This window comes from Capra hircus, unplaced genomic scaffold (genome assembly GCF_001704415.2).
Source record: "Capra hircus breed San Clemente unplaced genomic scaffold, ASM170441v1, whole genome shotgun sequence".
NCBI classification, from domain to species: domain Eukaryota; kingdom Metazoa; phylum Chordata; class Mammalia; order Artiodactyla; family Bovidae; genus Capra; species Capra hircus.
The window spans coordinates 1-59,717 of record NW_017189581.1 but is presented as its reverse complement, the minus strand read 5'-3'; the positions used below and the strand labels follow the sequence as shown (position 1 = coordinate 59,717).

General features: G+C 40.7%; 1 protein-coding gene across 1 annotated transcript; it reads left to right on the top strand.

Annotated features, from left to right (window-relative positions):
• Window positions 1-4,478: 4,478 nt before the first annotated feature.
• LOC108633295 (dystrophin) lies at window positions 4,479-57,545 on the top strand (the record flags this gene model as incomplete). The annotated part of the gene is given in 11 exon segments (XM_018044510.1): window positions 4,479-4,553; window positions 18,919-19,120; window positions 21,284-21,369; window positions 23,352-23,509; window positions 44,262-44,428; window positions 46,724-46,835; window positions 48,519-48,655; window positions 49,364-49,402; window positions 53,727-53,792; window positions 54,885-54,950; window positions 57,387-57,545. Coding segments are annotated over 11 exon segments (1,267 nt in total), but the record flags the coding sequence as incomplete, so codon positions are not given.
• Window positions 57,546-59,717: the final 2,172 nt, after the last annotated feature.

Here is a 59,717-nt window from a genome sequence, read left to right as displayed (position 1 = left end):
TTTTTGGTCTAATTGACTATAATGGTCATTAAATAATCCACAAGCCCACAGAATGGAATGTAGAAAGATAGAAAAACTAAAGACAACACAGTTCTCTATACAGAGTTTATACTTGAACTTTTAACATGAAACAAGAAACTGTATTAAAATGTATAATTAAAGACTCATTTGAGGGCTTCCCTGGTGGCACAGTGGTAAAGAATCTGCCTGCAGTGCAAGAGACTGGGGTTCAGTCCCTGGGTAGGGAAGATCCCCTGCAGGAGGAAATAGCACCCATTGCAGTATTCTTGCCTGGAGAAGTCCATGGACAGAGAAGCCTGGCAGGCTACAGTCTATGAGATTGCAAAGAGTCGGACACAAGCTAGCGACGAAACAACAAAGACTCAATTATACCTGAAGGTATAGGTGAATCACCTGGGGATCTTGTTAAAATGTTGATTCTGGTTCACAGAGCTGGGTGGGGCCTGGGGTTCTGCATTTCTAACAAGGTCAGAAGAGATGCTGATGCCATTGTTTCCTCAAATCATAGTTGGGGTAAAAAGGATCTGCCCAGGTTCTCTTGGGTCAATAGGTGTTGGGAGCCACTGTGGTTATACAGAGGTGTGGGCTGCCTTCTTAGCAATATCTTGGCTACCAGTTTCTAACCAAAGCAGATCTTAGAACAAGATTTGTCACCTATGAACACTTACTAGTCACAGAGCAGAAAACAGTTTTAAAGCCCATGCCTAAGACTCCATGAAGTCCCAACTCTGCCTTTTGAGAGCTTTGCACTAGAGCCTCGCAATCCACATCTGTCACGGTCCTTAACATGATGGGTCTAAAGTGTGGTCCCTGGACCAGCAGCATCAGCAGTGACATAGAAACATGTTAAAATGCAGATTCTCAGGCCCGCTGTAGACCTGAAGAATCAGAAAATCTGCACGTGGGGCCTGGGAATCCGGGTTTTTAACCAGCCCTCCAGGTGTATCTGATATACACTCAAGTTGGTGAACCACTGCTACAACAGCAGGATTCTGTCAGCCGTCTAATTGAATTCAGGCAACCAAGAGTCCCAGAACTACAGCTGGAGCTCTTGGAATCCAGCCTACCACACCACTTTGCAAGGTAGAGGGCCTGCTAGATTCTTCTCACACCCCATTAACGTAAGGGCAGGGCATGTTTCTAAACCCTTTGCAGCAGTCCTTGTATTTTGTAAACTATGAATATCACTAACACAAGCCCCTCTCACATTAATTAGGATCCTAGATGTATTAATAGGATTTTAGGTGTAACACGAGCTAAATATAACTGAGGCTTTTACAGTGGCAGCCTCTGGAGTGAGGGTTTTTGATTAATTGCTAGCCAGCCACCCCTGGAGTGTGCTTTCCTGATTAAGACAACTGACCGCCTCTGCAGCATAGCTAAGCTAACACACACATACATCATTCTACACTGTCCAGGGGAGGATTTCTTTTTAACTCTTAAAATCTACTTTATTAAGGCATTTGTTGTTGTTCATTCACTATGTTGTGTTAGACTCTTTGTAACCCTGTGGACTGTAGCACTATAGCCTTCCCTGTCTTTTGTGATCTCCCAGAGCTTGCTCAAACTCATGTCTGTTGAGTCGGTGATGCCATCCAGCCATCTCATCCTCTGTCACCCCCTTTTCCTCCTTCCCTCAGTCTTTCCCAGCATCAGGCTCTTTTCCAGTGAGTCGGCTTTTCACATCAGGGAGCCAAAGTATCAGACCTTCAGTATCAGTCCTTCCAATCAATATTCAGGGTTGATTTCCTTTAGGATTGACTGGTTTGATCTCCTTGCAGTCCAAGGGACTCTCAAGAGTCTTCTCCAGCACCACAGTTTGAAAGCATCAATTCTTTGGTGCTCAGCCTTCTTTATGGCCCAACTCTCGTATCCATACAAGGCATACATAAATACAATAAAGTGTATATACTCTCAAGGGACCTTCATAACAATCGAGATAAATATAATTTTAATCACGTTAAAAAATAGCCTTGTGTTCTTTTCAGTTAGTTACCCACCCCTTCCCCACTCCTGGCTACCATCTACCTGCTTTCTGTCAGTACAGGTGAGATTAACCTGTTCTAAGATTTCATATAAATGGAATCAAACTATTTTTTTTTACTCTTTGTGTTGTTACCCAGGGTAACATTTTTCAAATTGGCTCACATTGTTGCATTATCAGTAGTTATTTCCTCTTTATTACAGAGTAGAATTCCCACTGTGTGTCTGTACCACAATTTGTTTATTCATTCTACTATAGTTTTCTTTCCAGTTTTTGGCTCTTATGGATGAAGGCTACTCTGGGCATTCACATAGACATCTTTTTGTGACATGTCTTTATTTCTTTGGGGTGACTATTTAGGAGTAGATTTTTGGGTAATAAGATGTTTGTTTAATTTCATGAGAAATTGCTAACCTGATTTTCCAAAGTAGTCATTCTGTTTTATATTCCCACCAACAGTGCGTGAGAGAGAGTTCCAGTTGCGCCACATCCTTGCCACCATTTAGTATTGTCTGTTTCTTGGCATTTATGTTGGATATTTTAAAGTAAATTGCAGACCTTGTTTTTCTTTCCGCTAATTTCATTTTAGCTTGTTATATTTGATCTCTTCAAAGACCATCAATCTAATAATGTTGACCCATCAACATGGATATGGATTAAATTATTTCCCTTTCCTAATCTCCAGTTAGAATTGGTTCTGTGAGTGCCATTTGTTTATGGTTATTAGTCATGTTTGCCAGTATTTTTTTCCATTCTTTTATTCATTCAGTTTGTCAGAGTCACTGAGCTGTATTAGACCTGCTTTCTCAGAGAACAGTTGTATGTTAAGTCACCAGGAAATACAACAGAGGTTGGGGACAGGGTATTGGTCTTCAAGGAGCTTTTTGGAGTTGGGTTTATGAAACATAAATGCACAAAAATACAAGAAAAGAAATATAGTTTGGTGTATATCAAGACTTATGCAAAATTCAGTAAGGACATAATGTAATAGAGATTTCTGCTAGGTGAGATGATTTGGGGCTTAATAGACAAGTGACAGTAGAAACCACTGTAGCAGAAATTGTTGAGTTGTTAATCCGTGCAGAATAATAGAATGATTGCACCTTATCATATAAAGCTAAATGTAATCCCAATGTTTTTCACTTGATTTTTTAAAAAATATAGCAGTGTCTTTTATTAGTACAGAATATGGACAGAAACAAATATCCATCCTGATATGTATTTGTAACTTTCCTTATTGATATCTGATATCATTTTTGTATATTTAACATACATCCAAATTTTTGATCAGCAAACATTTCTGATTAGTAAATGTGTGTGTGTGCACACACACAAATTTGTGAACTTCTTTTTTTAACCAGCTCTCTTTTATCCTGTCTTTGCCAACTTATGTACTTTTTACATAAATGTGGAAGAGTTAAATAGAAGGAATCTGTAGAATCAGGCAGACCTAAACCTGGATGAGAGTTAACTTTGCCAATTATATTTTAAAATGCATCTCACACACAGACACATACACATGTTAAATAAGAAATGTTCCAAATGTTAACAGTGCACATCTTTGTGTAGTGAGATTATAGATGATTTATTTACTTGATTCCATGCTTTCCTTTAATTTCTTTGTTTTCCACAGTGAGCATGTATAACTTTGATAATTAGAAAAAATGTTATATGCCACTTGATTGTTTGCTAAATTCTCATAGCTAGTCCAATGATGTATTCCCTGTTCTTTTTAATCTTATGTTGCTCACGACATAGAGGGGTGGAATTCACGGGAGAGGGAAGAAGGTCCAAGAGGGAGGAGATACATGTATATGTGTGCATTCTTAGTCTCTCAGTCGTGTCTGATTCTTTGCAACCCTATGAACCATAGCCCACCAGGCTCCTCTGACCATGGAATTCTCCAGGCAAAGATACTGGAGTGCATAGCCATGCCCTTCTCCAGGGGATCTTCTTGACCCAGGAACTTGTGACTCCTGCATTGCAGGCAGACTTTTTAGCATCAGAGCTACCAGGGATATACCTGGTTCATATACCTGGTTCACTTTGTTGTGCAGCAGAAATGAACATAGCATTGTAAAGCAATTATACTCCAATAAAAAAATTAAATAACAGGAAAAACATTTTAACTCTTGCATAGCAAAGATTCACTACAGCAGAACCAAGATTACAGTCTAGAAAATAAATAACGTGTCCCTCTATTCTCTCTTGGGAACAAGAACTACATGAGCACCCTGCAGGTTATGCCACTGTGGTCCCTCAAAGAACTTAGCTTTCCTGATTGTCAAAAAGTAAAAAGACTTTTTTTTTTTTTTTCCCTTCCCAACATTGACAGAATTTCACCTTTCCAAAATTGGGGCATATACAAGAGATTTTTTTTTTTCCTAGCCTTTTGTTGGCAGATCATTGGGAGCTTATCTGTGTTATTTGATGAAATAACAAATGATCTTTGTTTTCTCCCTTTCTTCTTCAGCTGACCTGAATAATGTCAGGTTCTCGGCTTATAGGACTGCGATGAAACTCCGAAGACTGCAGAAGGCCCTTTGCTGTGAGTATTAACCAGTGCTTGAAATACTTGATAGTTACTCTTTGCTTTAAAAAAAAAATGATTGGGGTATTTGCTCTTGAGGAGGGGAGAAATAGCTCTCTCAAGTCTAGTTGTAACATAGAATTCATTTTTTTTTCCAAATCTTTTTGGCTTAGTGTACATCTAGATTGGGGCTTCTCTGATTGCTCAGTTCTAGGGCTTCCCTGATAGCTCAGCTGGTAAAGAATCCACCTGCAGTGTGGGAGACCTGGGCATCTAGATTACTCTGTCACGTTGTTGAGAATCATTCTTGTCACCATTTCTCAGCTACTGATGTTGAATTGATAAGAGGCTGATCATTTTTATTTTCTAATGTATGGCACTGGCATCCAGAATTATCTTTGTGAAACTTGAATTATCTCCCCCATTCCACCTTTATTTCTTCTTAGAAAATGTGTTTAATGTTTGAAGTATTAGCACTCGATTGCCTTAGCCAACCAAAGCACAGAGATGTGTATTGTTTTTTAGCTTGAATGCTAATGTTGAGATCAATGCTGTCATAGAAGAATGATGACAAGGTTGTTTTTCTGCTTTTGCTAAATAGCATGCCTCAGTGGGAAAAAAAATCCCAGAGTGTCATACAACACTCTCGGTTCATTAAAGAGTTTATGTAACTGTTACTAAGTTATTGAGAGCCTATGTATGCTGATGATGTGAGCATGAAATAGGCACAGTCCTTACGCTGATGGAACCCATAGTCTAATGAGGGACACACAGGGTATCCAGAAGTCTACAGACATAGGTAAACATATATAAGATCATCAAGAACCTCTACAATCTGTTTTTTTTTTTTTTAAAAAAAAAGCAATGAGATTGCCTCTATTAAGGCTTTATGGGCACCTGAGAAAAAGTGAAAGGACAATTTGAATGTTCTATATTGAGTCACATGACAGTGGGTGGGGTACCATGAGAACAGCTAGTAGTGGGGGTGAGGTGCTGAGAACATTTGCTTGAAGAGCCACGTGAGTCCAGAAAGGTAACTAGAGTTCAGTCTGGGAGGAGCGTTCTCATCAGAAGGCAGAGCGTGTGTTGAGGCATGGGGTCCAGAGATGCACTCAGGAACTGAAAATGCCACAGCATGATAAAACACAGGAGCTCCAGGAAGGGGCTGTGGTGAAATATTCGGCTGGAGCCAGGCAGACTTTGAAAGGTTTTTACAGTTAAGTTACACAGGGTGGGAAGGAGAGGGTGGGACGAATTGAGAGACTAGTATTGAAACATATACATCACCATATGTAAGCGAAATGGCCAATGGGAATTTGCTGTGTGACACAGGGAGCTCAGACCAGTGCTCTGTGATATCCCAGAGGAGTGGGTTGGGGTGGGAGGTGGGAGGGAGATTCAGGAGGGAGGGGACATATGTATACCTATAGCTGATTCATGTTGATGGATGGCAGAAACCATCACAATATTGTAATGCAATTATCCTCTAATTACAAAAAACTTAAAGAATGTAGAAATCAGTGGGGAGCCATGTAGTGGGCTGGCGTGTTGAGATTGTCATTTAGGAAGATGACTCTGGCTGTGGAATAGAGCCTGAATCAGTGCTGGCGATGGGGGTTGGTGCAGGGAGGTGTGGGGGCATACCCCTGCAGGGGAAGAAACTTGGCATGCAGTTTCCATCCTCTAAACCAGCAGTCTGGTAGCCTGCATTGACAGAGTAGGAATGGAGAAAACTGGGAGGACTTAAGAAATACAAGGTGGAATTGATAGGCCTTAGAGACAAGTTTGACATGCCTGGTGAGGGATCAAGGAAGACACTCAGGTGCTCAACTGAGATGAACAGTGGGCCTGCTGGCAGAGTTGGCCATATACACATAGCTGTGGTGCTCAGGAGAAACAGATGAGCAACATTTAGGAGTTATAAGTGTGCAGATGCCTAGGGAGAGGGAAAGTAACAAGAAAACAATATTTGAGACCAAGAGAGACCCATGTACAGAGGGGACTACAAAGGAACACACACATAGTACCACATACTACGTGGGCAGGAAGAAGGGGCCCACCACCAGGCTCAGATGCTGCTGGAAGCTCAGGAGGAATTGGGCCCAAGTGTCCATTGGGTTGAGCAACAAGGAGGTCCTCAAGAACTTGGGTGAGATTTTATGGGAGATGGTGTGGGAGGTGAAGTGGGCTTAGAAGTCAACAAAAAGTAGGGATGTAGAGAAAGTTGGTTGAGACAATTCTTGGAGAAAGGTTATGAAGGGAAGCGGGGCAGTCATTAGCCGGAAAGGGCGGAGGAGTTAATGGAGGGTACATGCATTTAGACTGAGAGAAGCCTGAGTCTATTTCAATGAGTATTAGAAGATAGAACAAAATGGACATTGTTGACGGAAGAGGAGATAATAAAACATGTGAGTCCTGGGAGGATGGGAGAAGACAACCCAGGGCCCATGAGAAGGAAGGGGACGCCTGTCTTCCAAGGTAGTGAGTAGGGTGAGGAGAGGATGTGAGCAGGGCCAGGTAACTGAGGAGACCTGGGGGAGGCAGGCGAGGGATGCCCGTGGACAGGGCTCCATTTTTGGCATGAAGGTGGAGGAGAGTTCCTGGGCTGCAGTTAACAGCAGAAAGTCAAGGTCATCCTTACCTCTGTGGCCAGGGAGAGGGCTATTTTGGAAAGCAGCATCATGGAGCTCAGCATTGGCCGAGTGTTTTAGGGCTGCACCCATCCTCGAGGGGATTTCTCCAGGAGCTGGATGATTCTGTTCCAGGTGGGCAGAGGCCACCTGGGCAAGAGAAATAAGGATCTGATCAAAAGAGGGGGTAAGTGGTTGGAATGCTGTCTGCTCAGTCCATGTTGGGCAGAAGAAGCTGGGAATTCACGTGGAAGCTGGTAATTAGGAGGTAGTGTGGTCAAGTGGCCAACAAACGCTTCAGGGAGGTAGAGGAAGAGATTGTGTGGAAGTGACTGGAAGGCCAAGAAGTTGTGGTCAGATGGCAGCAAAGCTCAGCAGTTTTTCAGAAGCGGAACAGGTCAGGTGATTGGCTCTAGGACATGACTATTTGCATAGGTGGTAGAGGTAGACCAGATGTCAGTTTCTCTGCAGCTGAAATAGGAGCTTAAGGAATAGAATGGCTAGAGTGACACACGAGTTATGACGGCCAATATTGAAATCACCCCAAATTGGACCCAAACTGGACCAAACTGAACCTAGTTCATGGCGGAGAGCTGCGAACCCTGGCAACTGAAACTGGGAATGAAGGTATCTGACCAGGGGGTCTGCAGAAGCTAGCAGGAAGATGGTCAAGGAGTGTTGTTGGCATGTGATTTTCTGCATGGTGATGGAGAAGACATGGTTTAGAAATAAAATTGTTTGGAAGGAGAGGATAGGCCTGTCCTCTTTATCTTGATCTCTCCAGTGCTCAGCACAAAGCCTGGCACCGAGAAGGGCTTAATCTGTTTTCATGGAATGGATGTGTGGATGAAAGGAGATTTGGGCTTCCATTTCCATATAGGTTAGACTTTGAAGCCGTCACTTTTCAGCTATATAACTGCTATGCCTAAGTGGTTTTTACAGGACTCCCTGGGCCTATGATTCCCGTAGGGACCTGTTGAATGTACCAGAGCTGGAAAGAGGTAATTTGGGGTGGGGGAGTCAGAGGCCGGGTGGATAAAGTCTTCTGCCTCTTTTTCATCTTCTGTCTCTGCCCCATCCCAGAGGTGGTGCCACCCATTGAGAAAGGGATGACTGTGAAATGGCTACTGTAGAGTGCTATGGTGTACAGTCCCGTGAGACCCTAAAAGTTCAGTAGAGATAATATGTTGTGCCAGGTCGTACTATGAAAAAGCCCCCAAATTGACTAGATTGGACCACCCTTTCCATACTACTCCTCTCAGATTTAGGCATTATTCAGTTCTCCTGTCAAACAGTCTTTCCATTCATGAATGTGCCTCATTGTCTGTCATCTCACTGTATGTTAAAACTTCCAATAAACATGGGACAAACGGGGGAATCTGATATTATAAAACATTTTGGCCACAAGTGGTTATGACCTCATAACAAAGTTAAGCTCTGAATGTAGAATGTAAAATTTTGACTTTTCAACTCCTGTGCAACTCTCGGCACTTCCTTTCTCAGCATTACTTTTCTCATTTTTGAAAAAGATTTAGGCACGGCAAAATGAGGGTGTATTTATCTAAATTAAGTGCTGGATTCTCAGGAATGGTAGAAGGGTTCCACGTGGAGTGTGAATACAGAATGAAGAGCTCACCTATCCTTTTATTATTGAAAACATGCATGATTGCATTACTTAACTGTTCAGTAGATTATTTCAGAATTTCCTTTTAATTTTAGATATGCTTTGGTTTCCCTTCCGGCCTTTTCGTCATTTCTATGTCTGTAAAGCCGTGATAAAGAGCTATTGTCTGGGGTCAGAAAACAAAACTTGTCCTGGCTAGCTTTTCCAACCGAAGGTCGTTTCCACTAACTCTTACTTTAATGAAAATTAATGATGTTATCTCAATGATTTCCTGATGCCAGTTAAGAGTTTGAATTACAGATACCTTAGAAAATATGCTATGCTGCTGCCATTAAGCACTTAGTCTTAATATTTTTTCACTGCACTATCAAAGCTTCAATACTGCAGAAACCTGAATACCACAATGTTATCCGCTATAGAGAGTTTGCTGTTTAAGTCTAGAGCGTCATCATTGGTCTATAATGTCCCCAGTTTGTAATCGGTTTAATGTTGCGTGACTCTGTACTGCCTTTCAAGGCATTGTGAATGAAAATTAAACTTGACAGAAAAGCAGAAACAAAGAGAAAATCTGGGTAAGATGGATTTATAAGCCGGTTCCTATGGCTGATAACCCATTGAAAGTTATAAAGAAGATAATCTGAGTTTTTTCTTTCTCCTACTGTGGTTCTCATGACATCCTATAGGTTTGCGGCATCTAAAATTAAAAATATAGCCAACTTCTAAGAGCAGAAATAAAAAAAAGGCACTTAACAAAACCCGTGTATTTAGTTTATTAGTGTGTGGTGGGTTGGAGAGAGCCCAAACCATAGGGCTAAATATACTGCAGTGGATAAATGTGACAGATACTCTGCAAACAAGAAATAGAGAACAATTTGCTTCTGTTCGGCAACTAAATCACACAGTGGAGAAATTTTCTACTGCCTGGAATTGTCTGAATAGAGGCACAATTGCCAGACTCATCCTTCCCACAGGATAGCTTAAAAAGGTGCTCCTTCTGGACCCAGGCACCTCACCTTTGGTGAATGTACAGAAAGGTGGCATCAGATAGGGTTTGGTTGCTAAAAACTGAGAGGACCCACCATGTAACATGGCTTACAAATAAATCTACAGTCTCTACAGTCTCCTGCAGGAAAAGGTTACATACAGGCAACAGTGACAGTCAGGATATGCCTCCATGGCCACTGACTGCCTCACAGCATGAGTACCTGAGAGGCCAGTGTAATTATTTGGTCCCTTTTCTGCAAAAAATCTGTTCCCACATACCATGTATTATTGAGTTGACCAAAAAGTTCATTAGGGTTTTCCCAGAAGATGGTTCAGAGAAACCTGAATGAACTTTTTGGATCAGCCCAATATTGGGGGCTTCCCAGGTAGTTCAGCTGGTAAAGAATCTGCCTGCTATGCAGGAGACCCCGATTCAATTCCTGGGTCAGGGAGTTCCCTTGTAGGAGGGATAGGCTACCCATTCCAGTATTCTTGAGCTTCTCTGGTGGATCAGATGGTAAAGAATCCACCTGCAATGTGGGAAACCTGGGTTCGATCCCTGGGTTGGGAAGATCCCCTGAAGAAGGGCATGACAACCCACTCCAGTGTTCTTGCCTGGAGAATCCCCATGGACAGAGGAGCCTGGCAGGCTATAGTCCAGGGGGTTGCAAAGAGCTGGACATGACTGAGCAACTGAGCACAGCACAATATTTTGGAGGAAGCCAAGGTCTCTGTTGTTTCAGAATTCAAAATATCTCGAGGACAGAGCCAAACTCACTTTCTCTGCTTCCGTGGTTTGATAGTACCAGTGCCCAAGGAAAGGGGATACCCATAATAGGAGCCATCTTGGGCTTCCCTGGTGCCTCAGGCAGTAAAGAATCCACCTACAATGCAAGAGATGCAGGTTTGATCCCTGTGTCTGGAAGATCCCCTGGAGAAGGAGATGGCAACACACTCCAGTATTCTTGCCTGGGAAATCCCATGGACAGAGGAGCCTGGTGGGCTATAGTCAGTCCATGTGCTCACAAAGAGTCAGACACAACTGAGCAACTAACACATGTTCTCTCCCACTGTAGTCCTGCTTGAAATGTGTCCAGCACCAGGAGTTACTAAGGAAAAGAAGGGTGAGTTCTCAGCCACGATACTCATGCTGTTAAGGAGAACCTTGGAGGTTCCACTCTCCAGTTATTGTTGCTTCCATTTCTAGTATCCGTCCTTCTCTTTCCTCCTGGATTTGGAGTCCCTTGATGTGTTCTTTTTGCACTAGGAGATCTCTTCCATCAATTTCTCTTTTCTTACTCAAAGAAAATTCTGCCTGGCCAGGTAGTCCTCTCCCAACTCCTAATTCTCCTCAGGTTCTTTTATTTTAAGGGCCCCCTGCTCTTTGGTCCACTAGATATGTTGCCGCCATGTGGTAGCATCTTCACTATAGCTGGGAAATACAATTCAGAGGCAAAAAATGTTGAGTCTCCCAGGCAGATGTCATAGGGATAGTAGTCACTCCAAAAACGGACCTTGGTTTTGAAATGCCACAGAAATGTCAACAGTCATCCATGGCAAATTGCTGGCTTTTCATCTTAGGCCAGTGACATATAAACTTGCTCTATTAAAGACACAGAGACAAGTGTGCCTGACCACAGTTATGGTGTGACAGTGAACCTGATCGGTGGCCCTGGGATTTACTTGTGTTCCTTGAGTGGAAGACACATGGGGGCAGAACAGCTCTCACTAATGGCTGCCTGAATTAAGTTCTCATGAATATTAAGTATTCATGTGTATAATTACTGCCTCTTATGTATTTCATATACAATAAATACTTTGTACTAAGGTACCTCTGCGCTATTAGGTGTCTCTTCGTCCTTCAGTTCCTTCCTGTCCCTTTCTGTGTTTAACATAAACATGCTGGTCCTTCCATTTTCCCCTAGCACATCTCATAAATCCTACCCATGTCAAACAAACTTCTATACTTGAAACATCTTAAAAGTTTTAACCTATGATTTACAGATTACTTGATTATTTAAAATGGAATTTAAAACTCTCAAAAGTAAATGTATATTCCATCCAGATTATCCGTGTAATCTAGACATTTATGTGGAAGCTTCGATATGAAGCAAATGTATCAGCGATAAATCTGAATGTCTAAGTAACAACAACAAAACAACCAAATTTTTGACTTTTCAATCTCAAGGAAGTAGGCCCACCAAATTCAACCAGATTTTCTTCAATGATCCAAGCATCCCAATTGTCCCTTCGCTCATTTGTAGCTCTCCTCACACACTAATGAGGCCAATAGCTTTTTTTAACCCATATATATTGTGACAGATGGGGTATATAGCATCTAAACTTGCTATCACATACCTTTCTACCTTTTATAATCCTTCATCTTTTGTAATCCTTCATCTTCACAATGAATGACCATGCAGTGTTCATTCAGATGATGAAACATCAGTATTCTCCAGATATGACTGGGTGAATATTCCCACAGGGTGCTTTCCCACAAAGGTGCTTACTGACAGATATATCCTGTGAAACAGACTCCAAAAGACATGATGCAGTCCAGGTCATAGTCAGGACTCCCATCTCTTCACCCAGTGTGTTTGGTAGATTAGCCAGCAGTACTGCTCACGTCTTGGCTCTTTAGAGGGGCATGAGTCATAGCCCAAGGGAGCACTGTTGTTGTTCAGTCATTCAGTCCTGTCCGACTCTTTGTGACCACATGGACTGCAGCATACCAGGCTTCCCTATCCTTCACCGTCTCCCGGAGCTTGCTCAAACTCATGTCCATTGAGTCGGTGATGCCATCCAACCATCTCATCCTCTGTCATCCCCTTCTTCTCCTGCCTTCAGTCTTTCCCAGCCAGGAAGCATATTATTCTCTTATTCTAAGCCTCTTTCTAGGCACCAGCATTGTGTTAGCTTTTCCATTTTTCACACCCATGTGGTGGCTTTCTTCCCTTCAGCAACAATCTTACCTTTCTTCCTTATTGTTACATTTTAATCCAGTCTCTCCACCACCCCACCCCCATCCTCCCCACCCCACAGAGAGTATTTTTCCCTGGGCTCAGCCACTGTGCTCGTCCACATTTAGGTGGTAGCAAAATGAGACATGCCTGGACTTTGCCTTGTCCTTCTTTTCCCACTTTTTGATAAGGGCTCCCACTGGTTCCAAAAAGAAAAAGATGGGGCTGTCCTATCCACTAGGCAACAAAGCATGTGTTGCGTTCAGCCCTAGTTAGGTGAGGTGTGAGAAGAGGGTAGTTCAGCCCATGAGTCCTGTGGAACTCTTGCACTCACCTTCCAGCTAGCGGTCATAGTCTATTCTTTCAGGATATTACCAGCCTTTAAGACTCTCAATTGTAGCCCCAGTCCAGGGACTACTAGTGTTGCATTGAAAAAGAAAATTACAGTAAAGTTCCCCGCTTGAATTATGTTTCTAATTGTAATTGTTTTCACAGATGTAGCCCATTTATCAAAAGTGCTAGTTCCCAAGTTCCTTTGGCTGGAATTCCACCTGTAGTCCAGAGAGGCTGAAATTCAATGGAAGGAGATTCTGAAATTTTAAAGCTTTTGCTCCTCCTACCAAGGAATTTAGTTTCTAGCAAACTAACCATCAGTTTGCCGTCCCCTTCTAATCCATTCTTCTAGCTCCTGGAGTTCAGATTCTACCATTTTCAGATTCCAGTAGAAAGTTGTATTATTGATAACCAATTTCAAAGCCTGTACTACTCCAGACCAAGGGTAGCTTGGCAACCAGCATCAGTGGTTCATTTTCATCCCTTTTATCAGAATCATCTTCTTTTCCTTTGAAAAGAATGCCTTACTTATTTTCAGCTAAGAATGAGTTGGAGCCTTCTAAACCATCTCAGTTCTTGCACTAATTGCTCTGGGCATGACAGTTAAGCTCAAGAGCTGATGAGGACTCAAAATGAGAGTCCTTACAAATCTATAGTTCATTACAGGAGAAAGGAGAAGCCTACCATGTACCAACAACATTGAAATAGGGCCACGTGTCACAACCACAGGGTGGGGTCTGGAGAGGCCAAGTCCGAGCTCCAAGTGCCCTCTCTCTGTCAGGGCCAGAACAGGATGCACATTCTCTCTTGGATCAAGAACCACCAGTGTGAGCACAGAGCACTTTAGAAACCAGGGCTCACCCATCAGAGTCTCAGCCAGGATTGCTTATAACTGCTGGTGCCCTGGATATCTTCTCCCTACATTTGCTGTTGTTCAGTCTCCCAGTCGTGTCTGACTCTTTGCGACCCCGTGGACTGCAGCACGCCAGGCCTCCCTGTCCCTCATTATCTCCTGGGGTTTGCCCAAGTTCATGTTCATTGCATCAGTGATGCTGTCCAGCCATCTCATCCTCTGACACCCTCTTCTTCTGCTGTCAATCTTTCCCAGCATCATGGGCTTTTCCAATGAGTTGTCTGTTTGCATCAGGTGACAAAAATACCAGAGCTTCAGCTTCAGCATCAGTCCTTCAGTGACTATTCAGGGTTGATCTCCCTTAAGATTGACTGGTTTGATCTCCTTGCTGTCCAAGGGACTCTCAGAAGCCTTCTTCAACCCCACAATTCGAAGGCATCAATTCTTTGCCATTCTGCCTTGTCTCCCTACATAGCCAGTCCCAAACGCAGTGGCCTCCATGGGCCTCACTGAGACCAGGTAAAAATGGCTAATGTTACTGCTAGCAGTAAACAACTGTGATAACCTGTAACCCATGGCTACCCATAAACACAGTGAGTCACTTCTTTTCATTGCTTTGATCAAGGCTCATTGTGGGGCTGGTTTTAGCAAAACATACCTTGCCAACCTCAGAGTCTCTGGAATTAACCCTCACAGCAAAGATAACTACATCAAAGCACATTGACTTTCTCGCTAGGCAAAGATTTTTCTGAGAAGTCCTTCAGCCTGAAGGGTAAGCCGCCTGTGGAAAGATGTGATGTCCACAACAGCCTCCTCTTCCCACAGACACCTTCTTCCCAGGCCAGAAAGTCAGCAGACACGTAGGAGTTACCCACCCTGTCTGTGTCTGTACTACTGAGATTACAGGATTGTTGATACATTAACACAGGGTATCCAGGTTGACCCACAGGACGGGCCCAGGGTTGTGTTTGTGTGGGCACCGCCAGACTTACTCAAACCAACATTTTGGTGCTTTTTTTCCTCCCTGTATTATTGCTAGTAGAAAAAGGAGGGTAGTTTTCTTTTATGTACAGTCTGGAATGATTACCTCTGCCACCCACCTTTCTTTTCAGTACATGCCCCCACCTGTTGTGCCATAATACCCAGAGCAAGTCTCCTCTCTGGTCTCAATTTTTCCCAACTGCCAATGCTTCTGAAACGGGCTTTCTAGTTCACAACACTGAGGATTTTGTAAAAGACAAAAAAAAAAAAAAATCCAGCAAAACTCCTCACTTGTGGCATATATAGAAAAGAATGGCGTGGACATTTAAACCTAAGATATTAAGAGGGTGAAAAAGTGAAAGTGTTAGTCATTCAGTCGTGTCCGAATCTTTGGGATTCCATGGACTATAGCCCGCCAGACTCCTCTGTCCATGGGATTCTCCAGGCAAGAGTACTAGAGTGGGTTGCCATGCCCTCCTCTGGGGGATCTTCCCAACCCAGGGATTGAACTCGGATCTCCTGCACTGCTGGCAGATTCTTTACCTTCTGAGCCAGGTGATCAGGCACAACCAGCACCTTGGGAACCATTCATGGGATCTTGTGCTTGAGACCCCACCCCACCCCATCCCCTTCATTTTCTGCTTTTCTTGCTTAGCAAAAAGAACCCTGGAGAGCTGGTCATTTTTTGTCTTGCCCCCTCTGTCACCCCCAGACGGTCCCTATGCTTCAATGGCATGCAAACCTCTAGCATCCTCTACTGTCAAAATCATTTTTAAAAGAAAAGGTGTATTAGAACATACTCGGATTTTTTTTTTATAGCTTTAAAATATATTCCCTAATGAATACACTAAAGGAGATATATTCTGCCCCTAAATGGAAATTCCTAGCTTGAGGTAAAAGGATAGTTTCACAGAATTGTGGCTGCTGGTTGCTTGTTGAGGCTTCTGGAAACAACTAATCATTATGTTTAATGTTTCATCAAAAAATGCCAATGTGTTCTCCAAGATGTTCATTTCGCACAGTTAAGTATATGTTTGTGTGGCAATTACATTGCCCCTATTGATTTTCTCACGTCTTTGCAAGTCCGTAGTATCGGCTCTATATACCTCAATAGGAGTCTTTTGCCAATTATTCCGTGAAAGTGGAGCTCTGTTTGATATGTTAATTTAAGGAAAATGTGTTCTCCAGTCTTCTGTGATGGATCATTCTTGTGTTTAATGACATTTGGTTTTAGCAGAGCGCACTGCACAGTATTTCTCTTCCCAACTATGTCATCTCCTGCTCCTATGATTTTGGAGCAGTTGCTTTGCACCCCTCTGGAGCTATTGATGCTCCTAATTTCCTCTTCTGTGTGTTACCCATTCACCTGTACAGAGAGGAGAGTAGGCCCCATAAAAAGAAAAGAAATGCCACACAGGGAAATTAGACTCTTCATACCGAAGTGAGTCTTACAGATTCTCACTTGTTAGCTCTTATATCCATGGATATAAAGCAAAATATCTATCATGATTAAGGAAAAGTAACAACAACAACAACAAAAAACAGTAGAAAAACTTCGAACCACTCACTGCTTCCCTCAATATATAAAGAAACATGTTGGGAATATTGGTATTTGGAGGAAGTCTGGTCTTCTCTTCTGCTGATGAAAATGGTGTGCTGATTCAAAACCTGTCCTGAGAGGAAGTCACACACATAGCAGAGAGCATGAAAGTTGATGTCTTTTGTTTCTGCATCTCACTCTGGTCTCCCATACAGTCCCCACTCAGCCTTCCCCTCCTCCTGTCCCCCTACCTCTTTGTATTGATTGATTGTTTTTTTTAATCTTGTTTCTTTTTCCTCCCTCCCTCCCTTTCAAATCAAGTTATGTTCCTTTCTGCCACTTGAAACACAGTCTCAGCTTCCATGTAAAGAGGTCATTCCTTTATCTTGAGAGTATTTTTAAGCAAAAGAGTGGGGAGCTTTGCTTTGATAGGATGAGTGCTCCATCAGTGTATTGTAGGGAGACTGGTCCATGGAAATAGAGGGCTTTACTCACTGTGATGAAAGACAAAAATAAACAAACAAACAAACAAAAACACTTGCATCCACCATGAGGTCTCTTTATGCTTCCAGGGAAACTTCAAAAGGGAACTATTTTCCTTTTTGAAAAGAGAAAAACGTGCAGTACATAGGTATTAACCCACACAGGTATTAACTACTATTTTGGGGTTTTGTCCTTAACATTTAATTAGAACTAGCCACAAACAGTAACTAGGAAAATGCATTAAAGCCTTAAATTTGCATCTGTTTAGTATGGGACAGCCTATTTACTGACTGGCATGGCTGTGTTTATCTGAAGTTACATTTAGAATTTTGTTGCCTCCTCCCACAGGATGCGTGAGAAATTTACTTAATTATCATTGACTCTCTCTCTCTCTCTCTCTCTCTCTCTCTCTCTCTCTCTCTCTCTCTCTCTCTCTCTCTCTCTCTCTCTCTCAAAGGACTGAGAATGCAGACCAGAGCTTAGATGTATAAGGTGTCATAAAAGCAAAGCTGTTGCATTCTCAATTTGGCTAATAAATTGACTTTGGAGAAAAGCATCTTCCTGGGACCCTTGGGAGTAAAGCTTATGATTTGCTGATGTTGGACAGGGTTGAGGTTTTACTTTTGATACATGTTTGTTTTTTGGTATAGCATTAAATACCACCTTAGATGACGGAAACCTCCACTCCCCACCAAACTTACAAAGTTCTTGCCCTGTGCTGTGCTCAGTTGCTTCAGGCATGTCCAACTCCTTGCAACACCATGGACTGTAGCCCAACAGGCTCCTCTGTAAATGGAATTCTCCAGGCAAGAATACTGGAGTGGGTTGCCATTTCCTTCTCCAGGGGATCTTCCCAACCCAGGAATCGAATTTCACGCATCTCCTGCATGAAATACATAGTAGGTGAAAGGAGAAACAGTGAGCCTTACATCTGAAAATTAGAGATAGGTGACACAGTTATTTAGTTTATCTATAGAAAATTTTAGTGACGTTGAGTATTTTTCACCTAGTGTTAGTATAGCAAGAGAAATTAGGAGGTGATTAATATTTCAAGGAGAAAAATACTTAATGATTATAAATGCATAGCTGGAAATCGAGTTTATACAACCCTAACCATACAGATTCGGAGAAGGCAATGGCACCCCACTCCAGTACTCCTGCCTGGAGGATCCCATGGACAGAGGAGCCTGGTAGGCTGCAGTCCATGGGGTTGCTAAGAGTCAGACATGACTGAGTGGCTTCACTTTCACTTTTCACTTTCATGCATTGGAAAAGGAAATGGCAACCCACTCCAGTGTTCTTGTCTGGAGAATCCCAGGGACAGGGGAGCCTGGTGGGCAGCCGTCTATGGGGTCGCACGGAGTTGGACACGACTGAAGCAACTTAGCAGCAGCAGCAGCAACCATACCGATTAATCAAACTGACCTTCTCTGATACTAATACAAGAAAGTACTGTTAGGAACCTTTGAAAATCGCTAGTAAAACAGTTCCCCCCTGTGATTTTGGTGGAAACGACTCTGTTCCTATAGAACACTATGGATCCCTTTAACTCCCCCAAATTGCCCGATAGTTCCAACATAGGTACTATCTGTTCACTCACTTCTTCACCCATTGCCAATGAGACTTCAGAACAACCTCTGAGCTTGTGAGTAAGTGAAAGTCGCTCAGTCGTGTCTGACTCTTTGCGACCCCATGGACTGTACAGTCCATGGAATTCTCTAGGCCAGAATACTGGAGTAGGTAGGCTTTCCCTTCTCCAGGGGATCTTCCCGACCCAAGGATCTAACCGGGGTCTCTTGCATTGCAGGTTGATTCTTTACCTTACTCATCAAACTCATAGCCAAGGGATGGGAAGAAGACATTTCAATAAGAGAGGGTAGGGTTCGGGTTTGGTGTTTACTAAAGGGTACAAGACCGTCCTACTAGGATTGTCAGAAACAGTGACAGAAGGGTTTTCCCCTTGAAATGACCAATGATGTTCTGTGTCTCTTGCAGTGGATCTTTTGAGCCTGTCAGCCGCATGTGATGCCTTGGACCAGCACAACCTCAAGCAAAACGACCAGCCCATGGACATCCTGCAGATCATTAACTGTTTGACCACTATTTATGACCGCCTGGAGCAAGAGCACAACAATCTGGTCAACGTCCCTCTCTGCGTGGATATGTGTCTCAATTGGCTGCTGAATGTTTATGATACGTACGTATGGCAGACTTTCTCCAGACTCTACCATGGGAGGATTAGTTTACAGAATGGTGATGGTGTAATTAGCATCACAGCAGGGCTTTGGTCTAGAGAAATATGGTCCTCAGGATGAAAGTTTCATGAAGCCGTGTGACCAAATGCTATCCCTGTGATTAATCATTTTTGCATTTAATGGAACCCCCAAAAATGTTTTGATATGCTGGGAGGTAAGGAACTAGGATGTAGATTGCACTCAGATTAGAAAGCAGACGAAACCTCAAGATACTCATTTTTCCAGTAGTAGGATGAGTCAGCGTGTAGCCGTTGGTTCTTGCCCTTGCTAGCCTGTGTATCTTGAATTCCTCCACCCTCTTTGGGTGCGGCTCCTTCTACCCAAAGAGATGCGCTCCCTGAGGTGTGACACTCCTGTCCCCAGCTCCAAATAGTGTTAGCTGATACTCAAGAGATTTTTGTAGAGTGTGAATGGTTATGCAAAAAAAAAAAAATGAAAACAAGCCCTTAATGCAGCAAATTCAGATCCTCAAACCAAGGAATTCTGTTTGTTTTTGTTTTGTTTTATATATAGATAAATAAAGATTGACGAAGTTTTAGTTTGGCACCTCCATTCATCCCTCTATCTGAGAGAGTGCTTGTTTTTATCTTTGGGATTGCCCCCCTCCCCAGTTTTGTCTTGAGCTTAATGAAGACAACTGAGGAAGGTAGCAGCAGGAATTGGTCTTAATTTCAACTGAATTCTTCTTAGACATCAAACTCATTATATGCCTGATTTCACATGTCAGCAAGAACATATTCCGCATTTAGAAATCTGGAAAGCTTTTCTGAAAGGAGTCGCATAGCAACTATTTTAGTTTTGCCTTTGCTGTAGATTTCTACCACCTCCTGGATTAAAATGTATACCTTTTTTTTCTTTGTTATTTTGGTAAGATAGTGCTTGTTAAATTCCAAGGCTATTAAATTCCCATCATTATCTACCAAGCTCTTGATCATGTCGGATTTTAATTGCAGATTATACTTACATTTGCTTTGAGAAGGGTTTCTGTTCAGGTCTTCCCTCAAATATATTTCAGCACCCATTTTCTTTGCAGATGATGTACGAATGAATTCGGAGTATATGACTTCCCTTCTCTGAAAATTATTTGGGGACAATGTTAACTCCTTGAATACCTGAGTTACTGTATAAAATTTGTGAAACTTTTGATTTACCTTTTTAAATAGGGAAAATGGTAAAAACTTTCCAGTGATAATACTTTTTCATGAATGTATTTAGGACTCAGGATTTCTGTTTGACTAATGTATTTAGTAAATTGTACCAGTGGCAAGCTGAGCATATTGTTCACTAAAAGTAACCACTCTTGAGACCTACCCTTTGCTTATTCTATAGACTTTTATTTGAACCAGGATATATGGTTCAGTTGTTTTTCATAACAAAATAAAATGATCAAAAAACAGGTTTTACAAAATGAAAAACTTGTGCTTTCCCCATGGATACAATGAACTTTTTAATAAATTTGTCATGTGGAATGGTTTGTATGTAAAGTAAAAGCATATGTATGTTAAAGCATTATTATAGCAATAGGATATTTTAAAATTGCTCCTTAAGATCATCTGTTCCAATGCCCTCTAATAGATTGTATCATATTTTTTCTTGTAGAGATAAGTGTTCATATTTTATACTATGTGTCTTATGGCCTGAAGTGACTAATTTTCTTCTCAGTAAGAGGCAGTCTGATGAAAAGCTAAATGAGTGTTGAAGAGGGCAGAACAGTTAGTTGCTGGTAATTTTTTGGCTTCAGTAACCAAAGTGGGTAAATTGCTTAGCACATACTAGTAATTCTTCCCCTTATCTACTTAAACCCAGGTGGCTCTCCAAAGATAAATAAAAGAATCTTTTTCTTATTTTATGTAGAGAAATGCTTACCATTCGAGTAAGGTCTTTTAGAAACTGAAAACTTGGTAAATGTTCACCAGTCAAGTTGGTCAGATTTCCGTTTCATTCTAGGTCATCAGCCAAATAGATAATGAACTCAGAAACGTTAATGATCTTAAAACAATGGTCAATAGAGTTCCCACATCCAGGTTTTTTTCCCCTTAACTAAGAAGTGTTTATCTTTCAAGAAAGTGTCAGTAATTGTTTTCTGCTTTGATTATTCATAATAGGGGACGAACAGGGAGGATCCGGGTCCTGTCTTTTAAAACTGGCATCATTTCTCTGTGTAAAGCGCATTTGGAAGACAAGTACAGATGTAAGTCATGTGTACCCTTTTATTAATGTTGGCTAATTACCCCAGATCTAGATGGGGAATGACACAGTGTTCTTCGTTGACAGCAGGTTCCTCGTGTAAGATGTAAAATTACTCTTAGACAGGCATAAAATTTGGTTTGTGCCGTTCTCTGTCAGACATGAAATTGTAGGTATTTAAGTAGAGAACGAGGATTAGCTTCTCCAGTACGAGTATTATTTTACATTACATCGACTGTGTCTGAATAAAACACATGTTCCTCGGGGATAAAGTCTGATTTCCTAATCCCTTTGTCCAAGTCAGAAAAAATAAATGTGAAGGTTTAATCCATGCACATGCCTCATCTTTGGATTCTTATTTAAAGAGTACTATCTGGCATTCATGTTCAACAAACCTTGTTTATTTTATAAGCATCTTACTGTGAATTGTACTGACATATCCAATTCTGTGATGTGATTAACGTTTTATTATTTGAGAGACAGCTTGCCATTTCTTACAGGGTAACTATCACCTTACAGAATTTCCTTTTGATTAGCCGTTGGGCTCTTCTGCGTAAAATTTGTAAATCCAAATTAAAAGCAAATGCTAGCAGAGGGATGGTTGAGGTGACGAAGCAACCGTTCATTCCCATTGTGAAGGCATGTACTTGTTTTTCCCCTTTAAATGCTCATGAGAAATCTTTTCAGTAGGAATATTAAACAAACCTAGTATATCTTGTCTTTTCTCTTTTCCCCTAAGGCCTAGCCACATAGGGATGTGGAGATGTGCTGAGCTTAAGGATAGGCAGAAGATAAAAGAGACTGAATTCCTCCAAAGCCATTCTGTGTCCTACTGCTCATTTCCCCCCTAGGAGTAAACCACAGAATACACAAGCTCTTTTAGCTCTCACTTTTATGTACTTTCCGCTTGAGTTTTTCTCATCCTAAGAACCCAAGAAAAAAAGAACAGCTTTCGTTAGCTGTTTGAAAATATGTTTTGGATGAAACAGAATATTTCTGTGGGCTTTTGTCCTTTAAATATTGTAGCTACTTGTTGTAGGTTAGCTTTTACTCTAAGCTTGCTAATGGTAAAGTACTAGCACATCATAATACTTGATAAACCAAGGAAGCTTCCAGCCTGTGTTTCAGCTATTATACTAAGAGGGAACAGGTTGGAGGTTGGCCAAACAAAAAATATTAACTTCAAACTGGGATGTTTGCAGGTAATTCATAATTTTGAAATTTTGTGGATGTACTGGAGAGCTGGGGGGTGGGTGTGTGGGAGATCTCAAGTGTTGTCACTGCTATCTGAAATAAATATCCCATTCAAACATTGAATTTCTGAGAGTTTAAAGTGTACATATAAGTAGGAAAAGCTTTCATGGATTGACTTTCTTGGCAACTTTTATTTAAATATAAGATAGGATTAAAATAATTAGATTCCTGAGATCAAAAGCTGTTACAAGTGTTCAGTGCATTCATTCATTCTGTGAATCCACCTATTTGGGGCACCTGCTATCATTCAGGGGCTGCTCTTCTGCTCTACCCATTTCTAGCACACAGTTGCTGTGTGGTCCCGATTTTGATATATTTTGGGATCTGATGTCCACAGGGGATAGCTCTTTGGGCCCGCTCTATGTTTCCTAATGCTAAAACATTTATTGTATGATGGAGGTCATGTCCTATATATAAACTGTTTTCCAAAGGATTATGTTCTGGCTTAGGAAAAAGTCACATGTCAGAACTGTATGTAAACTCTCATTTCTTACAGGGCTATAGTTTACTTAAACATTGTCACACTTCATATATACACAGTGGTGATTAACTTGATCCATAAAAGTAATGAATGTGCAGATTAGTGTACAGTAGAAGCAACCCGTCGGGGCAAGTAGGGAACCCCTCTCTCCTCTTGAGAATTGGTACTGGAACTGAGTAGGTACTTTAGTTGTGCTAGCATCTACTTGGTGCCACTTTTTGATTGCTGGAATTCTCTTCTTCCTCCTGTAGACCTTTTCAAGCAAGTGGCCAGTTCAACAGGATTTTGTGACCAGCGCAGACTGGGCCTCCTTCTACATGACTCTATCCAAATCCCAAGACAGTTGGGTGAAGTTGCATCCTTTGGGGGCAGTAACATTGAGCCAAGTGTCAGGAGCTGCTTCCAATTCGTAAGTTATTCAGCTTCTTGAGTGGCATATTTATTCTTTTCCGTTTTGGGAATTAATGGAAAAACCACGGAACTGTAGTTTCTCACGTTAGCTCTTCTGTAGGCAGGTAAGTAGGGGTTTTTTGAGGTTCAAAATCTCTGTGGGCAGTGGCTTCTGGAACTGTGGGTTGGGGAGAGAGGACAGTGCGCAGGAAGGGAAAGAAGTCTGTGACCAGAGCCAGAACCCCACAGGCTCCTAGGGTGTTGGTGGGAGAGTGAATCTGCAGTGATTCAGCAAGGGAGGAAATAAATCTCCAGCCAGAGACATCCTTTGTAAAACAAGAAAATGACCTCTGTAGGTGAGTTTCATGGTCTCTTCCTTTCTTCCCTAACCTAATTCTGTCATCATAACCTTCTTTTGAGTAACTGTTGGTAAACAGTTAACGCAGCTATCATTTTTTTAAGCTTTCCTATTGTAATGCCAAAGAATGCTCAAACTACTGCACAACTGCACTCATCTCACACGCTAGTAAAGTAATGCTCAAAATTCTCCAAGCCAGGCTTCAGCAATATGTGAACTGTGAACTTCCAGATGTTCAAGCTGGTTTTAGGAAAGGCAGAAGAACCAGAGATCAAATTGCCAACATATACTGGATCATCGAAAAAGCAAGAGTTCCAGAAAAACATCTATTTCTGCTTTATTGACTATGCAAAAGCCTTTGACTGTGTGGATCACAATAAACTGTGGAAAATTCTGAAAGAGATGGGAATACCAGACCACCTGACCTGCCTCTTGAGAAATCTGTATGCAGGTCAGGAAGCAACAGCTAGAAATGAACATGGAACAACAGACTGGTTCCAGATAGGAAAAGGAGTCTGTCAAGGCTGTATGTTGTCACCCTGCTTATTTAACTTATATGTAGAGTATATCATGAGAAACACTGGGCTGGATGAAGTACAAGCTGGAACCAAGATTGTCAGGAGAAATATTAATAACCTTAGATATGCAGATGACACCACCATTACGGCAGAAAGTGAAGAACTAAAGAGCCTCTTGATGAAAGTGAAAGAGAAGAGTGAAAAAGCTGGCTTAAACCTCAACATTCAGAAAACAAAGATCATGGCATCTTGTCCCATCATCTTGGCAAATAGATAGGAAAAAGTGGAAACAGTGGCTGACTTTTTTTTTTGGATTCCAAAATCACTGCAGATGTTGATTGCAGCCATGAAACTAAAAGATGCTTACTCCTTGGAAGAAAAGTTATGACCAACCTAGACAGCATATTAAAAAGCAGAGACATTACTTTGCCAACAAAGGTCCGTCTAGTCAAGGCTATGGTTTTTCCTGTGGTCATGTATGGATGTGAGAGTTGGACTATGAAGAAAGCTGAGCGCTGAAGAATTGATACTTTTGAACTGTGGTGTTGGAGAAGACTCTTGAGAATCCCTTGGACTGCAAGGAGATCCAACCAGTCCATCCTGAAGGAGATCAGTCCTGGGTGTTCATTGGAAGGACTGATGCTGAAGCTGAAACTCCAATACTTTGGCCACCTGATGTGAAGAGCTGACTCATTTGAAAAGACCCTGGTGCTGGGAAAGATTGAGGGCAGGAGGAGAAGGGGATGACAGAGGATGAGATGGCTGGATGGCATTACCAACTCAATGGACATGAGTTTGGGTAAACTCCAGGAGTTGGTAATGGACAGGGAGGCCTGGCATGCTGCTGTTCATGGGGTCACAAACAGTCAGACATGACTGAGCAACTGAACTGAACTGATTGTATTTTTGACATCTTCCAAGGGCTGGATGCTGCCTTTCCATAGGCTTACAACCAAGTCAGAGATTCATGCTTCCATTCATGTCTGTCAGTAGGTCGGCACACTCCTGTCCATTCTCGTTTGCATCCTGCTCCAGTGCCTTTTCTACACCATCATCCATGTCCCCACAAATACCCTCTTCCTCCCAAGTGCCTCGTCGCTTCATGGATAGACATTTAGGTTGTTCCCGCTTTTTGGTAAGATAGATAATGCTGCAGTGAACATCTTTATGCAGTTAGCTCTTCTTTGATTCAAGTTTTTCCCTTAGGATAAATTCTCAGGAATGGGATTACCAGATATAAACGGTTTTGTAGGTTTTGATAAGTATTACCACATGGCTTTTGGTCAAAAGTTGCTCCTATTTGTAATACCACCAGCACTCAAGGAAGAGATATTTGCAGTTTTACATTATTTGCAGTGTTCTTAACATTTTTTAAATCCTAAGAACTACAGATGTATGGGGTTTCTCATTCTATTCTAATCTCATTACCAACAGAACTAGGTGAATAAGTAACTGGGTTAGACCTGTATATAGTCTTAACACAGACTCAGATAAAACTATAGAAGGCTTCGTGGGCAGAACATTTACATATTTAAAGCAGTTTTAGCATTCATTTAATAGTTAACTGGGCAGATTAAAGAAATGCACATATATGAAGGTTGCTTACATATACTGTTTGGATTGTTTTGCCCAAATTATGGCAAATTAACTATAAAAGTAAAACAGATGTGGAGAAATACATGTATTTTTTTGTCACCTCATACTCAAATCTCCCAAAACATGAATAGACTATCACTTTCTCTGGGTTTTTTCTTATGTGTTGCTGTATTAGCATTTCTCCTCCAGAACATAAACACAAGTAACTCCCATACAGTGAGTATGAATGACCACAAATAATCCAGATTCTTTTTTTTTTCCAAATCCTATTGCAAAACAACTTGCAGCAATCTACTTTTTCTCCCTCAGTGTTGTTTTCTCTTCAAGTTTCAGTGACTTTTTACAGTCTTACTGTGAAACACACACATACAGAGTGTTCATATACACATATATGTGTACAGTTGTGTGTGTCATGTGACTGGGGTTGAGTGCAAGGGTCAGAGCACACACCTGCTGACAACCATCTATATTCAGTGATGGTTCCTGCCTTGAAATCAGGTGGCCTGGCCTCAGGGCCGCTGCAACCATTGTCCCATTACCTTGCAGAACTGACATTGCCACCTCCCCCGGACTCTGGTTCTCGCTGGCTTTTTTTTTTTTTAATCTGACATATAACATGTAAGTTGAAAGTGTGGGACATGTTGATTTGATACATTTCTATATTGTAATATGATTGCCATTGTAGCAGTAGTTAGCACTATCAAGTCATAGAATTACCATTTCTCTTTCATGGTGTGAAGGAGTAAGCTCTAGCCTTTGACTGCCTTGAACTTGGTGGTCAGGACCAGGGGCTCGTGAGCAGAAACTCTGCTTTCCATTGGGCCATCCTCTCATCAGGAGCCCGGTCCGCCCCTGTCAGCCCATTGCATTCTGCTGTGGGATACCTGCTTTATTCACTCACCGGCTGCCTCTTGTTTCACCACATCCCTGTAACAGCTACACTCTATTTTCAGCATTAGAACCCTGGCAGCTCAGACAGTAAAAATATTTGCCTGCAATGCAAGACACCTGGGTTCAGTCCCTGGGCTGGGAAGATCCTTTGGAGAAGGGAATAGTAACCCACTCCAGGCAAGTAGCAAGTATTCTTGCCTGGAGAATCCCATGCACAGAGGAGCTTGGTGGGCTACAGTCCATAGGATTACAAAGGATCAGACACGACTAAGCGACTAAGCACGCACAATCACTGTCTGACACCATCCTTAGAAATCTCCCATTTCTTTCCCTGGTTCACAGAATAGCTCCTGGTTTCTCTGCTTCACTCTCAGACCTTTCCTGATCTGTCCATAGCTGCCCATGGTTTGCTTTCACTACCAAGTAATAGCTTCTCACTGCTACCATTTGTACTGACCATGCTTGTGTACATAATATTGTTATGACTGCTACTGATGATAGTATTTTTTAAACTTTGCCGCACAGTTCTCTCATTTAATCTTCCCCAACCCTTTGAGGAGAACAGAATCGGCAGGCTTGGGTTCACGGTTGTTTTTACTGTTGTTTCAGTAGGTGAACAGTTTATCAGTGGCCCCTGCTTTGCATTTCTTCAGCTGGTGGGAGAGTCTGATTCCTAGTCCAGTGAGCACTTCCCTCTCCTCCCCGCTGGGCCATTTTCCTCCTCATCCCAAATACGCTTTTTAAAAAATTTTTCTATTTATCTCATTTATATTTGGCTGTGCTGGGTCTTCTCTGCTGCATGGGCTTTTTTCGAGTGGGGGCTTCTCGTTGCAGTGACTTGTTGCGGTGGCTTCTCTTGTTGCACGGCACAGGTTCTGGGCACGTGGGCTTTAGTAGTTGCAGCTCCCAGGCTCAATAGTTGTGGCGCATGGGCTTAGTTGCCCCACGGCATATGGGATCTTCCCAGACCAGGAATCAAACCTGTGTCTCCTGCATTGGCAGGCTGATTCTTTACCCCTGAGCCACCAGGGAAGCCCAATACACTCTTTTTGATATTAAGGCTCTCCAGCTTCCCAAGGTGAAATAACAGGCATATTTTCTAGGTCTCTGCTAGAATACAAGATGCCATAATAAAACAGAGAACATAGGAGCATTGGGGAGAAAAGGATGCCTCATTTTAAGACGTTGAGTTTTGGCAAGCCGGATGTTGCTGGAAGAATGTTGGGCACGTTCTGTAGGTACAGAGCTGGGCAAGGTTTAGATGACTCAGATTTGGAGACCCTCTCGCCTTGCTAGTCACTGGCAGTCTGCTTGAACAGATCCATTGTGAATTCTTCCTTCAGAATTGGCGTCCTCTCCCCGTCAGCCTTTTCCTCAGCCGGGAGCTCTGGCGTCAGCTTGCCTTTCGGAAGCTGTGCGGATTGCATGAAAATTCAGTGTTTGCTGTAGGGAAAGATAGCAGGAGTGAACAATGCCCTCTGCCCTTTGTTTGAAGCATTTAAGACCTTGGGAACGGGGCCGGGCTGGTGGCTCGAGCTAACCGGCACTCAAAGGCTGCTCTGTCTACCAGCCTCAGGAAGTGAACGGCAGTAAAAGTACTTGTTTCTCTTACAAATACATTCCCTGCCTCACAGAAGAAGTTGACTTCAGTCTACACTCTTTTTATGTCCTTTGTCTTCTTGTCACCAACTTGAAAACTTCCTTCTTTTCAAGTTGGTAACTGTCAGCTTCTGGCTCAAGAGAGGGGCCTGGCAGACACAGGAGGAGAGTGGTGTTTGCCCATGTGGTGCCCACTAGGTGATCTTTTTATAGGTTTCCTATATACTTAATACCATTGAACTGTTCAGTTAGAGTGGTTAAGGTAGTACATTTTATGGTATGTGTATCTTACCACCATAAAAAAAAAAAAACTGGGAAAAAACACAAAAACCTTTTAAAAGAAAGAGGAAAATAAATCACCAAGTCCAAAGAAAATGCTTTGCCTATTTTAAAATCAGTGTAGATCCATCAAGGTATTTATCCATGAAGCCCAGAAATGAAGTCATGCCTATGAATTTTAAAAGAGAAAATTCACTATCAATGTATGGGTTTGACAGTAGTATCTTTACTGATATTCAATGGGGAAACAAATCTGTTTCTATCTTCAAAGGATATGACAGTCAAACGTGTACTGGGAAAATGACTCATTTGGGCAGTAGTAGACCTGAAGATTTGAAATTAGTTTGTTTTGGAAATACAGCTTCAATTAATGCATCATCGGGTTGATTGGCTCTCATATTCCATGAAACTATCCCTGTTGACAGGATAGATTGATCCTGCGACCATGGGAAGGACAGATCTACTCCTGGCAGTGAGTCACACAGAGTACCTTAAGGAGCATAAGACATTGTTCACATCCCTCCTTTTTCAGATGAGAAAACTGAAACCCAGAAAGGCAGAGTGAATATATTCTTCATTCTGCAATTATATTTATGTCAGAATGAGAGATCCGGCCCAAGTTCCCTGTGTTCCAAGCTAGTATTTCCTTCTGCTAAACCATCTGAGTAGAAATAAATGACTATAACCAATTCAAATACTAGACTGAACTAAGGAAGTGTTTATAAATAGTCTTACATGAATTTTAGGTTATAATAGGATATGTGGATAAATGAACACTCCTACCCCAACACATGTACACACACACACACACACACACACACACACACTCACACTCACACTCACATTCACACTCTATGATCTTTATTCAAAATACTCTAATCCCAATTACAGGTATCTAAGTTCTACCTCCAGATGAAATCAAATAATGTTTCCTCTTAGTTGGGAAGCACTTCCCACTTTTAAGTGACTCCAGAGAGAGTCATGTATCTGTAAACTGGTACTTGACAGTGCCCTGAGAGGTACTCACCTCCCCCCGCCCCCGATAGTCTTTGTAGCATCTTCTTCTGTAAACATTTTAAGGACTTCATTGTTTAGATAGAATTGAGTACATCAAGTTTGTATTCAATATGCTTCACCTGCAAGAGCTTGCATGTCAAAATCTGTTTATTTTACATCTGTTTTCTACCTCCCGTTGTATTTATGCATTCAAAATGAATAAGTTGCTTTTTCATCTGTCCTCTGGATTTTTATATTCCTATGACAAAAATGAATATCATCTCAGCACAGTTGCTGTAATACAGAAATGGGAATAAATTACGGCCTCAATTGTTGAGAACAAGTGTGTATGTGTATGTAAATAGCAAATCATTGCAGGACGTCTGGAGTAGTGAGTGGCAGAGTGGTTAGGCATGTAGGTCCTGAAGTTGACTGCCCAGATTCAAATATCAGCTCTGCTATTTTCTGACAACCTTAGACACATTTCTTGAGCTTCCTGGCCCCTAAGTACCTGGAGCACTTTGGAGCGTTAAATGAGCTAATACAGGTGGGGCACTTAGCGTGGTGGGCACATGTTATTTGCTCAGTCATGTCCGACTCTTTGTGACTTCATGGACTGTAGCCTGCCAGGCTTTTCTGTCCATGGGACTTCCCAGTCAAGAATACTGGAGTGAGTTGCCATTTCCTTCTCCAGGGGATCTTCCTGACCCAGGGATTGAACCCTGGTCTGCCCGTAAAGAACCCTGAATCTGTCCGTAAAGGCAAATTCTTTATTCTGAGCCACCAGGGAAGCAGTAGGTACTTAACTGAGCCTTAGTTATGATTATCTAAAGTGTATTTTGGGCTTCCCAGATGGCGCTAGTAGTAAAGAGCCTGCCTGTCAAATCCTGGGTTGGGAAGACCCCCTGGAGGAGGTCCACTCCAGTATTCTTGCCTGTGAATCCAGTGGACAGAGGCACCTGGTGAGCTACAGTTCATAGGATCACAAACAGTCAGACACAACTGAAGCAACTTAGCACGCACAAAGTGTCTTTTAACATGAAAATAGCCCACCAAGATGAATAATTCCTTTTGCCCACAACTAAGCATCTGTAGATTAGATTCTAGAGAATCGTGAAATGGTGTTAAAATACCATGCCAAGACACTTCTTAACCAGTTTGACAGCCTTCTTCATGCCAGTTGATCACATCTTATATTTGACATCCTTAAAATAACTCCTAAAAATTCCACTTTGCTTAGGTTTCTTTGGGCTGTTTGTTGAGTAATCAAAATATAGACCCTTTGGTCCCATTGACATTCCTTTTACACCCGCTTCAACTGATGGATATGGTATAAGTTTCTAGAACTTGGTATATATAAGCAATATGTATAAGCAGAGGTAGCATCACCAAGTTTCTGCTGGGCCTGCTGATGGACACTTAGAATTCCTGCAGACTTTTGAGAAATCGTTTATCCGAGTATTATCAGCATTATCTTGAGTCAACTATTGGTTTTTATTGCTATTATTTTTTTCTGTTTTGACTATAAGCTTTGGTGAGTTTACCTTCATAATTATCCATTTAATATGTCGTGGTTTATGTGCTTAAATTTCTCCATGTGGAGTGATGGGTATTTTTTCCACCAGCTTTTAAAGACAGGTTTGTAATGGAATTGAAACCTGTTTCATTTATATACCTCTTACTAAGGAAAAGCACTTGTCATTCTGTTTCTCCTTTTTACCCTTCTAAAGAAGTAGTCTTTGTTAGAATCAATTTTTTCCATCCTTCTGCCCTCCCTCCTGTATCCCCCCACTCATTTCCTACAAAAGCTGAAACAGAGGTTCTAATGAAAAAAAAAAAAAAAAACCTTTTTTTTTTTGAGAGGCACACCTGCATTTGGAAGAGTATTCTGGACTCCCTCTGATTAGTTCACCATTAATTCAAATTCACATTGATAGGTACCCCCAAAGCTCATGGAAACAAGGAGACATGAATTCAACAGTTACCATTTTCTTCTTTCCCATCTTTGTCACTGGCTTGTAAAATGGATTTATTTAAATCTTTCTTTTTACATAGATTATGTAAGATGAATCGAAGTGCAAAAATCTTGGGATATCCTTATCTTATATCTTGGTTCCTTAGGATGTCTGGGTGCATTAACAGATAAAGGTGGGTTTTTGTTCTGTTTTGTTTTGTTTTGTATCTTTCTTTGGGTTTTGGAGGAGGGGTTGACATTTGATAAAATAGGGAAAAATTTGTTTTCTGATTTGCTCCTTTTTTAGCTACATTAAAAAATACAAAATAATTGTTTTCCAAGTTTAGACAAATGTCTGTAGTTTTGTCACCACAACTACAATCAAGACAGAACATTTCCATCGTCCCTAAAATTTCCTCCTGTTTTGTGGTCACCCCGCCTGTTCCCAGTCTGTGGAAACTACTCCTGTTGTGTTCTGTTCCTGTACTTATACCTTTTCCTGACCTATATTTTAAATAATTGTAGGAGGCAGTTGTGAAAGAGTTATTGTTAGATCTTGTTCTTGAGCATAATGTGTCCTGATACAGACTTGAGAAAGGTATACCATGATAACTCTGGGCAGATATGAGTGCTCTACCATGAACCTGTGAAAGTGTTCTCTTAAATAAGAACTCTCTAGCATAAATTAATAATGTTGCATATACTTACAGATTTGCATAGACTTAAAACTTGTGCTTCTGTTCCTGGGAGCCATGGTATTAATTGGTTTATTAGTCAGGTGGAGCGGGGAGCCTTAGGTCAGGACAGTTGTCCTTGAACATGTAAATGAAGAGTGGATAATCACTGTGTGTTAGTGTTTGGGCTTATTTTCTCTTTAAGGGGTGATTCACAGCCCTGATGAATATTTAGAGCAATGACTGCCGGCCTCCAACCTGCTCATTATCTTCAGAACTTTAAAGAAAATACTTGATTTCTACCAACGACAGCAGTTACAGGAAGCCTCTTACTTCTTCTTGTCTCATGAACGCAACTGTTGACCTCTTAATCCTGATTTCCAACAAGAAATATTTCTGTAAATGTGGGGCTTATTCAACTCATTTTATGGCTAAAAAGTCAGTTGGGTATCTGGGCAAAGCACATGTCTGCCAAGTGTGTGTGAGTGGGTGGGGGATGCATTAGAACAACGAAGCTACAAGAACAGGGGGAACGGCAGTTTGGCATTTGGTTTGTGTTTTGTGAGGGAACTAGTCCTAAAGAGCTTTTCATATTTTATACCATTGATATTAATGCATTCCCCCCTCCCTTTTCACAGTCATCAGTTTCTTACACTCTTGATTTCCTTGCCTGCCCCCCTACCCCCAGGAAGGAGTGCCAGTGTTTTATTTTGAAAAAATTTCAAGAACAAAGAAGAGTTGGAAGGATAGTATGATCCACACCCATATGTCCTGTACGTCTCTCTACCCTGGTTAGCATTTTTGTCCCATTTACATTTCACTTTTCCCAGGTATGTATGGCTTTGAATGTAGACACACAAACACATCTTTCCCCTTTACCATTTAAAGGTAAAAGGCCATCATACTACAAAATATAAACCCCTGAGCACTTCACCATACATCTTTTTTATAAAAAGACTTTCTCCTGCAAAAGTGCAATACTGTCACTACACACAAATTTAACACTGATTCTGCAAGACCATCTAGCAGACAGTCCACATTGAAATGTCCCCATGCCTTCAGAGTGTCTCTTATTTCTGGATTTTTTCCTCCAGGATGCAGTCAAGGTCTTTGTCTGTCATTGGCTGGTTATGTCTGTGTCCTTTCACCTCATCTGAACAGTTGCCCAGCATTCTTTGTGTCTTCATTCATGACATTGACATTTTTGAAGAGTGCAGGCAGAATATGGGAAAAAGTCCCATATTCTGGAGTCTTCTGGTTGTTTCCTTAGATGAGATTCAGGTTGGTTCTTATTGATAATGCTAAGAATGAATGGTATGGTGGTATCAGTCAGATATTGCTGTTATAAAAGTATCCTTTTCCCTATGTAATTAGAAAGCCATTTTTGTGATATTTTGAGCACTTCTGAGCATTCTGTTCCTCAGTAGCCTTTCACTGTATGGTGTAAGCCTCCATTGATGATCCTGTCCTAATTCAGTGATTACCTTGGTGGTTGCCCAATAGCAGTTTTCTAATTCTACCCTGCTCTCTGCATGTGTTAGCTGGTTTTCTTCTGTCAAGAAGAGCTGCACTTTTCCCCTCTAATTTTCTGAGGGTCCCTGAAGATATCCATGGTAATTGTGCATGTACGAAGAATGGCACTTCTCCTGACTGAGTTACCTTTGGGTACCATATTTGCCATGATGTTGCTGAAAACACAAATGCATAGAATTGACCACCCTTTCCCCCCATAGCAGTATAAGCTAAGCATATGTCTGATAAATACATTTCCATATCAGCCAATTCTTTCATGGGACCAAATCATATAACATGACTCATGTGCTAATAAGGATTGAGAAACCCATAGGCTTTTCTGTTTCTTTTTTTCCTTTTCACTACCTCAATTGACCTGTCAGTCCATGCAGCTCATATATGTCATAGCATCTGATAGTAGAAGGAAGGGTTGTTGTTGTTCAGTCAGTAAGTTATGTCTGACTCTTTGTGACCCCGTGGACCGTAGCCCACCAGGCTCCTCTGTCCATGGGACTTTCCAGGCAAGAATACTAGAGTGGGTTGCCATTTTCTTCTCCAGGGGATCTTCTCTACCCAGGGATCAAACCTGAGTCTCCTGCATTGGCAGGCGAGTTCTTTAACACTGACCCTCCTGGGAAATGCCAGAAGGAAAGATTGTCGTCGTTGTTCAGTCACTCATTCGTGTCCAACTCTTTGCCGCCCCATGGACTGCAGCATGCCGGGCTTCCCTGTCCTTCACCATCTCCTGGAGCTTGCTCAGACTCATGTCCATTGAGTCGGTGATGCCGTCCAACCATCTCGTCCTCTGTTGTCCCCTTCTCCTCCTGCCTTCAATCTTTCCCAGCATCAGGGTCTTTTCTAATGAGTCAGCTTTTTGCATCAGGTGACCAAAGTATTGGAGCTTCAGCTTTGGCATCAGTCCTTCCAATGAATATTCAGGAGGAAAGATACATAATGCCAAAAAGAAGGAGGGAAAGGAAATGATCAGAAGAAATAGGAGCATGCATTTATCTCAGTGCCTTTTGAGTATTCACTTGTACCTTCATGTAGCTCTCAGTAGACTGGCACAAAATTCAGTTCACAGTCTGGTACTCAGGCATTATCTCACGTTGTCTGTATTTAGATATCAGAGCCTCTCACACTCTCGGACAAGTTGAAATTTCAAAAGATTTTGGAAATCACCCTGTATGTTCCCTTCAGATATCACTTCTGTCCACCCATGTAGACTCCTTTAAGCATACATATTTCAGTCTGAAAATAATAGATAATCTTGAGCTGTGTCCTTAACTTCTTTGAGCCTTTTTTCATCTGTAACATCAAGCAAAACAGATTACCTCAAGAGTTACTTATCCCCAGGTTGCTTTGATTATATGCTAAATGTTGTAAATGGAAAAAGCCGAAAGGGATATGGGTTATGGTGTATATTTCAAAGCTTGGTTATTATCAGCCAAGTCTTACCTGATCTTCTGGATAACAGTTCTTGTAACAGAGATGCCAAATACAGAAAACAGTCTTATATGTGTAGTGTGGCCTTTCACATGAGAGCAACTGTTCTCTGAATAGAAGTAGCCTAGACTAAGAACAAGAAGTGACAAAACAGCATGTGATGCCTCATACAAATGATCCCTGGTGGCCCTACACTTGAGTTTCCTCAGCAACCCAAATGTAAAACACAAGGATCTTATGTCTAAGAAGATCAAAATGCCACCTTCCTTCTGTTTTATTTGTTACATGCAGGTTTCATATCGTTTTATAGCAGATTTTTTTTTGCATTCGTTTGATTTTCATAAAAATTGGGATCGTTTGGAAGAAGCATCATTAATATTCTTTACAACTTGTTCTTGTTCCTCCTTTTATGTTCGTTGCTAGTTCAGACTTCTCTCTTATGTAAAATATTCCACTGATGCCCTTGGTAGATTTAGAGGTTGTTAAAGAAATCGTAATAACAGCTCAGGGAACAGTCAGGAACTGCCTGTCCTATACCGTGTGACCCCAGCTAGCTGTTCTCCTTGTAGTTCTAAATCTTTGTGTACAGACTATAATTCACAAAACAGTTGTGATCAATTTAAATTCAGCAAATCTTTTCTAACACTAGGGCTTTTTGCAATCAGGGCCAGGAAAGTTGGGTTGTCAGCTATTAATGCTATAACCCATTAACGATGGCAGCGATATTGAAATGGCTTTTTGAAATGGCTATTTGAAAGGGAACATTTTACTAGTGAAAACAGATGAAAATGGCCTGGGAGGAGAGATTAACCTTTTTGAAATATCTGTGGTTTGTCCCCAGTATTTTCTATAAATTTACCTTATTCTTTCAATAAGAATGTTTGGAAATTCTATTCATGCATATGAATGCATGCAATATTTATATATTTAGTTATTTTTTAAATAGACAGGAACTCTACTGAATAAATGAAAGCACACACGCACACACTTGTACTAGCTGACTGCTTTAACCTTGCTTGAGTTAATTATTTGCCATGAATAAATAGATTTCTGTAACTTGTCATGAGATGCATTACGTGGAGTTTCTATTTGAAAAGCACCCTGATTTCAAATCAAGGTCTACAATTTTAGCATGTTCCCTTGTGACTTCTGGTTTGGGCTTCCTGAAATTTACTAGTCCTTTTTCTTCCCTCACTCTGTAATAGGTAAATATATATGTTTAGATGAAAATTTTTTTAATTGATGTATAATCGACATATACCCTGGTATAAGTTTAATGCACAACCTTAAAAAATTTTTAATTGCAGTATAATTGGCATAAAACATTTGGCAGTTTAATGTACAATGTGTTGATTCGACACATACATTGCAACATGAGTACCACCCTAGTGTTAGCTAACACCTCTCCCATGTCACATAATTACCACTTCTCTTTTGTAGTGAGAACAATTGAGATCTAGTCTCTTAGCAACTCTGAAGTTTATAATGCAGTACTGTTGGCTGTAATCAGTGTGCTTTGCATTAGGTCTCTGGAACTTACTTATCTACTAGCTGTAAATTGATAATCTCCCCATTTCCCCTACCCCCAGTCTCTCACAACCACCATTCTACTCTTTTTTGGGGAGTTCAACTTTTTTATATTCCATGTAGAAATGATATTGTACAGTATTTGTCTTTTTCTAAGTTATCTCAAGTAGCATAACCCCCTCAGGGCCTTTCTATATTGTCAAAAATTTCCATCTTACAGCTGAGTGATATTCTCCTATATATATGCACACCACGTCTTTTTTTTTACCCGTTCATCCATTGATAGACACTTAGGTTGTTTACCCGTCTTGGCTATTGTGAATAACGCTGCATTGAAGATGGGAGTGCAGATATCCCTTCGATATCCTGTTTTCATCTCCTTTAGCTATATACCTAGAAGTGCAATTGTTAGATTGCATGGTTGTTCTATTTTTAATTTTTTGAGGAACCTCCATACTGTTTTCCATAATGGCTAAGCCAAATTATATTCCCACCAACAGTGCACAAGTGTTCTCTCTTCTCCAGCCTCACCAATGCCTATCTCTTGTGTTCTTGATGGTAGCCATTCTAATAGGTGTGAAGCAGCATCTCATTTGGCTCTCCACAGTGTTAACCAGTGTACCCTTTGTCTCACAGGCAGTAATTGAACAGGCCTATCATAGCTTCTCGGTTTCTCTGCTGCAGAAGAGCATTGCCTGCTGGTTAGGTGCCCTGTAGCATTTAGTTAATCATAGTGGACCCATGTTGGTTTCTTAGTTTTGACACATGAACCATGGCAATATAAGCTGTTAACATTGGGACACAGTTTCTCAATCTTAGCACTACTGACATGTTGGCCTGGATGATCCTTTGTATTCTCCAAATCCAGAAATAGACTATGGATTAGCCTTTTGCATGTAGCAAACAAGCCAACAGAGGACATTAACTTTAAAAACTATTTAAAAGAAACTTATTTTGTCTTCTATTTCTTAGACAACCCTTATAAACTTATTATTTTTTGCTCTTTAAGATGCCTATGCAGGTTTTTTTTTAATTCTAACCTCATTCAGATATTATAACCCTTCCTTTTATTTATTGTGATCACAGTTTAATTCCCACCCATCATTAAATTCACCAAACCTTCATGGAAGGTATAGAAACATAGTTCCTGTCTCTAAATAACCTGCAACCTAGGAGAGAAACAAAGGGGGTTTAGACAAGTATTGTTTCCAGAACAAAAGGTGGTTCCTTTTTATCATCTGAGAACTACTGCGTACAATCTCTTCCATAATGTTTGCTTTTCTCTATATGAATTTCTTTTCAGTTTATTAAAAACTGACATGGTTTTTCAAAAGCCTGACAATGGGGATGCCAGTTACCTTCTCTTTAAAATATATGTGTGTTTATGGTAGTTGGGGAGCAGGGCTTGCTGAGAAACTCTCTCATCACCTTTCTTCTGTGGCTAGGAACTGGTTCTGTTAGCCTATTGTTGTTCAGTCGCTAAGTTGTGTCCAAGTCTTTGCAACCCCATGGACTGCAGCATGCCAGGCTTCCCTGTCCTCCACTATCTCCCAGAGTTTGCTCAAACTCATGTCCATTGAGTCAGTGATGCCATCTAACCATCTCGTCCTCTGCCACCCCCTTCTTTTGCCCTCCGTCTTTCCCAGCATCAGGGGCTTTTCCATGGGTCAGCTCTTGGCATCAGGTGGCCAGAGTACTGGAGCTTCAGCTTCCAATGAATATACAGGGTTGATTTCCTTTAGAATTGACTGATTTGACTGTTAGCCTGAGAGAAAAGTAAGTATTCAGGTTGACACCCTGACAGCCATTTGAAGCCCAGCCCTTCAGTTCCAAAGGGTTTCCGGAAACCACAACAGGAAAGAAACCAAAAAGATACTCTGAACCGTGGCAAATCCAACTCCCAACCTACCACGTAATGTCCTTTGAAATTATTATATTGCTAATTGCATCCTTTGGCTAGCCATTCACTGTCTTTGTATGTTGTTAAGATGACATTTGTATAAAGCCAGCATGCAATGCCTTGGAAGACAGAGGCAGTGACTACAATGGATTCCTTCCCTCACCTCTGTGCTGTCGGTAATTGCTGCCAGGAGAGCACCAAGAGAGAAGGAACGGAGACCCAAGAACTTGCACACTATGGGTGTCACACTGGAAGGAGCTATGGTATCCTTGCTTTGTGTGTGTGCACACCATAAAAGTGGAAAGAGGAGATACTGCTGAAAGCAAAAACAAAACCCAGGGCTGAACGGCCCATTCCGAGTTTTTGCTTAGACGGTTTGACACTGGTGTTTAGGGGCGAGGTCAAGGTCATCCTCAATACCGAGAGAAGCTATGAGGCTTGTATGCGGGTCAGCACATAATGGCATCTGCAAGGATGACCTCAATCCATTGTCCTCATACCTATCTTTTGACCTCAACAGCTTCCTGACATTTCAGGCTAACCTCTTGTTTTCTAGAGTGATCACAATGTAATTTTAGCTGGGTTTTACTCCTAGTGCTTTTAGCTCTCTATAGACACTTGGCCTTGTTTTGAATTCTTCCTTTCTTTATTGCCAGACAAAAGGAAAGGGAATATGCCACTAGGATACAGAATTGTTGGTAGTAAAAATGAAAGATCGAAACAGAATGAGAATGTGAATCCCTGTACCTTGTCTTCAGTGCTGTCAGTTGGCACAGGCGAGCAGTTTTGAAAGAGCCAAAATGATGGATCTTGCATCTTAGGAGGAAGAAAGAACCTTGAGAATTTCCCTCTTTTAAGCACAGGAGAATCTGTGGTCTTTTGAAAGAGGAGAGCTTTCTCTAGATCCCCTTGTTAATTTCCACTAATGCTTTAACAACTTTCAGCATCAGGAAATGCTTCCGCATGAGTTACAGCCTAAATTCTTCATGCTGCTTAAGCCTGTTTCTTCTTGTTCTGTTCTCGGTGGAGAAATTGAACAGCTGGTCATAGGCCCCTATGCAAGAGCCATTCACATAATTGAAAACTGTTATTAAATCACCCCTTCAGTCACTATTTCTTGCATATTCTCGTGTGTGTGTGTGTGTGTGTGTGTGTGTGTGTGTGTGTTTCATGGCTAAATAATCCCAATTCCCTTAAGCTGTTCTCATAGGTCTTTCAAGCTCTTTAATTATCGCTGTGACTTTCTGCCAAACCTTCTCTAAGTTCCGGGTCAGGACTTAGCTTTAGCCACTAGAACTAGATACCGTTCTCTAGTCCCAAGGATAATGCAATGATTGCGTCACACCGTATTTGTTAGGCCTTTGGTTATACATCATAGACATGGTCAGTTTTTTTTTTTTTTCTCTTTATTTTGGGCACCTACATTTGTTGCTGACTCATGGTCAGATTTTTTTTTTTTTCTGTCTTCCACAGTGAACAGAAGCTTTCCGTTAAAATTATGCTTACTGTAATAAGCCTGAATTCTTTCTTTGTAGCCTGTCATTGAATCTATCATTAAAGAAACTATCCTTTAAACTTAAGTCAGGGAAACTTATATAGGTTCAGATTCAGTTCAGTTCAGTTCAGTCACTCAGTCATGTCCAACTCTTTGTGACCCCATGAATCACAGCACGCCAGGCCTCCCTGTCCATCACCAACTCCCAGAGTTCACTCAGACTCGTGTCCATCGAGTCAGTGATGCCATCCAGCCATCTCATCCTCGGTTGTCCCCTTTTCCTCCTGCCCCCAATCCTTCCCAGCATCAAAGTCTTCTCCAGTGAGTCAACTCTTCACGTGAGGTGGCCAAAGTACTGGAGTTTCAGCTTGGGCAACAATAAATCCCATGTTTTACATCAGAATGAATTAGTAATGCTTTTTTCAATTTGCTGTCTTTCTGTGATAGTTTTTGTCCTAGCTCCAGATGGTTATTTTGATAAATTTAGTTTCTGGACCAGTGGAGCAAGAGATTGTTATAGGACTTATTGTAACCAGAACTTGCAGTTCTTTTGACACAGTCTCTCATTGTGTCTTTGTTTACCAGATGAAGAAACACTTAGAGACTAAATAATAATAAAACTAGAGGGAGTCACAGTCCACCAACCAGAGAGGGGTGGCTTGTGGCTTTGTGTTGACTAGAGGTGCAGTCTATAGTGGTGAGGCCTACCTTTGACCTTGGCCTGTTTAATTTATTCATTAGTGACTTTTGGATGAAGGCAGAACACATATTTTATTTATTTTAATTTATTTGGCTGCGCTGAGTCTTAGTTGTGGCGTGTGGGATCTGTTAAGTTGTGGCATGGGAACTCTCAGTTGTGGCATGTGGGATCTAGTTCCCTGACCAGAGATTGAACCCAGGCCCCCTGCATTGGGAGTGTGGAGTCTTAGTCACTGGACGAGCAGGGAAGTCCCCAGAAAATATATATTTAAATGTAAAGATTACAGAGTTGGGGAGAATGACTAACCCATGGGCTGTAAGAGTCACGATCCTTAAAGATACGGATGAGCTGATATAATGGGCTAAAACTAACAGGAAAGTCCTTGACGGAAGTGGAAGGAAATACATCCCAAATGAATATGTACAAAACAGAAGAATCACTGGAAACAGCCAAACAGTATTTCTTATCATACCCAACAGTGCATTAGTACCTTGGGGGTGTTCACAAATCTTTTAACATAAGAACAATGATAAATGTCCCAGGATCACTGAATAATTAGTGTGAGAAATTCTGAGGTCAAACAAGGTTTAATGTTTCCTTACTGACAACCAACCCAGCTTTTAGTATGTTAGTATGCATTAAGCGACAGATAAAATGTGCAATGTTTCCGTAATTAATTTGACCTTCTTTTCTTGAAACATCTTGCTGGGTCATTGATCTTCTGGACACACTGGGAAACACTGACCCAGAGATTTTAGTGGAGTGGAAGCGCTGTGGGAGCCTCTAGTACAGAACAAAAGAAAGTCATCCAATTATACTGTCCAGAGAGATGGCAGTACCATTCACAGCACATCATATTTTGGAGAACAGAGTTCTAAAGGACAATGGCAAACCATGCCCTGTCGTATGAGGAAGAAATAAGAGAAATAGGGACGAAGGGCCATGGACAGACATGACAGCTCTGGTAAAATATTGAAAGAGATTCGTGAAAGCTTGAGAACTTCGATGTTTCTGGTCAGATGTATAGTGATAGTGACATAACAATGGCAAACACTGACTGACATGGCTCTCGCTGTGTGCCAGTGTCCAAGTGTCTTTCATTGAAATATTAAAGCAGCCCTACAAGGTAGGTCCTATAAATAGTTCCACTTCATGGCAGAGAAAAATTGAGACACAGAAAGATAAAGTTACTCTCCCAGAGTAACACAATCAGTGGCAAAACTGGGATTTGAACTCTTGTGGTTGGACTCTGGAGCCTCTCCTCCTATTGGCTGTGCTGATGGATTTCAGCTCAGTGTGATGAAGCACTTACGACAAGGGTACCTGTACACAAATGTTCAAGATTGTCCATGGAGGATGTTTGCTTCCTGACATGGATGGTTATTATATGGCAGCTATGAGAACATACTGACATCGGATAAGTTTGGACGTGGTGACTGTCAAAAGTCTTACAGCTCTGTGGTGCCATTCCAAAAGGAGGAATTCACGTCCATGGTCCCTTTCATCGTCAGGTTCTATAATTCTTTTTTAGCTTTTAAGAAAATGTTCACAAAGTACATTACCTCTGTGATAGCATTCTATCTAGAATGAAGTACTCAACAGAAGCTTTTGATCAGTAGCTTGAATTTATGCCACTTTGCAGCTAGGAATTCAAGGTTAAACAGCTCATTATAATGTTGCTGAGTTAATAATTGGGGGTTACTCCTGGAGTACTGCCGAAGTGGTGAGTGTTACAAGCCCAATGACCCTACTCTTGTCTGCCTAAAGTGTGAATACATTCTTTATCAGCACACCACATTCCAAGAGAAGCACCATGAGTTTGCGGTTCATATACTCATTATGTGTATGATCCTAAATACCCCATCATATATTCAGTGTAAATTGATCTCAAAATAGGTAGCACCCTTTGGTTCTTGGAAAAAGCAAATGAAGACTGTCTCTGGAGAAGGCACTTTCTTAGGGAAGGCCTGCTCAGAGAAATGGCAGTTAGATTGAGAAAGTCTAACATTGATCTAATGGATTCCCGTAAGCAGAGAGAAGGGATGGAAAAGAGGTAGTATTTGTTGAGATCATGACTGAGAAGCTTCCAGAGCTGACTAAAGACTCTAACCCACAGATTCCTGAAGCCTAGTAAATCCTAAAAAGTATCGATAAAATCCTAGAAGTACAAGACGAGACAGGAAAAGGATAGATGACCTTCAAGGAACCAATAGCATCATGGCTAACTTGTCGATGGTTAGCAGCAGAGAAAGTGAAATAATATTTCAGTGTGCTAAAACAAAATCAAAACAAATGAAACACCCCTTTCACTCTAAAAATCATTACCCAATGAGGATAACTATCAAGAATATGGATAAAAGAGACTTTCAGGCAAACAAAAGCTGAGAAATTCACCATCAACACTTACTAAAGGAAATACTAAAAGATACACTGCCAACAGAACTGATTCCAGATGGGAGATCTGAGATTGAAGGAAGCAATGGAAAACAAACCCCCCAAAAGTGGTTAATATATGGATCAATCTAACAATATAAAAACGTAAAACATGATCTTATAGGGTTAAAAAATGTAATTAAATGCATGACTATAGTAACATACCAATCAAATGATGGATAAATATATTTTGAATTTTCTAAAATCATTAGACTCACTGGGAGGCACAGTATTTATAAACTCTGAGAAACAGAAAACTAGAGTTAGAGAAACAACAGGTCGCCATGAAGAGAACACTAGAGCGGGAGGTTTCAATGCTAGACTCACTCCTGCTGCCAGGGAGCTGTCTGGCCTTTGAAAAGCCATTTCTCTCATCTACATCTCAGTTTTCTTGTCTGTAAAATGAAGCTTTGGGACCAAATGAATTGTAAAGCCTCTTCATTACGATTGTAAGAAACACTGAGAAACAGATTCACTGGAGGGGAAAGAAGAAAAAAAGATCAATCGTTCCTTGAGGTTTCTTTTTTCTCTCTCTGTCTTTTGAAATTTTATCAATAAGCACTTCCTTTTTACTTATAGCTAAGTTTTATATATCTCTTCCCAAACTGGAGTAAGATATAGTCTCTCCCAGGTGTGTATTGTACTTTACTTTTTGCATTTGTTTGCTTTGCTTTCTTGTCATCTAGCCAAGCAGGGTCATGGCAGTTTCCCAGACTGCCATGTGTCAGAGGGCTCGTGTGGATGTTGAGGGGACATTTGCAGAGTCAGGCTGTGAAAAGTGGGCCTCACTGTACCACTTTGGCTCTTTATTTGATGCATCCCTGGAAATGACATATGCCTCCTTTACTTTCTTATCTTCTCTCCTTGCACTCTCCGGCCTCCTGTCTCTGCAGGCTAATAATAAGCCTGAGATCGAAGCGGCACTCTTCCTCGATTGGATGAGACTAGAACCCCAGTCCATGGTGTGGCTGCCTGTCCTGCACAGAGTAGCTGCTGCGGAGACTGCCAAGCATCAGGCCAAGTGTAACATCTGCAAGGAGTGTCCGATCATCGGCTTCAGGTAGGCAGAAGCCCCCCAGTGTCATTTTTGTTGTATCATTTCTCATCCTTGTATGACTTGATCACCCCCCATGCCAGTTGCTATTAGCACATTGTTACCCACCGTGCCAGTTGCTGTTAGTCTGTTCCTCTCCATGGTGGGAGAGGAGGTGACCAGGCTGGAGCCTGAATCCCTGCTGTCACCCCCCTGAGCACTGGGTTATGTTGGTGGATCTGCTTCATGAGATAGGTGGCCCTCTCCACTTTCCCTCTTTAGCTCTGCAGAGCCATGTTCTTCATCGATCAGGATGGACTCCCTGTCTCCACCAAGATTTTCGTTCATCGAGTATACACAGGTTAACTGTATCTCTTCTTTCCTGGAACCAAGACATTTTGATCATCTCTTTTTTTTTTCACCATGCTCTTTTCTGTTTATAGAAACTCTCCCAGAATCTGTTATAAAACTAAGGAATGATTCTATTTTGGGAGACTTGTCATGGCAGCTCAGTCTCTTAATCACTCTACACCACTTTTCTTGCCCTAAAGTAACCAAAATTGTTTAGAGCAGCCTAGAACATACTTCTTTATCTGTGAATCCGATTATGCTCTTTTCATAGTCTCCTAATGAACTTCTGAGGGAATATAAAGTGTGCAAGTAAATGAAAGATTCACAAAGCCACTAAAACAAGAAAATGTTCCTTATAAATTTAAAAGTACAAGAAGTAGGAAACATTGTAGGTTATTATTATTATGACTTTCTTAAAATGTCCCAGAAAACACTTGGCTTTTAAATCTTCAGTCTTGCTGACCTGTCTGGGGAGATGGGGTATTTTTAAATGAATGAATCTTCATGAACAGTAATCCCAAACCCAAATTCTGAAATGATGGTGTATTTAAACATCTGAATCAACCTCGAGGTTGCCATAGTGATGGATAAGCCATCAAGTTGTAAACTAGCTGTAGCATCCTCTGCCTGTTCAGGATCCACTTACCAGCTAAGTAAATACTCATCGCTGGTTATGCTGAGACTTGTCTCATTATTTTGTTTCTAATAATTACATTTTACCATTTGTGTGCCTTTTATTCACTGTGCCCCTTCCATACTTCATGCTGTGTACAAAGAGGTTTTACAGAGACTTTCAAAGGCTTCTGAAGCCTAGATAGACAGCATTGAGTAGGCAGTGCTAGCAAAGGACACCTTCTCTCCTCCCTGGTTTCTGCGGGTAAGAGTGATGCCTTGGGGAAGCGGGGAGGGGGAGCTCCAGGGGACTGCATTGCATTTCTTACCTTTCTTTTCTTAGCTTTCTTCACTGGTAAGATCTGTAGACAAAGCAGAGGGTGGATTTTATAACATGCAAAAGGAGAATGCTTTGGAGGGTCTAAGAGAGCATTTTGGCATTCAGTTCTTTTGCCCTTATGAAAGTAAATTATTTTAGGAATCAGCACTTCTCTTTCCTCCTTTTCCCCATTCTCAGAAGATGACTAGGATCTAAAAACAGTAGCTTTTTCCCCACATTCCCATATGTGACATGAGGAATATGTTTATTTGAATTGGCTCAGAGTCTTATCTGAAAAAGTACAAGGCAGGGAGAGTATGAAACCAAGAATAGAGTATTCTGAGAATGGGGGGATGTGTAGCGTGTAGTACTTCCAGATTATGAATCCTTTCATCTCACCCAAATTGTGTCTTTTCTTGGGGTTTCCATTTTCATGTGGGGGTAAGGTGGTGAGGGATTTCTGAAGAGAGACAGATAAAAGAGGTTATCCAAGTAACTCTGAAAAATGAATCATGTCCGTCAATCAGAAAATGTAAAGTAAGATTTGTTTTAATTGAGACTTCTTGCTGAATTTTCTTTTATCTTATGAAATTGCTTTATCTATATAATTTTTTAAAAAAATAATTCCCTCAGGAAATGTTGGTGCCCTTTTGATGGGTGGGGGATGGGCCTGAAATGCATCTATCTGTCCTTTCTGAGAGTTCTTTTAAATTCCAGTATTTGGTCTTCAAAAGCCTAGAAGTTTGCCAGTGTCTTCCTACTTAATCTGAAAGAGTTCCCAGTGGAGTTAAAGCAAGAGCTGAGTTTTTCTCCCCTCCCTCCAAATGTTTACAGGATGTTTCTGCCAAAATGTTTTGATACTGCAGGTAAAGCACCAGAAAAATCTGGAGGTAGGAATTTAATCACTTACCTTGAGGGATTAATAAACACAGCATTCTGTTTCTAGAATTAAAACAGTATGGAAGGAGGTTTCTTAAAGGGTATTCTTTGGGAATTTGATCTGAAGAGATACATACGTGTTTGTTTTTGTGCTTTACCAGGTACAGAAGTCTAAAGCACTTTAATTATGACATCTGCCAAAGCTGCTTTTTCTCTGGCCGTGTTGCAAAAGGCCATAAAATGCACTATCCCATGGTGGAATATTGCACTCCGGTAAGTAGGTGTGTCCCTGAGCTTGAGTCAGCTCACCTGGGAGAAGTTTCAGTTTTCTCCAGGTTGTAGATGATCTGTGATGCTATGATTGCTCAGTTCCCCAGATGTTGCCCAACTCAAGTAGCTCCAAATTGCAGACTCTGGGATTGACTTTATCCCTGGTGCCATGCCTGGCACACGCAGAATGTCATAGACACTCCACACACACTGTTGGGTGAAGCAATAGTTTTCATTTCTGTTTGCATGGGTTGTAGAAAAGACATTTTCACATTTAGTTTCCACATCCCTAGCTGTTGTGTGTAGAGGTGTTAGGGCCATGGGGCACATTGAGTATGGAGGAGGAGTAATGTAGGTTCCCTGAAATTCATAATCCACCATTTAAATGAATCTTGCTCATCTTTTGTCTGTTTAACATACTAACACTTACCATTAAATGCTAGGCATTTACCTTTGAAACTACTCTGTATGAGACAGGTATTATTTTTATCCCCTTTTTACAGTTGAGGACTCGACATTCTGGGGTTAAAAAGTTTGCCCATGTTTCTATAGTTAAGTACTGGAGTCATCTCTTGGGGAAATGTTAAGTGGCCAATAGAACTTTGAAAAACTGCTGGTGATGCACAGATGGACACCGAGGGGGAAGGTGATGGTGGCATGAATTGGGGGATTGGGAGTGACATATATACACTATTGACACTATGTACAAAATAGATCACTAATGAAAACCTACTGTATAACGCAGGGAATTCTACTCAACGCTCTGGTGACCTAGATGGAAAGAAAATCCAAGAAAGGGGTGATATATGTATACGTGTAGCTGATTCACATTGCTGTACAGCAGAAGCTAACACAGCATTGTAAAGCAAATCTAGTCCAATACATATTAACTTAATAAAGAAAGAAAAGGAAAATCACTAGTGAAGTGGAAAGGGTGTGGACTTGGTGGACACAGACCTGGGTGTAAATCTCGTATTCCTTCAACACTGGCTGCTAGCTATTCAAAGCGCCATCTGTGGGCCAGCAGCTTTGGCATCACCTGGGAGCTTATTAGCAGTGCAGAACCTCAAACCTCACCCTGGACTTTCTAAATGAAAAGCGGCATTTTAGCGAGATCTGCAGGTGGTTTCCAACACATCAGAGTTTGAGAATCTCTGCTTTAGAGCTTGCATCTTCTCTCTTGCATCTTCAGAGCGATCCTCCCAGTTATTTCATTGTCTTCCTCACTTTGATTCCTTTTGAAAAGGTATTCAATGATGGAGAATGTACCATGCTGTGAATCGAATGGTACTTAGTGGGTAAAATCTGACAGCAACATGGACAGATGTTTTACAAATACTTTAAGGTGTGGCAAAACTGAAGGTCAACTCTGACTTCCAGACGTCTATTTACCATTTGTCAAGCAGCCTAGTAGTTGAGACTTCATTGATTCGTCATCACAACTTGTTGAGGCATTCTTGTTTCAGTTTTGTAGATGATTGGAGCCTTGGGTAGGTAAATAACATACCCGTTAACCCCATTTGTAAAGGGCAGGTCTGGTGTCAAAGCCCGTTTTGTGTGATTTCAGCCTTTGCTCTCGCCTCCTTCTGCTGTTAATTATAAGACAAGTACCTCAAGAGCACTGAAGTGGTGCTTTCCGTTCCAAACCCTGCCCCAAGTCTGATCCCCTCATGATTTCCGTTTCAGACTACATCGGGAGAAGATGTTCGAGACTTTGCCAAGGTACTCAAAAACAAATTTCGCACCAAAAGGTATTTTGCGAAGCATCCCCGAATGGGCTACCTGCCAGTGCAGACGGTCTTAGAGGGGGACAACATGGAAACGTGAGTAGTGGCCAGAGCACAGCAGCCTCTTAGGCATATATTTGAGCTCCTCTCACCTGGATACCTTCCTTCACTCCCAAATGCAAACAGTCTCTCCTATTTCTTTCTTTAGATTTACTGTAGCTGTAAAGAGAAAAGCAAGCTGATGTTCAGTTACCAGTTTCCGTGTCAATTGTCCCGTGAACAGTGACCCTTTTGAAAAGTTAAACTGTATCTCACAGGGGAAAAAAAAACCCACCATATTCTGGCTCCCCATTACCTTACAAAGGCTTGTAAGAAATACGGGACTGTTTACAAATGAGTGACTCCAAGATTTCATTTTGATGCTCCCCCCTCACAAATCAGTAGGCGTGTGTCTTTTTGTATCAGATTGTGTGGGCGTAGCTAGTCACTTTTTCCTACTTGAAAGAAAATGATGGTCACAGGAAATGCCTTCACAGTAAGTAGCTATGACTGGCTAGATCCAAGTGATGGTCTTGTCTTCAGCTCTTTTGAACCTTCTCTTCTGTTTTCTGTGACTCTGACGGCAGTCGCACCACTGGTTTTCTTTTAATTCACCTTTCACCTTTGTCTGGCCGTTGCTTTTCATGGTTCATACTTAATTGGGTTTCATTTATTTTGACCTTTCAGTAATTTTTTTTTTTGTGCGTGTGTGTATGGCTGAGTTTGCCTGTGTCTCTCTTCACCACCTCATTTTTTGTTTTGCAGTCCTGTTACTCTGATCAACTTCTGGCCGGTAGACTCTGCGTGAGTACTTGCGCTGAAGGGTGCTGCTAGCACGAACACATTCGCTTGCTTGATTTTTAAAAAATTTTTGTTCTGTTTGTTTTAAGGACATTTTAATTTCCCTTCCTTCCTTTCAAAATTTTTCCCCTGCTGAGACTTTGAGGGTGCCCTCTGCCACAGATCAGGAGAGTCAGTGAGGTTTTAGGGTCCTCACCTGGTCAAATGAAAACCAGCAGAAATCGTGGCCTGGAGGTCAAAGTAACATCAAAGAAATTGTTGAGTTGTTAGTTCTGTTCCTGGCAGACATGTTTATATGCTCTTTCCTTGTAAGCAGGGAAGAGCCTTCTGATTACATAATAATATCCTTTAGTCATATTTCTAGAGATTGAGTGCTTTAGGACCTTCAAAAGGATGATGCTTTATTCTTTAGGGCCTGTTATAAGTGGACCATTAAAAACCAGCAAAGTTTGTTTCATGGTATAATGTTGAGTATGGTTGAATAATTTCAGTGAGGCATGTGGCCTTTTTATCAGCTAATGCCATGCTATTTGACTAATTTATATATATATATATATATATCTCTGTGTGTGTGTGTGTGTGTGTGTGTGTGTATATATATATATATATATATATATGAGTTTCTCGGTTTTGACCTACAGTCACTTTGCTCTCTTCTCCAAGCTAAATACCCAACTCATAAACATACATTTACACTGGAAGTAAAGTGTATTGTAGTCTTTGTTATTACTATTGGTGTGTCTTATTAATAATACTAATACTTGATATTAATAAATAATTTATTGACTTATCTCAGAATTTAGAATGTCATTAGAAAACTATAGAGTCTGTGATTTATATATCAGCAAAGTGCATTGTTTTAAAGTTACAGTGTGTGTGGGGGGGTTTATAACAAAATTTTGGTATTTCACAGTGTACTTTATTAAAATATTTAAAGTCAGACAGCTCTATTATATATAAGAAAGAAATGACTAATTTGAAAAGTGAACTTATATAAGAATTCAGTTTATCTTTATTGGGTCTTTTTTATTCCACCATATAATTAAACTGGATCCTTTTTAAAAAATCCTGTCGTGATAAGTACAAACTGTTAATTGAAGTTTATTTGAAGTCTTTATTGGCCTAAAGGAAGTGTGAGGCTTTCCTTTCTTCTTTAAAGCCACATTATTGTGCCCTTTAATTTTGAGATATGGTTACTATATTTGACTTCTTTACTAATTATGCTTAAACAACTTGGGGAGTTATTTAGATTCAGCTATGTTACTTGCTATTGGTAATTATTTTCCCTATCCCAGGTAATCTATATGTTTACAGAAGGTAAAACCTTTCACAAATAAAGAACTTTTAAAAAATAATATACTGAAATTCTCAGCCGGATTGGATCCTGATAAGCAAATGGATTTTCTCTGTGTTGGAATAAGTTCTAACCAACTTAAAAATCCAAAAGACAAATATGCCAAAGGGTAATTTTTTAAAAACACATAGTCAGAGGTAGCACAGCATAATAAAGAATGACTAATTAGAGAGGAAGTTTATTCTATCCATAAGCTAACGAGAAGCATTCAGGGAGTCAGTTTAATGTAACTTATTTTAAGTAGAGGGTGTTTGTCTTTCTGAAAACATTCTTTTTAAAAGTATATTCTCTAACAACTGAAACCTGCCCCCACTTTGCCTTTCCATAAAAAGTATGCTGCATTATTCAGAAATAGTGGGAAATTCTAATTTTGAGGAATAAAACAAACCCAGCAGGCTAAAGTCCCTGTAATATGTGTAATTTTATTAAAGTCTGTATTCATGGGGTGGTAAATAATTTAGAAAATAAATTGTAAAGCTGTTCTCTTGAGGCAGAAGAGTCAGGTCCTAGAGTGCTTTATCTTGCAAGAATTCTATTTGATATTAACAAATCCTATGACAGTGACAGCATTTAGTCCATTCAGGATGGATCATAGAATTTGAAAATTTACTGAGATACAAATCTTTTTTTCCTTAGAGAAAAACCCCTTATCTACCTGGATTTGTCACCTTAGTTGAAAGTACACCTGGCATAAACCTTTTATATTGTTTGTCCACAAGTGAGATGGTCAAAGAATATTCTTTGAGCTCTTCTGCCTTGAAAATTTATTAGTGGAGTTGTCACAGATAATGAGAAAATGGTGGTGGAGGGGATGGAATTGGCCATTAATAATAACAGGAATAATCCTTCGGGGGATCTATCACTTTATATTTAGGAAGTGAGAAGGGATAACAGTATTCTTACCTTCCCTTGGAAAAGTGCTTAGAAGGCTTTGCATTTAGCTTTGTTTCTGGACTAAGTAGTTTTATACTTTCACTAATTATTGGTTTTTAGATGATTCTTCTCTGACCAGTATTCCCTTTTGGCTCGTTTCCTGGTTTCATAAATACCTCCTTTAGTGTGTGTGTGTATATATATATTTTTTAGATTTCTTGGTTTTTATGAGTTCTTGTGCTTAAGCATGCTGTGTTAGGTGCTACATACGTTAATAAGAAAAATAACATGGAGATATCCTCAAGGCTAAGAATTAAAGCTTTGCGTAAGATATCCTGTTTAAGATTTTATTAAAGTGTTTTGCAGTTACATGCTGAGCTTTCTTAGTGCAGTTATGCTCCAAGATCTCATGTTTTTTTTCTTCTCTACACTACCAAGGTAGTAACTGTTTACAGGGGAGAAACACTAATGTGTTTTCCTTGATGGTGGGCTTTTAGCTTCTAAGAAGTATATAATTGAAAGACTGGTCTATTCCAGGAGATAGGGCTTATAAACCAATTAATCCAAGTACTCAGTTATCTTGACCTGCAGTGAATATTTCCAAGCAAACCTTGGCATTTTTCTAATAATGGACTATTCCAGGGTTTTAACAAACTAGCAGATTATCTCCAAAACTAGAGTGAAGATTTACCTGAATATCTTTGGATCTGCCTGGTAAATTGGGTAGCCATCCTTTTGTTCCCTTATGACAATTTTAGCATCTTTGTAGTTTATTCCAAGTTTGAGTCTGGTGACAATTGACGTAGACAACATTGGTTTCATAAATAAGACATTTATGTCTCGGGCAAGATATCAGTTCCCTGGTTATGTAGTGTGTTATAACCATTTTATAATTTTGTGTCTTCTTTAAGAAACACAGATTTCTACTATATTTCCTATGTAAACATAGGTAACTACATGTTTTCCTTTTTTATTTTTTTAACTGTAAGAAAAAACATGTTCTTCTTAGTGTTCTGACCAAGTTCTTGAATGCTGCTTAGACACTGGACTAAACTAGTCCTTACTGAATAGATCACTGTCGACTTTTGGACTCATGCCTTTACCTAAGGGCATTCTGTGTCAGGAGAGAAATGGAAGAGACCTTTTTGTCCTATTCCTGTTAAAACAAAAAAGCACAAGTCCAAACTGGTTTTCAGAACAGATGGATTTTTTTTTCCTAAGGTTAATCTGAAAGATACTATAAAAACTTCAAGGATAATTAATAGATCAGGGATGAAAAGGTGAAAACATGTCAACCCTACCAAAATCTTCATCTGTGAAGCCAAAAAAGTAGGGTTTTTTTTTACCCACAAAGTAAATAGACTACGAATGCTAATCCTCCTCTCATTTTTCGCTCTGTACATTAGCACACATTGTCCCTAATAAGAAATATTTCAGGTACTGTGACATTCTGTTGAAGTTAGTAGTTCTTTTTTTAAAGCATCACATTATAATTTAGGGCCCTTCAGTTTTACTCTACCAAGTAGCAGTACAGTCCGCTGCTAATGTGGTAGATATATTCCTTCTTTACGAAATTGTGCAGACCAAGACTTCTTGATACATGAAATCTTGGTCACAGACTGCAGTGGCCTCTCCAGAGCTAAAATCATTGACTGCAAATGTACTAGGCAAATGTACAGTTTTCCTTCAGTAAGAAGGCAGCTAAAAATGGCACAGGTGTAAACTGTGTAAAGTTTTAAAGCATATACTGCTAACACAATTTCAGAGCTATAGACGATGAGACATGACAAGATAGGAAGACTGAATGTCATGTAGAGACTGTTTCCTTGACCTCTTCTATCATTAAAACTTGCCAGAGAAGTTTGTGATCCCTCCTTGTGGCTTTTGAGAAAAGCAGAAGGATGACCAATCATCTGTCAAACCTAGCTTGTCAATACCTGATGATCTAAGATATAGAGACCACCAGATGTGTACCTTATTCCTAGCTTTAGGCTGAAAGCATTCTAGGCCATGTATATAACAGAACTGTGGGGTGTTTTTTTTTTTTTTTTCTCCATTAATGGATGGTATCTGTGACTAATCACATTTTCTGCCTTATAGGCCTGCCTCGTCCCCTCAGCTTTCACACGATGATACTCATTCACGCATTGAACATTATGCTAGCAGGTATGAGACTAGTTGAATGCCAGGCAAATATTGATTGAAGTAACTAACCAAGGAAAGCTAACCTATAATAATTTTAAACAAATCTTTTCTTTTTTGCCCAATCTTGTCTGATTTCTACTAATCACCTTGCCCTCTAACGTGCATGCCATTCCAACTGCATGTTGTTTTTGAACACCAATGAGCGCTTCAGTCCGGAACAATCTGCCCTAACCCCGGCCTTTAAACATTTTGAGAGCTTTGTTATGTTCTATATACTGAGCACGTTTAATCAATTGACTTAGAAATCATCTACCCTTCTTAGAAAACTGCTAGACCAGATATAAGTATATGAAGAAATGATACTGTGTTATATGCAGAATACGAAAGCATTGGCTTTGATTTCTGTGTGTATTTGACAAAATGTGGTGTAAAGAAGAGAATCATTACTTTTCCTAATCCTTGGACCTTTCTGTCTCACGTTCTTTGTGTTTGAGGTAACTTTTATATCTAAGAACTAAATTGCTAATTGTAAAATATGCCTGTTAAGTACATCTGTTAAGAGTTTGGTTAACTTTCAAGTTGTAAAAAGACTATTATTGTTTGAGGTGAAGGAGGTTTTTAACGGTAAAAATTGGTGGCAGAATGTGTAGAGAGCTGACTGTGAATTATCTTCTATCAATACTTTAACTGCTGAATGTGTTTATCAACCATGGGATGTATTAACTAGCTATGTATCATTCTGTTATCAGTGGAAAGCTTTAATTGTCTTTAAAAACACATGGGGTAGTGGAAGGTATGGAGTGTGTTTGTTGTTAAGGAAGCTTGTCCCATGAAAACAGAGGCCTCTTCTCAGCGAAAGGAAGATCAACCTGTGGAGGAAAAAAGAATGCAACTTCTCTTGTAATTTATAACATAAATATAAAGCTGCTTAACTAGCTGGGGTCCACCACTCACCTCAAATAGCTAGGCCAACACACACATCCTTTAAATATGAAGGATTCCTTTCTCCTCTTGACATGAGTTATCCTTTAGTTTTCAGGAATGTTCGATTAGGTCTTGAGTAGAGTCTAAGAAGTCACAGAAGTTTTAATGAGCTTTTACGTTTTTTATCAGGCTAGCAGAAATGGAAAACAGCAGTGGATCTTATCTAAATGATAGCATCTCTCCTAATGAGAGCATGTAAGTATCCTGTCTCTTTTTACAAAATGTTCCTGACCATGAAATTGCTTGGAGGGATTTAGACATAGGGTAGCACAGAAGATAGGAATTAGCATTTATATTCATTAGATCTTTCTGAGACGCTCATTGGCTTCTTTTTCTTTAACTCTTGGCATCCCAACACAGAATGAGCTCCTCCTAACTGTGGCACAAATGTTCTCAGACATGTTGCGTTCCCCTCATTCAGTGCTGTGCTATCACAAATTGCAGGGGCTCAAACACCGAAACTGTATGAAATGTTTACTCTTTGCCCGAACCTGTGGGATTTTTAAAGGGACGGGATGTTAATTTTTCAAGTGATAGCTCCATCCATGGGCAGTAGAGCTATAATCTTGGAATAGCTGCACTGGTATTCCCATGGAGTAGCTAGATGGGCATTTTCCTGTCGAGAACCTAGCTAGCAGGGTTTCTTTTGCGATTGAGCGTCTTCATGAGCTAAACAAACTGAAGCAGTCTTGTGAAGGGTTTCAGGAGAGGATGTCTAAATTAAGGTCACGGTTTTGTAGTGGGATGATACACCAGGCCTGTCCAATTTAAAGAAGATGAGAGAGTGGTATTCAGAGTGGCAGAGAACACAGCGATGGCAGGGGAACAGAGGCTTCATTACAGAGTAAGGGTAGTATTGACCATAAGGAGTACTGAGGAGTCCTGCCATGAACCGAGAGCCTGAGGTGGCGGGAGCAGATTGAGAAGCTTCTATGGAGGACAAACTGAGAACTGAAGAGACAACTTACAGAGATGAAATCTAGTCAAGGTACAATGATGGTGTTAGTTTCCTAAGTAACGGATGTCTCACCATTTTGTCATAGAGAATCTAGGCAAAGGGAAAAATGGTAAATTTATCACATGTACTTGGTGTGGCAACCCACAGTCACAGTCAAATGAGAAACAGCCTGTATAAGAATTAGACTGAAGGCAATAGGACCCAAGTAGCACTTATACCTTGCTGGTTATTGAAGACATGAGAATAAGTCATCTCCTCTGGTACATAAAGGTGATCAAGGTGATAATAGAGTCAACACTCAGCCATTCGTAGTTATACTAAACAAAAAAGCCTTTGCCCACAAATAAAACTGTGGTACATTCTCTTTCTGAGCTGTGGAGGAAAGTATTAATAGCATTAATATATAAACTACTTTGACAGAAAGATACGTAAACAAAGAATCAACTAAATGTAAGCAAGCTGAATGGTTTGATTCTTTGGATCACTGATTTGAATATTAGAAGCTGTAGGACATTCACCGTGATTCCAGTTGTATCTATGTAAGAATGGCTGCCATTCATTGACTGCCCAAGAGAACAGCAAGAGAAGTGGAATTATATCTGTTGTAATTAAACATGGGAAGTCCTCACAATACACCTTCAGAATTTGGGAAGAGGGCTAACAGATTCACTGGCCAAACTGCGTTTGGTTTATTTTTAAGCAAAATTTAGCTGTAGCTTATTCTGAGGGCATAGTATCCATTCTGACTCAGTGTTGCTTGGGAATAACATGAAATCTTAGGGTCAGGTCAGGGGAAGAGGTTTGGTAGATGGGTTGACTTAACTTAAATGTTTATTTTTAACACCCAGTCAGTATTTTAATTTTAACGTACCAACCAGTTATCTGACCTGATAGACCAAGATCATTTAAATTAAGAGGATTTTTTCCCCAAGTATCTGAAATTTTTTCAGCTCAGAGTCAGAGATGAGAAAAGGAAATTAAACAGGTGTGGAGAGGGAAATATTAACGTATCATCTTATTGATGTCTAGCCAGAAACAAAGGGTTTTAGCCTCTCATTAAGAACAGGATGAATTTCTTGTAACTCGGAGGTATGCAGGCTTTTCAGGAGCTACAGGCAGTGCATTTAGAAAATAATTTCTCTTGTGTATTAGAGAATCCCTGGATATAAAGAAAGATGGCAGCTGCCTCCCAAAATACAAGCCTTTGGCCTCTTTGTTCCTGAAGATCAGTCTTTCAAAGCTGCTCTAAGGGATGAGTTGTTCAGTCCTCTTTCAATTAGTCACGTTAATGGCTCTTTTTTTTTTTCCCCTGCTGATTTTTGTTTTTCTAGCTAAACAATAATTGAATGAAATAGTCATTTAATGTATAGTTTCATTATTGTTACCATCTTGCTTCAGTGGGGTTAAGAAATTCAAGCCATTGATTCACTCATGTAAATCGACCACCCAGATTCGATGGAAAAATCTGAGCAAGAAACACTTGAAATTGTCACCAATAGGAGGGTAGAACCACAACCTCAAGAGTATCAAAATGTCTTTAAAAGCAGGAAAAAGGGTCTAATTAATTGTTAAGAGCAAATAACTGTTTCAGTTTTAAAGTAGATGCCCGAGTCCCTGCCCCCCAAAGCAAAATAAGGGGGGAAAAAACCAAAACCTTTGATTTTATTTTCCAGAGATGATGAACATTTGTTAATCCAGCATTACTGCCAAAGTTTGAACCAGGACTCCCCCCTGAGCCAGCCTCGTAGTCCTGCCCAGATCTTGATTTCCTTAGAGAGTGAGGAAAGAGGGGAGCTAGAGAGAATCCTAGCAGATCTTGAGGAAGAAAACAGGTGAGTTTTCTTTCTAGCTTTGTCATTGGGATGCAGAGCGCATACACTTGCACACATAGAAAAGTGCCAGGAATCTTCACTCAGAGTCATTCTATGTCTAACTGTTTTCTCCAATAATCTGTTTAGCTCCATTTACAGAGTCTCTCTCTCTCTCTTTTTTTTTTTTTTTGTCATCTGAAAGAAGAAAATGAATATAATAGCATAAGTAAGAATTCATATATTAGGTATTAAAGAAATGAATGCTCATGGTGGTATTTGATTTGCTGCATGTATTTTAGAGGCTTTGATCTCATATTTGAGAATAGAGTTTAAGAACAAAGTAGGTCATTTAATTTTCTGATGATACAATTTGTACATGTGTTTGGCCATATTACCTATCTTAAAGCATTTAAGAAAGTAGGCTCACTGGTCATATTTGGGGATGAATTAGTTCATCTTATTTTCCATCATCAAATACAGAAATCATTTATGCTCACCATCCTAGCAGATTAGTGAGATAATTCTAGTTGTCAGTCATCACTTGAAAAAGATGTTCATGGGAAAAGACAAATTATAAAAGTTAAAAAAAATTTTATGACTCTACAGAGGACAAAGATGTAAAGGTTTGGCATGTTGTGTGGCATCAGGATGATGTGAATCATTGGACTTTGCTTTTGTGTTATGTGTATGACATCACAGGGCCCTTGCTTAAGAAAGGCTTTTGCACGTGATCATTTCCAACTCAGTGGCTTTTGCATGTGATCACTTCTAACTCAGTGTGCCTTCTTTAGACAGATGCCAACAGGCAGGTCTCTAAAGGAGCAGCGGCTCAAATTTGTGGGACTTGAGTACCTTCATGTCTTTGGTTTAGCCCAAGGCACGAAGACTTCTTCATCTTGGCAACACAGTATGTCTGAGAACCAAGTGCCCTTGGGGACTGTGTCACCCGAAGATGAAAAGGCAAACTGCCATTCATCCATTGCTTGCTGCTGCCCCAGGCCTCTGTGTAGCCCTCAGTACCTCTGACCTGTGGCCAGAGCTCCTTGTCTGGCCGGCTTACCTCTAGTCTCTCTCTCACCCCCCAGTATATCCTCCATACTGATGGTAGTTGTGCATCTTCCCAGTACCAAGAGCCGTCACGGCATTCTTCCTTGACTGGATTTCTGCATCTTTTTTTAAAAAACCTAGCTTCTCAGCTGGACATTTTCAGCCTTCCACAATTTTCTCTTGACCTGGTTTTTTACACTGTCGTCATCTTGTGTACCTAGATTCTGGCTGTGCTTACTGTAACTACTGTTTCTGAATGCATCCTGCTCTCATCCACTTTCAGGGTTCAGCTCAAGCTTGCTTCTTAGCCTAGCTGCCATCCTCCACACCATTGCTCAGAATGATTTTCCCCACCAAGCTCCTAGCAGATGGGGCTGCATTTGGAAATAATCTGTCGTTTGTCTAGTTCACAGGGTTGCAAAGAGTTGGACATGACTTAGCGACTGAACAACAACAACAAACTAGATGTCTTTTGGGGTAAAGTGGTTATCACTGTACAAATCGGTCCCTGCGTTTGGAAGTAATCTGTCGTTTGTCTAGATCCTCATAATACCTTGGATCTTTCTCCATGAACTTCATTTCAGTTAGCTTTTTTATCAGCTACCCGCCACCGCCCCCCCCCCCACCCCAGGCACCCCACCTCTCTCTAATGGAGACAGTGAATGCCTTTGGAATAAGGACTGTGTCTTAATCATGTTAATGTCCCCTATCGTGCTTAGCACATTGTGACTATTTAGTGGGTTCTCCAGAAATTTTTGGTAAAAGCCTGAGGCAAGAATACAGAGAAGAGATCACACAGGTACCATTCAGGAGGTAATACTGAGCATTCTGTTGGTTTTAATGGTAACATTATTTGGGGCTTTATATGTAGGACTGACAGTGAATACCATGGTAGATAAAACCTTTCCCTCTACTGTATTGAGTATCATTAGTATTCATTTATCGTTAAGTCTTAAACAAAATATTTTACGGAATCGAAAGCTCACATAATGTAGGCCTAATAAAAGCTCGGTATTTTGTATTATACCAAAATTTAGATCCTTGCATCCTGATTGACCTTCAGCGGCTGAAGAAGTATGTTTATTCTTCTTACTACTGTCGCGAAACGACTGCTCTTTGTTTCGCATGCGTCGGACTCGAACCGTG